General features: G+C 45.4%; 2 protein-coding genes across 2 annotated transcripts in view; one reads left to right on the top strand and one right to left on the bottom strand.

The window, feature by feature from the left end:
* Positions 1 to 25,153: 25,153 nt before the first annotated feature.
* Positions 25,154 to 56,704, bottom strand: LOC106597268 (dual 3',5'-cyclic-AMP and -GMP phosphodiesterase 11A). The gene is made up of 20 exons (XM_045697158.1): positions 55,533 to 56,704; positions 52,470 to 52,628; positions 47,721 to 47,810; positions 46,951 to 47,091; positions 45,203 to 45,267; positions 44,945 to 45,065; positions 39,653 to 39,728; positions 39,462 to 39,529; positions 36,645 to 36,737; positions 33,180 to 33,230; positions 32,334 to 32,480; positions 31,897 to 32,004; positions 30,181 to 30,290; positions 29,888 to 29,978; positions 27,212 to 27,312; positions 26,983 to 27,060; positions 26,816 to 26,879; positions 26,612 to 26,686; positions 25,875 to 25,958; positions 25,154 to 25,621 (listed from the first exon to the last, which is right to left on the bottom strand). Exons 1-20 carry the CDS (start codon positions 56,310 to 56,312, stop codon positions 25,166 to 25,168), a joined length of 2,958 nt encoding a protein of 985 aa, XP_045553114.1. The 5' UTR covers positions 56,313 to 56,704; the 3' UTR covers positions 25,154 to 25,165.
* Positions 56,705 to 66,851: 10,147 nt separating this feature from the next.
* The window catches only part of LOC106573289 (uncharacterized), a 13,659-nt gene continuing 8,421 nt past the window's right edge, over positions 66,852 to 72,089 (top strand). The window contains exons 1-5 of the mRNA XM_045697153.1: positions 66,852 to 67,422; positions 67,921 to 69,103; positions 69,491 to 69,706; positions 70,129 to 70,200; positions 71,678 to 71,707. Coding sequence (XP_045553109.1) covers positions 68,799 to 69,103; positions 69,491 to 69,706; positions 70,129 to 70,200; positions 71,678 to 71,707 — 623 coding nt within the window. The 5' untranslated portion in view covers positions 66,852 to 67,422; positions 67,921 to 68,798. The remainder of the gene's footprint in view (positions 67,423 to 67,920; positions 69,104 to 69,490; positions 69,707 to 70,128; positions 70,201 to 71,677; positions 71,708 to 72,089) is intronic.

The following is a 72,089-nucleotide window of genomic DNA, read 5'->3' as shown; positions in this document are numbered from 1 at the left end:
CAGGTTACATCAACCACCACCAGGTTACATCAACCAGATCCCAACCAGGACATCATCATCACCACCAGGTTACATCAACCAGATCCCAACCAGGACATCATCACCACCACCAGGTTACATCAACCAGATCCCAACCAGGACATCATCACCACCACCAGGTTACATCAACCAGATCCCAACCAGGACATCATCACCACCACCAGGTTACATCAACCAGATCCCAACCAGGACATCATCACCACCACCAGGTTACATCAACCAGATCCCAACCAGGACATCATCATCACCACCAGGTTACATCAACCAGATCCCAACCAGGACATCATCACCACCACCAGGTTACATCAACCAGATCCCAACCAGGACATCATCACCACCACCAGGTTACATCACCACCACCAGGTTACATCAACCAGATCCCAACCAGGACATCATCATCACCACCAGGTTACATCACCACCACCAGGTTACATCATACAGATCCCAACAAGGACATCATCACCACCAGGTTACATCAACCAGATCCCAACCAGGACATCATCCCCACCACCAGGTTACATCAACCACCACCAGGTTACATCAACCAGATCCCAACCAGGACATCATCATCAACACCAGGTTACATCAACCAGATCCCAACCAGGACATCATCATCACCACCAGGTTACATCACCACCACCAGGTTACATCAACCAGATCCCAACCAGGACATCATCATCACCAGGTTACATCACCACCACCAGGTTACATCAACCAGATCCCAACCAGGACATCATCACCACCGCCAGGTTACATCAACCAGATCCCAACCAGGACATCATCACCACCACCAGTTTACATCAACCAGATCCCAACCAGGACATCATCATCACCACCAGGTTACATCAACCAGATCCCAACCAGGACATCATCACCACCACCAGGTTACATCAACCAGATCCCAACCAGGACATCATCACCACCACCAGGTTACATCAACCAGATCCCAACCAGGACATCATCACCACCACCAGGTTACATCAACCAGATCCCAACCAGGACATCATCATCACCACCAGGTTACATCACCACCACCAGGTTACATCAACCAGATCCCAACCAGGACATCATCATCACCACCAGGTTACATCATCACCACCAGGTTACATCAACCAGATCCCAACCAGGACATCATCACCACCAGGTTACATCACCACCACCAGGTTACATCAACCAGATCCCAACCAGGACATCATCACCACCACCAGGTTACATCAACCAGATCCCAACCAGGACATCATCCCCACCGCCAGGTTACATCAACCAGATCCCAACCAGGACATCATCACCACCAGGTTACATCACCACCACCAGGTTCCATCAACCAGATCCCAACCAGGACATCATCACCACCGCCAGGTTACATCAACCAGATCCCAACCAGGACATCATCACCACCAGGTTACATCACCACCACCAGGTTCCATCAACCAGATCCCAACCAGGACATCATCATCACCAGGTTACATCACCACCACCAGGTTACATCAACCAGATCCCAACCAGGACATCATCACCACCACCAGGTTACATCAACCAGATCCCAACCAGGACATCATCACCACCACCAGGTTACATCAACCAGATCCCAACCAGGACATCATCACCACCACCAGGTTACATCAACCAGATCCCAACCAGGACATCATCACCACCACCAGGTTACATCAACCAGATCCCAACCAGGACATCATCATCACCACCAGGTTACATCAACCAGATCCCAACCAGGACATCATCACCACCACCAGGTTACATCAACCAGATCCCAACCAGGACATCATCATCACCACCAGGTTACATCACCACCACCAGGTTACATCAACCAGATCCCAACCAGGACATCATCACCACCACCAGGTTACATCACCACCACCAGGTTACATCAACCAGATCCCAACCAGGACATCATCACCACCGCCAGGTTACATCAACCAGATCCCAACCAGGACATCATCACCACCACCAGGTTACATCAACCAGATCCCAACCAGGACATCATCATCACCACCAGGTTACATCAATCAGATCCCAACCAGGACATCATCATCACCACCAGGTTACATCACCACCACCAGGTTCCATCAATCAGATCCCAACCAGGACATCATCACCACCACCAGGTTACATCAACCAGATCCCAACCAGGACATCATCATCACCACCAGGTTACATCAACCAGATCCCAACCAGGACATCATCACCACCACCAGGTTACATCAACCAGATCCCAACCAGGACATCATCATCACCACCAGGTTACATCAACCAGATCCCAACCAGGACATCATCACCACCACCAGGTTACATCAACCACCACCAGGTTACATCAACCAGATCCCAACCAGGACATCATCACCACCACCAGGTTACATCAACCAGATCCCAACCAGGACATCATCACCACCACCAGGTTACATCAACCAGATCCCAACCAGGACATCATCATCACCACCAGGTTACATCACCACCACCAGGTTCCATCAATCAGATCCCAACCAGGACATCATCACCACCACCAGGTTACATCAACCAGATCCCAACCAGGACATCATCATCACCACCAGGTTACATCAACCAGATCCCAACCAGGACATCATCACCACCACCAGGTTACATCAACCAGATCCCAACCAGGACATCATCATCACCACCAGGTTACATCAACCAGATCCCAACCAGGACATCATCACCACCACCAGGTTACATCAACCAGATCCCAACCAGGACATCATCACCACCACCAGGTTACATCAACCAGATCCCAACCAGGACATCATCATCACCACCAGGTTACATCAACCAGATCCCAACCAGGACATCATCACCACCACCAGGTTACATCAACCAGATCCCAACCAGGACATCATCATCACCACCAGGTTACATCACCACCACCAGGTTACATCAACCAGATCCCAACCAGGACATCATCACCACCACCAGGTTACATCACCACCACCAGGTTACATCAACCAGATCCCAACCAGGACATCATCACCACCGCCAGGTTACATCAACCAGATCCCAACCAGGACATCATCACCACCACCAGGTTACATCAACCAGATCCCAACCAGGACATCATCATCACCACCAGGTTACATCAATCAGATCCCAACCAGGACATCATCATCACCACCAGGTTACATCACCACCACCAGGTTCCATCAATCAGATCCCAACCAGGACATCATCACCACCACCAGGTTACATCAACCAGATCCCAACCAGGACATCATCATCACCACCAGGTTACATCAACCAGATCCCAACCAGGACATCATCACCACCACCAGGTTACATCAACCAGATCCCAACCAGGACATCATCATCACCACCAGGTTACATCAACCAGATCCCAACCAGGACATCATCACCACCACCAGGTTACATCAACCACCACCAGGTTACATCAACCAGATCCCAACCAGGACATCATCACCACCACCAGGTTACATCAACCAGATCCCAACCAGGACATCATCACCACCACCAGGTTACATCAACCAGATCCCAACCAGAACATCATCATCACCACCAGGTTACATCACCACCACCAGGTTACATCAACCACCACCAGGTTACATCAACCAGATCCCAACCAGGACATCATCATCACCAGGTTACATCACCACCACCAGGTTACATCAACCAGATCCCGACCGGGACATCATCACCACCGCCAGGTTACATCAACCAAATCCCAACCAGGACATCATCACCACCACCAGGTTACATCAACCAGATCCCAACCAGGACATCATCACCACCACCAGGTTACATCAACCAGATCCCAACCAGGACATCATCACCACCACCAGGTTACATCAACCAGATCCCAACCAGGACATCATCACCACCACCAGGTTACATCACCACCACCAGGTTACATCAACCAGATCCCAACCAGGACATCATCATCACCAGGTTACATCACCACCACCAGGTTACATCAACCAGATCCCAACCAGGACATCATCACCACCACCAGGTTACATCACCACCACCAGGTTACATCAACCAGATCCCAACCAGGACATCATCACCACCACCAGGTTACATCAACCAGATCCCAACCAGGACATCATCATCACCACCAGGTTACATCAACCAGATCCCAACCAGGACATCATCACCACCACCAGGTTACATCACCACCACCAGGTTACATCAACCAGATCCCAACCAGGACATCATCACCACCAGGTTACATCACCACCACCAGGTTACATCAACCAGATCCCAACCAGGGCATCATCATCATCACCAGGTTACATCAACCAGATCCCAACCAGGGCATCATCATCATCACCAGGTTACATCACCACCACCAGGTTACATCAACCAGATCCCAACCAGGGCTTCATCATCACCACCAGGTTCGATCACCACAGCCAGTGTAACAGAGTTCGCTTCGTAACCTCACTCCCCAGCGTGAAATCTCTCCACTGAATTGGTACCTTTTCTATAGTTGAATTGGCTACAATGTTTCCGTGCGGGCAGTCCTGTGTGTTTGCGAGGCAGAGAATCCCTAGTTCGATCCTGGTAAGGGACAGGGTACATAGGGAAGGAAGCCATACTCTTTATCAAGCACAGTGACACCTGTTGCAAAAGCAGAGGAGGGCAGCCGTGTTGTCATAGTCCATCATGTTGTTGTTTTCTGTTGTTTTTGGTCCTGTGTGGTTCAGTTTAAATCTGAGTCCTGTCTTTTGTCTAGTCCTGTCTTAATATCAAGTCCTGTCTTCCTATCTAGTCCTGTATTTTAGTTCTGCCTTCCTATCTAGTCCTGTCTAGTCCTGTCTTCCTATCTAGTCCTGTCTTCCTATCTAGTCCTCTTCCTATCTAGTCCTGTCTTCCTATCTAGTCCTGTATTTTAGTCCTGTCTTCTAGTCTTGCCTTCCTATATAGTTCAGCCTTCCTATCTAGTCCAGCCTTCCTATCTCGTCCTGTCTTCCTGTCTAGACCTGTCCAACAGTGGATAGCCTGGCTAATTCATGTCAATCTAATGAAGTCTGGGATGCGTAAAAGTAGTGAAAAATATAGGGAATACGGTGCCATTTAGGAGGCGTCCCTCGATCAGATGTATCATCCACTCAGAGTAAGCATGGGAGTTATCCTGAATATTAATGTTCTGGTGACCTGCTACACAGCCCTACAAAGACCTCACTATGGTGTCATAAAGTCGTACACAGAGCCATATAATATACATGCATCTGATAGTACATGTCTTTGGGTCAAAGGATACTGAAGAAGAATGTATTCATGAGGCAGAACAGACAGATGTAGACCTGGGTTACAACACAAACGGCACCCTATTCCCTTTATAGTGCACTACTTTTGACCAGGGCCCATAGGGTATAGTGTACTATATAGGGAAAAGGGTCAGCCATTTGGGACGCAGCCCTCCTCTCTCTGCTGAACTCAGCCCTCATGTGTGCCTCCTGGTCTGTTTCACCTAAAGGCTAATGCATGAGGTTAATACCCAGTATAGCTCAAAGTGACAGAGGGGTCAACCTCCATCACCTCTAAAGACTGGCTGGCTCAGACCTGTGGGTGTTGACTGAACAGGGGTCAACCTTCATCACCTCTAAATACTGGCTGGCTCAGACCTGTGGGTGTTGACTGAACAGGGGTCAACCTCCATCACCTCTAAAGACTGGCTGGCTCAGACCTGTGGGTGTTGACTGATCAGGGGTCAACCTACATCACCTCGAAAGACTGGCTGGCTCAGACTTGTGGGTGTTGACTGAGAAGGGGTCAACCTCCACCACCTCTAAAGACTGGCTGGCTCAGACCTGTGGGTGTTGACTGATCAGGGGTCAACCTCCATCACCTCTAAAGACTGGCTGGCTCAGACCTGTGGGTGTTGACTGATCAGGGGTCAACCTTCATCACCTCTAAAGACTAGCTGGCTCAGACCTGTGGGTGTTGACTGAACAGGGGTCAACCTCCTTCACCTCTAAAGACTGGCTGGCTCTGACCTGTGGGTGTTGACTGATCAGGGGTCAACCTTCATCACCTCTAAAGACTAGCTGGCTCAGACCTGTGGGTGTTGACTGATCAGGGGTCAACCTTCATCACCTCTAAAGACTAGCTGGCTCAGACCTGTGGGTGTTGACTGAACAGGGGTCAACCTCCATCACCTCTAAAGACTGGCTGGCTCAGACCTGTGGGTGTTGACTGAACAGGGGTCAACCTCCATCACCTCTAAATACTGGCTGGCTCAGACCTGTGGGTGTTGACTGAACAGGGGTCAACCTCCATCACCTCTAAAGACTAGCTAGCTCAGACCTGTGGGTGTTGACTGATCAGGGGTCAACCTTCATCACCTCTAAAGACTAGCTGGCTCAGATCTGTGGATGTTGACTGAACAGTTCACAATGGCTGGTTCAGATCTGTGGATGTTGACTGAACAGTTCACACTGGCTGGCTCAGATCTGTGGATGTTGACTGAACAGTTCACACTGGCTGGTTCAGATCTGTTGATGTTGACTGAACAGTTCACACTGGCTGGTTCAGATCTGTTGATGTTGACTGAACAGTTCACACTGGCTGGTTCAGGTCTGTGGATGTTGACTGAACAGTTCAGACTGGCTGGTTCAGGTCTGTTGATGTTGACGGGAAGGGACGTGGATGGGTAGATGGGTGGGTGTATAACAAGAACGTCCATCAACCCAAAGGTTGCGTGTTAGAATCTCATCATGGACAACTTTAGCTAATTTGCTTACTACTTACTTATTTTTAGCTACTTTGCAACTACTTTGCATTTTAGCTAGCCCTAAGCCTTACCCTAACCTTAACCCTAACCTTAACCCCTAATTTCTAGCCTAGCTAACGTTATTCCCCTAGATAACTTTAGCGTTAGCCACCTAGCCAATTCATAACATATCATATACGAAATAGATGATGGACATCCACAAATTAATGCAAACGAAACATAACATATCATACTAAATGATGGGCGGCAGGTAGCCTAGTGGTGAGAGCATTGGGCCAGTAACCGAAAGGTTGCTAGATTGAATCCCCGAGTAGACAAGGATTTTTTTTTTAATCTGTTGTTCTGCCCCTGAACAAGGCAGTTAACCCACTGTTCCTAGGCCGTCATTGTAAATAAGAATTTGTTCTTAACTGACTTGCCTAGTTAAATAAAGGTTAAATAATTTTTTTTTAAAAATGAATGGAGACAGATGTACATTTACTATGTTACTGCTACTCCTGAGTCCAGGTTGATTTATACAGTCATAATTGTATTTAGAATTGGTGGGTAGCGTAGTATAGTGTAGTATTGTGTAGTATAGAGTAGTATAGTGTGGCATAGTGTAGTATAGCATAGTATAGTGTAGTATAGTGTGGTATAGAGTAGTATAGTGTAGTATAGCATAGTATAGTGTGGTATAGTGTAGTATAGTGTAGTATAGAGTAGTATAGAAGTGTAGTGTAGTATAGTATGGTGTAGTATAGCGTAGTATAATATAGTGTAGTATAGAGTAGTATAGTGTGGTATAGAGTAGTATAGTGTGGTGTAGTGTAGTATAGTGTAGTATAGCATAGTATAGTGTAGTATAGTGTAGTATAGAGTAGTATAGAAGTATAATGTTCCCTTGTGCTGCTATTTAAATTGCTATCATTATGAAACGATAACATCATTCTGATTTCAAAGTGCAGTACAACATAAATGAGTAATAATCATGAAGTGAATGAAGCTGTCCCCTGGGCTGGTACAGTATGTTGTAATGAGGGTGTGCATACATTCATGTAAACAGGCTACTTACTGTGCATTGCATTTGCATGGGTTTACTGGCAGAGTGTAGTTTCCAAAAAATGAATTTAGATTGTTTCCTGTTCCTAGATGTCCTGCTGGGGTTCTATTTCCCCAGAAATTACACTCTGGTGTTATGATTGTTATTATCATACAAATAGCCTTTATTACATATGACTGACTGATTCACACAGGTTAGCAGAGGGTAGTGAGCTTCTAGTTTCAGTTTGCCTTTCAGATTCTGCATACAAAGCTGTTTATAATAGCCAAATCAGAGTTTCGTAATGGAAGCTTGTTGTGGTCTTGTAACTAGGATTCTGTCATCATAAACAAACAGTTGGAGAGAGAAAGAAGGAATAAAGAGAGAGAAAGAGAGAGAGAGGAGGAGAGAGAGAGGAGGAGAGGGAAGGAGAACGAATAAGGAGCGAGTAAGCAAGTGAAAGAGACAGAGAGAGAGAAGAATAGAGAACGAGAGCATGACAGAATGATAGAGAGAGAGAGAGAGCGAGAGAGAGATCAAAGACTACTGTATAGTCAGGCCCCGTAACCACAATGAGGTTACGGGGCCTCCCCTCCCCTCGGCGCCCCCTTCCTCTCCTTCCTGTTCTCCTCTGTTCAGTGGATTTGAGAATAAACTCAATCCCTGTTAAATTATAGATTACAGACCGGCTCTGGCTATAGTTACAGTGTGGCTGTGCTGACTGACTGCCTGCCTAGCTGTGTGTGTGTGTGTGTGTGTGTGTGTGTGTGTGTGTGTGTGTGTGTGTGTGTGTGTGTGTGTGTGTGTGTGTGTGTGTGTGTGTGTGTGTGTGTGTGTGTGTGTGTGTGTGTGTGTGTGTGGAACCAGTTCTAAGCCTCACACAGCTGTTTCACCTCTCAACCTCATTAATTGAAAGCAACATCAAACACTCTCGACAACCCTTCACAGAGCTGGAACAGGGGATATAGTTAGACTATATGAATATGGAAACATCTCTTCTCTCACATTCAGTACAATATGGTTTCTGTTGGTCCTGTTGCCATTTGTAGTCTTACCTTGTGCAAAAATTCTTTATGGTGCATGGCTCTCTGAGACTGTATACATCATCTGGTGTAGCCTATACAGTACCTGTGCTGGGATATGGGGAACTCTGTGGTGTGATATGGAGAACTCTGTGGTGTGATATGGAGAACTCTGTGGTGTGATATGGAGAACTCTGAGGTGTGATATGGAGAACTCTGAGGTGTGACATGGAGAACTCTGAGGTGTGATATGGAGAACTCTGTGGTGTGATATGGAGAACTCTGTGGTGTGATATGGAGAACACTGAGGTGTGATATGGAGAACTCTGAGGTGTGATATGGAGAACTCTTGGTGGAGAACTCTGGGTGTGATATGGAGAACTCTGAGGTGTGACATGGAGAACTCTGAGGTGTGATATGGAGAACTCTGTGGTGTGATATGGAGAACTCTGTGGTGTGATATGGAGAACTCTGTGGTGTGATATGGAGAACTCTGTGGTGTGATATGGAGAACACTGAGGTGTGATATGGAGAACTCTGAGGTGTGATATGGAGAACTCTGTGGTGTGATATGGAGAACTCTGTGGTGTGATATGGAGAACTCTGTGGTGTGATATGGAGAACACTGAGGTGTGATATGGAGAACTCTGTGGTGTGATATGGAGAACTCTGAGGTGTGATATGGAGAACACTGAGGTGTGATATGGAGAACTCTGTGGTGTGATATGGAGAACTCTGTGGTGTGATATGGAGAACACTGTGGTGTAATATGGAGAACACTGAGGTGTGATATGGAGAACTCTGAGGTGTGATATGGAGAACTCTGTGGTGTGATACGGAGAACACTGAGGTGTGATATGGAGAACTCTGTGGTGTGATATGGAGAACTCTGTGGTTTGATATCGAGAACTTGTTGGTGTGATATGGAGAACTTTGTTTATTTAGTCCTGTTCCATTATACCAGTATGTCTATGCAACACTGTTCTGCACATACTGTGCTGTATGGCTGTAGGAGGGGGAAATATATTCCTTTCCTTCATATTTCCAGCTTTTAGAACATTGCATGACCATGTTTCTGGTCTTCAGCTTGAGTTAGAACTCTTCAGGTAGCTCTCATAGACAACCAAGAATACAAACACACACCAGTCAACAAAACAGATCATGTTTACTACAGAATACATATTTTAATCCATGAAATGAAGCTCCACCTTGAGGTGTCTCACCTGCAAAGAGGAAGACATGTTTTACTAATGAGATTGCAGAAATGGCCAATGATTATCAACACAAGCAACACATAATTATATCCTCTGACACTACAGGACAGGACACGACTGTGTCCCAAATGGCTGCCCATTCCCCACATAGTGCACTACCTTTGACCAGAGCCCTATTCTACAGTACATCCACTGACCAGCAGAGAGCACTGAGGCCCACCGATGTCGTCCTCTAGCAGTTCACTCCTGACCAGCAGCAGGGAAGTTGGTCTCCTCACCACTCTCCTCTACCTGCTCCCTCTCTCCCTGGCTCTCCTCCTCCTTCTCCTCCTCCTCTCCCTCCTCCTGTTGCTCTTGTTCCAGGTCGTAAAGCATTACAGGAATGTAGGTGATGCCCAGAGGGGCAGTGGGCGGGACTATCAAGCAAGGGGAGGAGTCTCTCTCTTTCTCTTCCTGGTCTGTGTCTAGTTCCTCCTTCTCCGAGGACAGGATGGCCTGTTCCATGTTCCATGACTGAACAGATATTGAACCTGTGCAGTCAATGTTTGCAGTAATTTCTTGGTCCACTACTTCTATGGCTGATCCTCTTGTATCAGACCAACTATGGCCATCTGTTTCAGAGTCTCTCTTGTCAACAATGTTGTGCAGGTCCTCAATAAACTCTGGATTTTCATTGTCTGATCGCAGTCTTCCATTAAAGATGATTGGGCCGTCGTACACATCAAGGGAGGCACAGCACAGAAAACAATAGCAGAACCACCACTTGGCGGATCCTTTGCGTGGTCCTCCTTCCATGGTCAAATGTCAAATAACAGAATTAGAAAGAGTAGAACGGCCCTCCCCATTCAAATGAATACGCCATTATTGGTGGACTGGCAGCCATTATTGGTGGACTGGCAGCCATTGTGAGTGTTATCAGGAGCACAGCAAGAAGCAATAGCAGGTGTTCCACTCAATCTATGCTGTGATTTGTTGTGTCAACTCAACTGACATTTCAAAAAAATACATTCTATGAGCCACATCAGTTACTTTGCATCATTTGAACGAACATTCTATATTACCATGGAAACCAGCATCAGCTGATAGAACATTCCAAATTACCATGGAAATGTCCTATCGATGTTAATTCCATGAATTGTCCGTTGTGTGTTCTTAGTTCTGGGCAGAGCCATAGTCCAACGTTCTTCCTATTGACCTCCATTGTAAAAGAGATTTTTTTGGTAATACAGAAATAAAAAAACATGCTGAAAAGCTGCTGTGTTGTTCAATGTACGTGTAGCCAGGTCAAAAACCTCAACCTACGGTTCGCAATGCTCCCTCTGTAGGGAAACAGAGCCTGCAAGAAGAGCCCTGTGGCTTCAGGCTATTCGGTGTGGGAGAGTGGGATGTCTGGGGACCTTGTGTCCAAGTAGACTACACATAGCCATGTGTGTGGGAAATATTTCATCACAGGTAAGTCATTTAACTTGTTTTTTTCCTGAGGATGGCTCACCTCTCACAGTTCTGGGTGACTTTAACCTCCCCACGTCTACATTTGACTCATTCCTCTCTGCCTCCTTCTTTCCACTCCTCTCCTCTTTTGACCTCACCCTCTCACCTTCCCCCCCCTACTCACAAGGCAGGCAATACGCTTGACCTCATCTTTACTAGATGCTGTTCTTCCACTAATCTCATTGCAACTCCCCTCCAAATCTCTGACCACTACCTTGTATCCTTTTCCCTCTTGCTCTCATCCAACACTTCTCACTCTGCACCTACTCGGATGGTATTGCGCCGTCCCAACCTTCGCTCTCTCTCTCCCGCTACTCTCTCCTCTTCCATCCTATCATCTCTTCCCTCTGCTCAAACCTTCTCCAACCAATCTCCTGATTCTGCCTCCTCAACCCTCCTCTCCTCCCTTTCTGCATCCTTTGATTTTCTCTGTCCCCTATCCTCCAGGCCGGCTCGGTCCTCCCCTCCTGCTCCGTGGCTCGACGACTCACTACGAGCTCAAAGAACAGGGCTCCGGGCAGCCGAGCGGAAATGGAGGAAAACTCGCCTCCCTGCGGACCTGGCATCCTTTCACTCCCTCCTCTCTACATTCTCCTCTTCTGTCTCTGTTGCTAAAGCCACTTTCTACCACTCTAAATTCCAAGCATCTGCCTCTAACCCTAGGAAGCTCTTTGCTCCTCCCTCCTGAATCCTCCTCCCCCCCTCCCTCTCTGCGGATGACTTCGTCAACCATTTTGAAAAGAAGGTTGACGATATCCGATCCTCGTTTGCTAAGTCAAACGACACCGCTGGTCCTGCTCACACTGCCCTACCCTGTGCTTTGACCTCTTTCTCCCCTCTCTCTCCAGATGAAATCTCGCGTCTTGTGACGGCCGGCCGCCCAACAACCTGCCCACTTGACCCTATCCCCTCCTCTCTTCTCCAGACCATTTCCGGAGACCTTCTCCCCTTCCTCACCTCACTCATCAACTCATCCTTGACCGCTGGCTACGTCCCTTCCGTCTTCAAGAGAGCGAGAGTTGCACCCCTTCTGAAAAAAACCTACACTCGATCCCTCCGATGTCAACAACTACAGACCAGTATCCCTTCTTTCTTTTCTCTCCAAAACTCTTGAACGTGCCGTCCTTGGCCAGCTCTCCTGCTATCTCTCTCAGAATGACCTTCTTGATCCTAATCAGTCAGGTTTCAAGACTGGGCATTCAACTGAGACTGCTCTTCTCTGTGTCACGGAGGCTCTCCGCACTGCTAAAGCTAACTCTCTCTCCTCTGCTCTCATCCTTCTAGACCTATCTGCTGCCTTTGATACTGTGAACCATCAGATCCTCCTCTCCACCCCCTCCGAGTTGGGCATCTCCGGCGCGGCCCACGCTTGGATTGCGTCCTACCTGACAGGTCGCTCCTACCAGGTGGCGTGGCGAGAATCTGTCTCCGCACCATGCGCTCTCACCACTGGTGTCCCCCAGGGCTCTGTTCTAGGCCCTCTCCTATTCTCGCTATACACCAAGTCACTTGGCTCTGTCATATCCTCACATGGTCTCTCCTATCATTGCTATGCAGACGACACACAATTAATCTTCTCCTTTCCCCCTTCTGATAACCAGGCGGCGAATTGCATCTCTGCATGTCTGTCAGACATATCAGTGTGGATGACGGATCACCACCTCAAGCTGAACCTCGGCAAGACGGAGCTGCTCTTCCTCCCGGGGAAGGACTGCCCGTTCCATGATCTCGCCATCACGGTTGACAACTCCCTTGTGTCCTCCTCCCAGAGTGCTAAGAACGTTGGCGTGATCCTGGACAACACCCTGTCGTTCTCCACTAACATCAAGGCGGTGACCCGATCCTGTAGGTTCATGCTCTACAACATTCGCAGAGTACGACCCTGCCTCACACAGGAAGCGGCGCAGGTCCTAATCCAGGCACTTGTCATCTCCCGTCTGGATTACTGCAACTCGCTGTTGGCTGGGCTCCCTGCCTGTGCCATTAAACCCCTACAACTCATCCAGAACGCCGCAGCCCGTCTGGTGTTCAACCTTCCCAAGTTCTCTCACGTCACCCCGCTCCTCCGCTCTCTCCACTGGCTTCCAGTTGAAGCTCGCATCTGCTACAAGACCATGGTGATTGCCTACGGAGCTGTGAAGGGAACGGCACCTCCATACCTTCAGGCTCTGATCAGGCCCTACACCCAAACAAGGGCACTGCGTTCATCCACCTCTGGCCTGCTGGCCCCCCTACCTCTGAGGAAGCACAGTTCCCGCTCAGCCCAGTCAAAACTGTTCGCTGCTCTGGCACCCCAATGGTGGAACAAGCTCCCTCACGACGCCAGGACAGCGGAGTCAATCACCACCTTCCGGAGACACCTGAAACCCCACCTCTTTAAGGAATACCTAGGATAGGATAAAGTAATCCTTCTAACCCCCCCCCTTAAAAGATTTAGATGCACTATTGTAAAGTGGTTGTTCCACTGGATATCATAAGGTGAATGCACCAATTTGTAAGTCGCTCTAGATAAGAGCGTCTGCTAAATGACTTAAATGTAAATGTAAATGTTTAGTACAGTCTGTTTGTAACTCCACTCACTACTTGTAGCTGTATGCTGTAGTCAGTTTGTTTGTGTTGTTGGTCTTGGCTAGCTTATTAATGTTCCAGTAGGTAGCTAGCCTCTCTGGGCTAGGTGGGACGTTTGCGTCCCACCCTAGTCAACAGCCAGTGGAATCCCGTGGCGCGATATTCAAATACCTTAGAAATGCTATTACTTCAATTTCTCAAACATATGACTATTTTACACCATTTTAAAGACAAGACTCTCGTTAATCTAACCACACTGTCCGATATCAAAAAGGCTTTACAACGAAAGCAAAACATTAGATTATGTCAGCAGAGTACCCAGCCAGAAATAATCAGACACCCATTTTTCAAGCTAGCATATAATGTCACAAAAACCAAAACCACAGCTAAATGCAGCACTAACCTTTGATGATCTTCATCAGATGACACTCCTAGGACATTATGTTATACAATACATGCATGTTTTGTTCAATCAAGTTCATATTTATATCAAAAACCAGCTTTTTACATTAGCATGTGACTAGCATTCCCACCGAACACTTCCGGTGAATTTACTAAATTACTCACGATAAACGTTCACAAAAAACATAACAATTATTTTAAGAATTATAGATACAGAACTCCTTTATGCAATCGCGGTGTCCGATTTTAAAATAGCTTTTCGGTGAAAGCACATTTTGCAATATTCTGAGTAGATAGCCCAGCCATCACAGGCTAGCTATTTTGACACCCACCAAGTTTGGTACTCACCAAACTCAGATTTACTATAAGAAAAATTGGATTACCTTTGCTGTTCTTCGTCAGAATGCACTCCCAGGACTTCTACTTAATTAAACAACAAATGTTGGTTTGGTTCCAAATAATCCATAGTTATATCCAAATAGCGGCGTTTTGTTTGTGCGTTCAAGACACTATCCGAAGGGTAAAGAAGGGTGACGCGCCCGGCGCGTTTCGTGACAAAAAATTTCAAAATATTCCATTACCGTACTTCAAAGCATGTCAAACGCTGTTTAAAATCAATTTTTAATATTCTGACCGGGAGTCGTTGTTTTCGTTCAAAGACAGAGAAAGTAAAATGGACTCTTCACGTGCACGCGCGCCCGTCTCATTGTTCTCAGATCGACCACTTACCAAATGCGCTACTGTTTTTCAGTCAGAGACTGGAGAGTCATCATTCAACGTTCTGGCGCCTTCTGAGAGCCTATGGGAGCCTTAGAAAATGTCACGTTACAGCAGAGATCCTTTGTTTTGGATAGAGATGACAAAGAAGGCCAAGAAATGGTCAGAGAGGGCGCTTCCTGTTTGGAATCTTCATAGGTTTTGGCCTGCCATATGAGTTCTGTTATACTCACAGACACCATTCAAACAGTTTTAGAAACTTTAGGGTGTTTTCTATCCAAATCAACCAATTATATGCATATTCTAGTTACTGGGCAGGAGTAGTAACCAGATTAAATCGGGTACGTTTTTTATCCGGCCGTGCAAATACTGCCCCCTATCCCCAACAGGCTAGCTAGCATTCACTCGCTCAAGTGGCTGCTAGCATAGTCATGAAAAGGGACATGACGGAAGCACAATATGAAGTGTTTCTAAGTAGTGAGAACTCTAGGGAGCAGGCAATGTTGAAAAGTCATCTTTAGACATGTTATACTTTTCTTAAATGTAGTTTTGTAATTGAATAAAACAAACAGACAACAATTTGGCATCATGTGTATCCAAGTCGGTACTGTGTTGTGGTGTTCTGAAAACTATCAGAAATATACAGCACAAGGAAGTGTAAATTATCACTTAGCAATGGCTATGGAGGAGAAAGTGGGGCTCTCTGAACGTTCAGAAAGAAAACACATTGGCCCAACTTTCTAAGTACATGCCTCTGGTTCTGACTGTAGATGTAGGGTGAAGTCTGTGACCTTTCTAAATACATGCCTCTGGTTCTGACTGTAGATGTAGGGTGACGTCTGTTACCTTTCTAAGTACATGCCTCTGGTTCTGACTGTAGATGTAGGGTGACGTCTGTGACCTTTCTAAGTACATGCCTCTGGTTCTGACTGTAGATGTAGGGTGAAGTCTGTGACCTTTCTAAATACATGCCTCTGGTTCTGACTGTAGATGTAGGGTGATGTCTGTGACCTTTCTAAATACATGCCTCTGGTTCTGACTGTAGATGTAGGGTGAAGTCTGTGACCTTTCTAAGTACATGCCTCTGGTTCTGACTGTAGATGTAGGGTGAAGTCTGTGACCTTTCTAAATACATGCCTCTGGTTCTGACTGTAGATGTAGGGTGACGTCTGTGACCTTTCTAAATACATGCCTCTGGTTCTGACTGTAGATGTAGGGTGAAGTCTGTGACCTTTCTAAGTACATGCCTCTGGTTCTGACTGTAGATGTAGGGTGAAGTCTGTGACCTTTCTAAATACATGCCTCTGGTTCTGACTGTAGATGTAGGGTGAAGTCTGTGACCTTTCTAAGTACATGCCTCTGGTTCTGACTGTAGATGTAGGGTGAAGTCTGTGACCTTTCTAAGTACATGCCTCTGGTTCTGACTGTAGATGTAGGGGGAAGTCTGTGACCTTTCTAAATACATGCCTCTGGTTCTGACTGTAGATGTAGGGGGAAGTCTGTGACCTTTCTAAGTACATGCCTCTGGTTCTGACTGTAGATGTAGGGGAAGTCTGTGACCTTTCTAAATACATGCCTCTGGTTCTGACTGTAGATGTAGGGGGAAGTCTGTGACCTTTCTAAGTACATGCCTCTGGTTCTGACTGTAGATGTAGGGTGAAGTCTGTGACCTTTCTAAGTACATGCCTCTGGTTCTGACTGTAGATGTAGGGTGAAGTCTGTGACCTTTCTAAGTACATGCCTCTGGTTCTGACTGTAGATGTAGGGTGAAGTCTGTGACCTTTCTAAGTACATGCCTCTGGTTCTGACTGTAGATGTAGGGTGAAGTCTGTGACCTTTCTAAATACATGCCTCTGGTTCTGACTGTAGATGTAGGGTGAAGTCTATGACCTTTTAGACATCTATCCAACATATTACCCTAACACATGATACATTTCTAAAATCCTCAAGATGTTTCCTAATCACACACAAAAAACAAATGTTGATATGTTCATAGGAGGCATGACACACACATTTGTGTACACTGAGTCCAAATCCTATTTTCAGTTTGCATTTGGTAGATTGGGACAGCAGGTTAGATAAACTGGGACACCATTATTAGTCTGAATTATACCCCAATGACAATTCAACTACATTTTGATACATTGATTCTTGTGGTATTTTGTAATTGTATTTTGTAAGTTTTGCCCATCCCTCCTTCCTGTTTAAAGCTTGCTCCGTCCCCCTCTAATATGTCATACCAATGACGTGATTTTGATCATGTGGTTTCTCTGTAAGGGCTTAGTAGTTCTGATTTTCTCTTTTCAGACCAAGAAATAAACGAGTAAGGATTAAGCTGTCCCAGTTTATCTAACCTGTCAGGATTAACGAGTCAGGATTAAGCTGTCCCAGTTTATCTAACCTGTCAGGATTAACGAGTCAAGATTAAGCTGTCCCAGTTTATCTAACCTGTCAGGATTAACGAGTCAGGATTAAGCAGTCCCAGTTTATCTAACCTGTCAGGATTAACGAGTCAGGATTAAGCAGTCCCAGTTTATCTAACCTGTCAGGATTAACGAGTCAGGATTAAGCAGTCCCAGTTTATCTAACCTGTCAGGATTAACGAGTCAGGATTAAGCTGTCCCAGTTTATCTAACCTGTCAGGATTAACGAGTAAGGATTAAGCAGTCCCAGTTTATCTAACCTGTCAGGATTAACGAGTCAGGATTAAGCAGTCCCAGTTTATCTAACCTGTCAGGATTAACGAGTCAGGATTAAGCTGTCCCAGTTTATCTAACCTGTCAGGATTAATGAGTCAGGATTAAGCTGTCCCAGTTTATCTAACCTGTCTGGATTAACGAGTCAGGATTAAGCTGTCTCAGTTTATATGATGTCCCACTCTTTCTGAATTCACCCTACAGTAAGATTCTTGTGGATTTTGTCTATTTGATAATACCCTGATATTCTGTAACTGTGTAGTTTCATTGGGATCATTGTTTATGCCCTACTGCATAAAATAACCCTAACCCTAACGCATTAAATAAATAATATACTTCACAATTTTCAACACAAACCACAGAAAGAAATCTTTTGGCATGCCAGTGCTTTTTAATAATTTACAAAACCACCTGAGGAAGACAGACATAAATTCTATTGAACCTTTCCATTGCACAAATTCTCTCAATCTTTCATTTAAGTATTAGTGCAGAATGTAGAAACGGTGAGCAAAATGCTAATTGTGTATCCCCCATACAATAAATATAGAGCCATATATATATATATATATATATATATATATATATTTATTTTATTTATTTAACCTTTATTTAACTATAATATATGAAAATATTGGACGTTTGAATTCTGATACGGAGTTGCTATCGAAAATAGGAAACAAAATCTGTACGTATAGTAAAACTTTCAATAGTGCACCGCCACCAGTACATCTCTCCCTACTCTCATCAGTGAATAAAACTACTTTGGAGTAAGAGGGTTTCAGGAACATCAAAAATAAATGATCAACACAATGTCCAGTGTCAACAACAGAACGACCATGTCAAACATATCAGCATGCTGTCCAATTTGGATTGTAGAAACCTCAGCATACTTCACCTCTACAGATACATTTGGATTGTAGAAACCTCAGCATACTTCAACTCTACAGATACATTTGGATTGTAGAAACCTCAGCATACTTCACCTCCACAGATACATTTGGATTGTAGAAACCTCAGCATACTTCACCTCCACAGATACATTTGGAATGTATAAACCTCAGCATACTTCACCTCTACAGATACATTTGGATTGTAGAAACCTCAGCATACTTCAACTCTACAGATACATTTGGATTGTAGAAACCTCAGCATACTTCAACTCTACAGATACATTTGGATTGTAGAAACCTCAGCATACTTCACCTCCACAGATACATTTGGATTGTATAAACCTCAGCATACTTCACCTCTACAGATACATTTGGATTGTAGAAACCTCAGCATACTTCAACTCTACAGATACATTTGGATTGTAGAAACCTCAGCATACTTCACCTCTACAGATACATTTGGATTGTAGAAACCTCAGCATACTTCACCTCTACAGATACATTTGACAAATAAATGCATACACATATAGTGTACACACCCAGTATTGATATCATGCATGTACACATTGAACAGAGCAAATGTTCAGCCACAGGCTGAGTACACTAACATGTACAATAAACGCATGCAACCAAAAGGTTGGTCATAGGCTACATCACAAATGGTGCCCTATTCCCTATATAGTGCACTAGTTTAGACCAGCTCAAAAGTCCCACACTATACTCTGTATAGGGTGCCATTTGCGACACAGGCATAGACATGTCAGCTACTCAAGTAGCTGACATAAACATTCAGGAACAAGATCATGCTCCGATCTACATTCATTAAGGAAAACGATAGGATAGATAGAGGGAGACAGAAATAGAGAGGGCGGGGGTAGATACAGAGGGAGATACAGAGAGAGAAAGAGAGAGAGGGCAGGGGGTAGATACAGAGAGAGATACAGAGAGAGAAAGAGAGAGAGGGCAGGGGGTAGATACAGAGGGAGATACAGAGAGGGAAAGAGAGAGAGGGCAGGGGTAGATACAGAGAGATACAGAGAGGGAAAGAGAGAGAGGGCAGGGGGTAGATACAGAGAGAGATACAGAGAGAGAAAGAGAGAGAGGGCAGGGGGTAGATACAGAGGGAGATACAGAGAGGGAAAGAGAGAGAGGGCAGGGGGTAGATACAGAGAGAAATACAGAGAGGGAAAGAGAGAGAGGGCAGGGGGTAGATACAGAGAGAAATACAGAGAGGGAAAGAGAGAGAGGGCAGGGGGTAGATACAGAGAGAGATACAGAGAGGGAAAGAGAGAGAGGGCAGGGGGTAGATACAGAGAGAGAGAGAGAGAGAGAGGGCAGGGGGTAGATACAGAGAGAGATACAGAGAGGGAAAGAGAGAGAGGGCAGGGGTAGATACAGAGAGAAATACAGAGAGGGAAAGAGAGAGAGGGCAGGGGGTAGATACAGAGAGAGATACAGAGAGGGAAAGAGAGAGAGGGCAGGGGTAGATACAGAGAGAGAAAGAGAGAGAGGGCAGGGGGTAGATACAGAGAGAGATACAGAGAGGGAAAGAGAGAGAGGGCAGGGGGTAGATACAGAGAGAGATACAGAGAGGGAAAGAGAGAGGGGGCAGGGGGTAGATACAGAGAGATACAGAGAGGGAAAGAGAGAGAGGGCAGGGGTAGATACAGAGAGAGATACAGAGAGGGAAAGAGAGAGAGGGCAGGGGGTAGATACAGAGAGAAATACAGAGAGGGAAAGAGAGAGAGGGCAGGGGGTAGATACAGAGAGATACAGAGAGGGAAAGAGAGAGAGGGCAGGGGGTAGATACAGAGGGAGATACAGAGAGGGAAAGAGAGAGAGGGCAGGGGGTAGATACAGAGAGAGATACAGAGAGGGAAAGAGAGAGAGGGCAGGGGTAGATACAGAGAGAGATACAGAGAGGGAAAGAGAGAGAGGGCAGGGGTAGATACAGAGAGATACAGAGAGGGAAAGAGAGAGAGGGCAGGGGGTAGATACAGAGAGAGATACAGAGAGGGAAAGAGAGAGAGGGCAGGGGGTAGATACAGAGGGAGATACAGAGAGGGAAAGAGAGAGAGGGCAGGGGGTAGATACAGAGAGAAATACAGAGAGGGAAAGAGAGAGAGGGCAGGGGGTAGATACAGAGGGAGATACAGAGAGGGAAAGAGAGAGAGGGCAGGGGGTAGATACAGAGAGAGATACAGAGAGGGAAAGAGAGAGAGGGCAGGGGGTAGATACAGAGGGAGATACAGAGAGGGAAAGAGAGAGAGGGCAGGGGGTAGATACAGAGAGAGATACAGAGAGGGAAAGAGAGAGAGGGCAGGGGGTAGATACAGAGAGATACAGAGAGAGATACAGAGAGGGAAAGAGAGAGAGGGCAGGGGGTAGATACAGAGAGATACAGAGAGAGATACAGAGAGGGAAAGAGAGAGAGGGCAGGGGGTAGATACAGAGGGAGATACAGAGAGAGATACAGAGAGGGAAAGAGAGAGAGGGCAGGGGGTAGATACAGAGAGAGATACAGAGAGGGGAAAGAGAGAGAGGGCAGGGGGTAGATACAGAGAGAGATACAGAGAGGGAAAGAGAGAGAGGGCAGGGGTAGATACAGAGAGAGATACAGAGAGGGAAAGAGAGAGAGGGCAGGGGGTAGATACAGAGAGAGATACAGAGAGGGAAAGAGAGAGAGGGCAGGGGGTAGATACAGAGAGAGATACAGAGAGGGAAAGAGAGAGAGGGCAGGGGGTAGATACAGAGAGAGATACAGAGAGGGAAAGAGAGAGAGGGCAGGGGGTAGATACAGAGAGAGATACAGAGAGGGAAAGAGAGAGAGGGCAGGGGTAGATACAGAGAGAGATACAGAGAGGGAAAGAGAGAGAGGGCAGGGGGTAGATACAGAGGGAGATACAGAGAGGGAAAGAGAGAGAGAAAGAGAGAGAGGTCGGAGGTAGATACAGAGAGAAATACAGAGAGGGAAAGAGAGAGAGGGCAGGGGGTAGATACAGAGGGAGATACAGAGAGGGAAAGAGAGAGAGAAAGAGAGAGAGGTCGGAGGTAGATACAGAGAGAAATACAGAGAGGGAAAGAGAGAGAGGGCAGGGGGTAGATACAGAGGGAGATACAGAGAGGGAAAGAGAGAGAGGGCAGGGGGTAGATACAGAGAGAGATACAGAGAGGGAAAGAGAGAGAGAGGCAGGGGGTAGATACAGAGAGAGATACAGAGAGGGAAAGAGAGAGAGGGCAGGGGGTAGATACAGAGGGAGATACAGAGAGGGGAAAGAGAGAGAGGGCAGGGGGTAGATACAGAGAGAGATACAGAGAGGGAAAGAGAGAGAGGGCAGGGGGTAGATACAGAGAGAGATACAGAGAGGGAAAGAGAGAGAGGGCAGGGGTAGATACAGAGGGAGATACAGAGAGGGAAAGAGAGAGAGGGCAGGGGGTAGATACAGAGAGAGATACAGAGAGGGAAAGAGAGAGAGGGCAGGGGGTAGATACAGAGAGAGATACAGAGAGGGAAAGAGAGAGAGGGCAGGGGTAGATACAGAGAGAAATACAGAGAGGGAAAGAGAGAGAGGGCAGGGGGTAGATACAGAGAGAGATACAGAGAGGGAAAGAGAGAGAGAAAGAGAGAGAGGTCGGAGGTAGATACAGAGAGAAATACAGAGAGGGAAAGAGAGAGAGGGCAGGGGGTAGATACAGAGAGAGATACAGAGAGGGAAAGAGAGAGAGGGCGGGGGTAGATACAGAGAGAGATACAGAGAGGAAAAGAGAGAGAGGGCAGGGGGTAGATACAGAGGGAGATACAGAGAGGGAAAGAGAGAGAGGGCAGGGGTAGATACAGAGAGAGATACAGAGAGGGAAAGAGAGAGAGGGCAGGGGTAGATACAGAGAGAGATACAGAGAGGGAAAGAGAGAGAGGGCAGGGGGTAGATACAGAGAGAGATACAGAGAGGGAAAGAGAGAGAGGGCAGGGGGTAGATACAGAGAGAGATACAGAGAGGGAAAGAGAGAGAGGGCAGGGGGTAGATACAGAGGGAGATACAGAGAGGGAAAGAGAGAGAGGGCGGGGGTAGATACAGAGAGATACAGAGAGGGAAAGAGAGAGAGGGCAGGGGGTAGATACAGAGAGAGATACAGAGAGGGAAAGAGAGAGAGGGCAGGGGGTAGATACAGAGAGAGATACAGAGAGGGAAAGAGAGAGAGGGCAGGGGGTAGATACAGAGGGAGATACAGAGAGGGAAAGAGAGAGAGGGCAGGGGGTAGATACAGAGAGATACAGAGAGGAAAAGAGAGAGAGGGCAGGGGGTAGATACAGAGGGAGATACAGAGAGGGAAAGAGAGAGAGGGCAGGGGTAGATACAGAGAGAGATACAGAGAGGGAAAGAGAGAGAGGGCAGGGGTAGATACAGAGGGAGATACAGAGAGGGAAAGAGAGAGAGGGCAGGGGGTAGATACAGAGGGAGATACAGAGAGGGAAAGAGAGAGAGGGCAGGGGGTAGATACAGAGAGAGATACAGAGAGGGAAAGAGAGAGAGGGCAGGGGGTAGATACAGAGGGAGATACAGAGAGGGAAAGAGAGAGAGGGCAGGGGGTAGATACAGAGAGAGATACAGAGAGGGAAAGAGAGAGAGGGCAGGGGGTAGATACAGAGAGAGATACAGAGAGGGAAAGAGAGAGAGGGCAGGGGTAGATACAGAGAGAGATACAGAGAGGGAAAGAGAGAGAGGGCAGGGGTAGATACAGAGAGAGATACAGAGAGGGAAAGAGAGAGAGGGCAGGGGGTAGATACAGAGAGAGATACAGAGAGAGAAAGAGAGAGAGGGCAGGGGGTAGATACAGAGAGAGATACAGAGAGGGAAAGAGAGTGAGAAAGAGAGATATCACAGTGATTTCTTGTACATGAAGGCATAACACATTGGTTACTGGACATCTTTGGTTTCAAAGCCGGTCCATGGATGCTCAAGCTTTAACAAACAGTAGGTTTATCACGTGGACAGCATTACTACATTTCACAAGAGCAGTGCAACGCAGGTGTGAGCATCAATCTAACATGAATGGATGTTTGACACTCAATGTTCTTGTAATTACAATGTCATAAAGATCAACACGTAATCCACTGAAGTGTCCTACAAGGTGGAAACAAAGTGTAAAAAACAGACCTTTTCAATACCCCAGCTAGATCAGGTTGAGGTACAGACACTACAGGACCACACAGCCTCCCCTCCTCCTCTCTCCCCCTCCCTATCTCCTAATTCCCCCTCCCTCTCCTCCCTCCTCCTCTCTCCCCCTCCCCCTCCCTATCTCCTAATTCCCCCTCCCTCTCTCCTCCCTCCTCCTCTCTCCCCCTCCCTATCTCCTAATTCCCCCTCCCTCTCTCCTCCCTCCTCCTCTCTCCCCCTCCCTATCTCCTAATTCCCCCTCCCTCTCTCCTCCCTCCTCCTCTCTCCCCCTCCCTATCTACTAATTCCCCCTCCCTATCTCCTAATTCCCCCTCCCTCTCTCCTCCCTCCTCCTCTCTCCCACTCCCTATCTCCTAATTCCCCCTCCCTATCTCCTAATTCCCCCTCTCTCCTCCCTCCTTCTCTCTCCCCCTCCCTATCTCCTAATTCCCCCTCCCTCTCTCCTCCCTCCTCCTCTCTCCCTCTCCCCATCTCCTAATTCCCCCTCCCTCTCTCCTCCCTCCTCCTCTCTCCCCTCCCTATCTCCTAATTCCCCCTCCCTCTCTCCTCCCTCCTCCTCTCTCCCCCTCCCTATCTCCTAATTCCCCCTACCTCTCTCCTCCCTCCTTCTCTCTCCCCACCCTATCTCCTAATTCCCCCTACCTCTCTCCTCCCTCCTTTTCTCTCCCCTCCCTATCTCCTAATTCCCCCTCCCTCTCTCCTAATTCCCCCCCTCTCTCTCTTTCCCTTCTCTCTCCCCCTCCCATTTCTCCTAATTCCCCCTCCCTCTCTCGTAATTCCCCCTCCCTCTCTCCTCCTCTCTCCCCCTCCCATTTCTCCTAATTCCCCCTCCCTCTCTCGTAATTCCCCCTCCCTCTCTCCTCCTCTCTCCCCTCCCATTTCTCCTAATTCCCCCTCCCTCTCTCCTAATTCCCCCTCTTCCTCTCTCTCCCCCTCCCATTTCTCCTAATTCCCCCTCCCTCTCTCCTAATTCCCCCCCTCTCTCTCTTTCCTCTTCTCTCTCCCCCTTCCTATCTCCTAATTCCCCCTCCCTCTCTCCTAATTCCCCCTCCCTCTCTCCTCCCTCCTTCTCTCTCCCCCTCCCATTTCTCCGAATTCCCCCTCCCTCTCTCCTAATCCCCCCTCTCTCCCTCCTTCTTTCTCCCCCTCCCTATCTCCTAATCCCCCCTCCCTCTCTCCTCCCTCCTCTCTCCCCTTCCCTCTTGCTTCAAACCTCAGCCCCCTGGCCCTGAGACAGCTGACCAGACCCTAAACTTCCATCTGACCCCAGATGACCACTAGACTCAGTAGTGAGAACTGACGTCTGATCAAATACTGAATTTGACCCAAACTCTGAATGACCATTAGACTCTGTAGTAAGAACTGATGTCTGATCAAATACTGAATTTGACCCAAACTCTGAATGACCACTAGACTCAGTAGTGAGAACTGACGTCTGATCAAATACTGAATTTGACCCAAACTTTAGTTGCGAGTTCTGACTGGAGTCTGGATTTTGATTGGTCTCTGGGTTGGGTCTTGACTCAGAGCCAGGACTCTGATTGGTCTCTGCGGTTCTGTGTGTGTGCTGCTGATAGGACGAGCCCAGCTCCTTCCACTTCATGCGGTTGGCTGCTATCCCATCAACCATAGGCTTCAGCTTCACGTTTAGCTTCATCAGAGCCTAGAGGGGAGACAGTGTGGGAGACTGACTTAGAAGGAGCTGTATCATAGACAGAAATAGGCTCATTTCATGCAGGATGACTGAAAAAAGGGATGAAATAAAGACATTTCAGAAGACATCATACTGTGAAAACATACAGGTCTGGACTAAACAAAAGTACTGTACATAGATTTTATTGTGTTGGATTTCTCCTTTAACTTGGAGTGTCAGTAACAAACAGACTAGATGGGTTTAGAACAGGTGAGTCTGTTACCTGGTAGAGGGGCTTACAGATCCCATCTATCCACTCCAACTGCAGGGCAGGCAGCTCGTCTTTACGATTACGGTCAAAGATGGCCTGAAGAGAGAGACGGAGGGGGACGGGGGGAACGGGGGACGGGGGGACGGGGGTCGGGGGGATGGGGGACGGGGGGACGGGGGGACGGGGGACGGGGGGTCGGGGGGGACGGGTGACGGGGGATGGGGGACGGCGGACGGGGGGGTCGGGGGGGACGGGGGACGGGGACGGGGAGACGATGGGATGGGGGGACGGGGGGTCAGGAAGAGAAACTGCTGTTACAGTATCATCCACCCTGAAAGGCACTCCTAATCACTTAACTAACTTTAGTCATTTCATCCCAACAGTTGAATATCAAAAGAAAGAACTCCCTACATCAAGGCTAACTTTTGGGAACCCAGATGGTGTTAGAAAGATACTGAAGCTCAGCAGAAGGAAAGATAAAAGTCTACTTCCTAAATGCTGTGCAGACGAAAGGTGCATTAATGGAGTTTGGACTCAAGTGAATCAAGGTTGTAGTGGATGGAGCATTAATATCAAAGTTGATGATCTGACATTGAAGAGAAGTGTAGTGAAGGGAAGTTTATTTTGAAGGGAGGTGTAGTTGGAAGGGAAGTGAAGTTGTAAAATGAAGTGTAGTTTAACAGGAAGTGTAGTTTGAAGGGAAGTGTAGTTTGAAGGGAGGTGTTACAGTAGTACTGTGTACTGCTTACCGCTGGAGTCAACTTGAGCTCAGACCTCTCCCTGTCACCTTGCTCGAAAAACTCACTGGTCACCAACTCCGCAACCTGCAGGGGGATTTCAAAGTGATGTCAATGATGTCAATGATGACCCTATGGACCCTAGTCAAAACTAGTACACTATACAAGGATTAGGGTGCCATTTGTGACACAAAAAGAAGTTTTGTAATGTTTCACCTGTTTGGAGATCTCCCAGGGGCGGGTCACTGCACCCAAGTCACATGCTGTCATTAGCATAGACCTGGTGATGACAGGGGTCAGAGGTTCTTTAGAACCAAACCAAGTCTCCACATAAGGAGATTGTTGATCATGGTTCAATAGACAAGTAAGAAATATGGAAGGACCTGAGAAGTTCTCTGTGAGCCTCGTCTGTCCAGCTGAACTCTCCAGAGAGAACACAGTCAAAGAACTTGCTCCTTCGCCTGTTTAGGAGCACAGATAGAGTCACAAAATGGATACAAGGAAAAGGAGGGAGGTTCAATGGCAAAGCAGATGGGAGGTAGCCTGAGTGCCGGTCTGTTTATGTTATTAAGTATCTCTTCTACAACTGTATGTGGAAGTTGGAAGACTTACTGGAAGTGCAGGGTGAGGTCAGTGGAGAGGATGGCCTGTTTCAGCAGTTGCATCATACTACTGTACTCTTTGGAACACAGGTTGGCAAAGATATTATGACCCTGTTGGAAGACATGACAAAAATACATATTGTGATATTATGACCCTGTTGGAAGACATGACAAAAATACATATTGTGATATTATGACCCTGTTGGAAGACATGACAAAAATACATATTGTGATATTATGACCCTGTTGGAAGACATGACAAAAATACATATTGTGATATTATGACCCTGTTGGAAGACATGACAAAAATACACATTGTGATATTATGACCCTGTTGGAAGACATGACAAAAATACATATTGTGATATTATGACCCTGTTGGAAGACATGACAAAAATACATATTGTGATATTATGACCCTGTTGGAAGACATGACAAAAATACATATTGTGATATTATGACCCTGTTGGAAGACATGACAAAAATACATATTGTGATATTATGACCCTGTTGGAAGACATGACAAAAATACATATTGTGATATTATGACCCTGTTGGAAGATATGACAAAAATACATATTGTGATATTATAACCCTGTTGGAAGACATGACAAAAATACATATTAAGAATCTATGACCCTGTTGGAAGACATGACAAAAATACATATTAAGAATCTATGACCCTGTTGGAAGACATGACAAAAATACATATTGTGATATTATGACCCTGTTGGAAGACATGACAAAAATACATATTGTGATATTATGACCCTGTTGGAAGACATGACAAAAATACATATTGTGATATTATGACCCTGTTGGAAGATATGACAAAAATACATATTGTGATATTATAACCCTGTTGGAAGACATGACAAAAATACATATTAAGAATCTATGACCCTGTTGGAAGACATGACAAAAATACATATTAAGAATCTATGACCCTGTTGGAAGAAATGCGAAAAAATATATACTGCTCAAAAAAATAAAGGCAACACTTAAACAACACAATGTAACTCCAAGTCAATCACACTTCTGTGAAATCAAACTGTCCACTTAGGAAGCAACACTGATTGACAATACATTTCACATGCTGTTGTGCAAATGGAATAGACAACAGGTGGAAATTATAGGCAATAAGCAAGACACCCCCAATAAAGGAGTGGTTCTGCAGGTGGTGACCACAGACCACTTCTCAGTTCCTATGCTTCCTGGCTGATGTTTTGGTCACTTTTGAATGCTGGCGGTGCTTTCACTCTAGTGGTAGCATGAAACGGAGTCTACAACCCACACAAGTGGCTCAGGTAGTGCAGCTCATCCAGGATGGCACATCAATGCGAGCTGTGGCAAGAAGGTTTGCTGTGTCTGTCAGCGTAGTGTCCAGAGCATGGAGGCGCTACCAGGAGACAGGCCAGTACATCAGGAGACGTGGAGGAGGCCGTAGGAGGGCAACAACACAGCAGCAGGACCGCTACCTCCGCCTTTGTGCAAGGAGGAGCAGGAGGAGCACTGCCAGAGCACTGCAAAATGACCTCCAGCAGGCCACAAATGTGCATGTGTCTGCTCAAACGGTCAGAAACAGACTCCATGAGGGTGGTATGAGGGCCCGACATCCAAGGGGGGGGGGGGGGGGGGTTGTGCTTACAGCCCAACACCGTGCAGGACGTTTGGCATTTGCCAGAGAACACCAAGATTGGCAAATTCGCCACTGGCGCCCTGTGCTCTTCACAGATGAAAGCAGGTTCACACTGAGCACGTGACAGAGGTGACAGAGTCTGGAGACGCCGTGGAGAACGTTCTGCTGCCTGCAACATCCTCCAGCATGACCGGTTTGGCGGTGGGTCAGTCATGGTGTGGGGTGGCATTTCTTTGGGGGGGCCGCACAGCCCTCCATGTGCTCGCCAGAGGTAGCCTGACTGCCATTAGGTACCGAGATGAGATCCTCAGACCCCTTGTGAGACCATATGCTGGTGCGGTTGGCCCTGGGTTCCTCCTAATACAAGACAATGCTAGACCTCATGTGGCTGGAGTGTGTCAGCAGTTCCTGCAAGAGGAAGGCATTGATGCTATGGACTGGCCCGCCCGTTCCCCAGACCTGAATTCAATTGAGCACATCTGGGACATCATGTCTCGCTCCATCCACCTTCGCCACGTTGCACCACAGACTGTCCAGGAGTTGGCGGATGCTTTAGTCCAGGTCTGGGAGGAGATCCCTCAGGAGACCATCCGCCACCTCATCAGGAGCATGCCCAGGCATTGTAGGGAGGTCATACAGGCACGCGGAGGCCACACACACTACTGAGCCTCATTTTGACTTGTTTTAAGGACATTACATCAAAGTTGGATCAGCCTGTAGTGTGGTTTTCCACTTTAATTTTGAGTGTGACTCCAAATCCAGACCTCCATGGGTTGATAAATTGGATTTCCATTGATTATTTTTGTGTGATTTTGTTGTCAGCACATTCAACTATGTAAAGAAAAAAGTATTTAATAAGATTATTTAATTCATTCAGATCTAGGATGTGTTATTTTAGTGTTCCCTTTATTTTTTTGAGCAGTGTATATTAAGATTTTATGACCCTGTTGAAAAAGATATATTTTCAGGTAATATATGGAAGGGGGAATGTCAGGGTTGAGGAATAAATGGAAGCTCTTAAGTAAAGGTGATGGTAGCCAAGGTTACCTCACTCTGTAGGATCATGACTGCATGGTTGAAGTGATGGTGCTCCAGAGTGGCTGATGTCCCATAGAGCAGGGCCAGAGCAGAGCCAGTCCTGTAGGAAGCAGCAGAGGAAGTACATTCAACTGATTGCACTAATTGACTGATTGATTGATTAACAGGGAAGATGGACGGACAGGCAAGCGGACGGACGGACGTGCAGACTGACTGACTGATCAGGCTAATATCTTCCTAATTTTTCTTTATTTTCCTTCATTTTCCTTATTTCTCTTTGGGGCTCAGCCGAGGTGACTCACTTGGCCTGGAAGGCGTTGTTGGTGCCACGGTGGTCTAAGTCATGGCAGAGACAACCCACCATCAACGCCAGGGTCTCTGCATCCGACAGAACATCCTGGAAACCAGCCGTCTGCGAACACAGAGGTAACGGAAGTACGGAAACTATCCAAGACATTACTTGTGTCCCAAATGGCACTGTATTCACTATATAGTGCACTACCCTTGTCCCGTCCCTGGTCAAAAGTGGGGAACAAAATAGGTCATTTGGGACAGAACCATTGTAATTGGTTAATCTTTACTTTAATTGCCTTAGTGGAGAAACAAATTGAGAAACAATGTGAACAAAACAGTTTGCCATGACAAAGGGGTTGATTGACTCAAGGCATTTCAGCCTTAAATGTTTTATTAATTTCAAAAGTTTCAAAAAACATAATTCCACATTGACATTATGGGATTTTGTGTGTAGGCAAGTGACACAGAATCTCAATTTAATAAATGTTTTAATTCAGGCTGTAACACAACAAAATGTGGAAAAAGTCAAGGGGTGTGGATTCTTGATGAAGGTACTGTAGAACCCTTTTTTGAAGGTTCTATAAAGGTTTTAAATTGAACTTTTACAGTGCTGTAGAGAACCCTTTTCAAAAGTTCTACAAAGAACCATTCAAATATGGTTCTATATACAGTAGCACCAAAAAGGTTCCGCTATGCTTACAACCCTTTTCGCTGCTATTGAGAACGCTTTCTAATGGTTCTTTATAGAACCTTTATGGAGAATGGTTCTTTAAAGAATCTTTGTCAATCTCAAAGGTTCTACAAATAACCTTTTGAAGAACCATACACTGTGTTTTATTCTGGTTAGTCATATTATATTGTTAAAACTCCACAGGTGTCATTATTGTGTTAACTGGTAGCTCTGGAACGGCTGGGGTCCCTGAGGAGAGGACTGAGATCGTCTGACTCAGCAAACCGTTCCCAACTGACACAAGGCCTTACGTGAGTCTTTTACAAGACACTGTACTGGCCATATTCAAATCTGACATGTAACAATATCACACAACAGATTGGATAAACTGGAATGACACTCTCACTCATGGCTGCACAAAAAGAGTTTTCAGCAAACCACGCCCCTACATTTTTATTATCCCTAAAAGATTAAAGAACCATTTTTTGAACTGCAAAGAATTAAGGGCTCAAAGGGAACTTTGACTCATTATGGTTCGGTTCCGTTGTGACGACCCTCCCACTCTGTCTGCCATATTCTCTCTCTTTGTTCTTGTTTCCTTATTAGGATGCCGGTGGGCGGAGTTGGGAGGGTCGTCAGCTACATGGGAAACACCTGGGCCTGGGTGTGTCCTATGATAAATAAACCTCTTCCACATTGATTGGGGAGACTCTCCATGCAGACACCTTGGTTGATGTCTGTTGTGGTAGTTTTGTGGCCTTTTGGTTATTTGCTTTGGCACCGTTCAACACCCTGCATTATTACATTCAGGCATGCAAAACACTCACTTACACAACTGATTACTGATTACACACACCATTGTTCATTGTTCTTAGTTTACTTTATTTAATAAATATATATTTTGATATTCCTTGTCTCCACATTGTCTCCCTTTTGTTGCAAACTCTGAGCCGGTTCGTAACACCATATAGACCCATCAGCCTTACCAAAGAACCCTTGAGGAACCCTCTTTTCTAAACGTGTACATAGAGCATCTTTTGTTGCGTTGACTCACTGTGATCATGAGGAACATGCACTGGCACACGTTGAAGGCATGCCTCCAGTTATGGTACGCCACTGTGCGATAGTTCTTCCTCACCGTCAGCAGCCAGCGACACAGGACCTGAGAGGGACGAGGGACAGTCATAAGGAATACATGTTTGTTTTGCTGTTGTTCTCATATCAGGTGTTACTGTAACATGTCACCAAGAGAGTTCATCAAAAACAAGATAAATAGGGTTGCAAAATTCCGGTACTCCCAAAATCCCCAGGTTTTACAGAAACCCCAGTTGGAAGATTCCCGGAATCAGGACAGAATAACCAGGAAATGTGCTATAATCCAACCAGGATTTCTGGAAATTGTAGGGATTTTGGAAAAGTTGCTGGAATTTTGCAACCCTGGAGAGAAATAAGAAAGCCTCTCCATTCTCCCTCATTGTTGACCTCACTCACGTCATAGTCAATCTTAAACTTCTGGACGGCTCCGAGTTCCAGAAACATCCGGAGGGAGGCAGTGATCATGGCGTCGTTGTCCAATGAGAAATCGTTGAAGTGGAACTCTTCGATGCCCAGCTCACTGCTCAAAGGGATCTTAGCAGCCTGAGGGAGTAGAATGTCAGCGTGAATATTGAGCGTCCTAGTAGCTGAACAGGAAATAACAAACTCAAAGCCTCAGGTCCTCTGACCCCCACCTCCACCCTCACCAGTCCCTCCAGTCCCTCTTTATGATAGGTCCTCTGACCCCCACCTCCACCTCCAACCCTCACCAGTCCCTCCAGTCCCTCTTTATGATAGGTCTTCTGACCCCACCTCCACCTCCACCCCTCACCAATCCCTCCAGTCCCTCTTTATGATAGGTCCTCTGACCCCCACCTCCACCTCCACCCCTCACCAGTCCCTCCAGTCCCTCTTTATGATAGGTCCTCCGACCCCCACATCCACCTCCACCCCTCACCAGTCCCTCCAGTCCCTCTTTATGATAGGTCCTCCGACCCCCACATCCACCTCCACACCTCACCAGTCCCACTTCATGATAGTCCTGGGGTGTACGCATTAGTTGGACGTAACAAAACGTTTTGCAACGAAAATTGACGTTTCTATTGGACAAATTCAGGTAGATTCTTCCCTGTTTCATTCTGTTTTCTGCTGTTTGGTTCCTAGTGAATACACCCCTGGGAAAGTAACCAGGTGACTTCTACATGGATACCTGTTTTGATTATTATCTTGTAGATTTTGTTTGTTTTGTTTGTTTGTTTGTTTTTCTATTTCTTCTACATGTAATGTAATTCTCAGACATACCTTGAGTCTGTCCACCTCTACCTTGGAGCATGTGGCATGGTAGGACAGCATCTGAGGGAGGAGAAAACATCATCATTGACTCATGGACTCTCTCTCTCTCTCTCTTTATATTTCTCTCTCTTTATCTCTTTATCTCTCTCTCTTTATATATCTCTCTCTCTTTATCTCTCTCTCTTTATATATCTCTCTCTCTTTATCTCTCTCTCTCTTTATATAACTCTCTCTCTTTATATCTCTCTCTCTCTTTATATCTCTCTATCTCTTTTTATCTCTCTCTCTCTCTCTATTTATATATCTCTCTCATTATATCTCTCCCTCTTTATCTATAACTATAACTATTTTGCCAATTGGATTTGGTCCCCTCTACCACACGGAACCCCACTAATCTACTGACGGAAACGCACGAGGTGGCTAAAAACAGACCTCCGTCTTCTGCTAGCTTGCTACCCATGGCCCGGCTAGCTGTCTGAATCGCCATGACCCCAACCAATCTCACTACTCACTGGACCCTTATGATCACTCGGCTAAGCATGCCTCTCCTTAATGTCAATATGCCTTGTCCATTGCTGTTCTGGTTCGTGTTTATTGGCTTATTTCACTGTAGAGCCTCTAGCCCTGCTCAATATACCTTATCCAACCCTTCAGTTCCACCACCCACATATGCGATGACATCACCTGGTTTCAATGATGTTTCTAGAGACAATATCTTTCTCATCATCACTCAATGCATAGGTTTACCTCCACTGTATTCACATCCTACCATATCTCTGTCTGTACATTATACCTTGAATCTATTTTATCGCCCCCAGAAACCTGCTCCTTTTACTCTCTGTTCCGGACGTCCTAGACGACCAATTCTCATAGCTTTTAGCCATACCCTTATCCTACTCCTCCTCTGTTCCTCTGGCGATGTAGAGGTGAATCCAGGCCCTGCAGTGCCTAGCTCCACTCCTATTTCCCAGGCACTCTCTTTTGTTGACTTCTGTAACCGTAAAAACCTTGGTTTCATGCATGTTAACATTAGAAGCCTACTCCCTAAGTTTGTTTTATTCACTGCTGTAGCACACTCTGCCAACCCAGATGTCCTAGCCGTGTCTGAATCCTGGCTTAGGAAGACCACCAAAAACTCTGAAATCTCCATCCCTAACTACAACATTTTCAGACAAGATAGAACAGCCAAAGGGGGTGTTGCAATCTACTGCAGAGATAGCCTGCAGAGTTATGTCCTACTATCCAGGTCTGTACCAAAACAATTTGAACCTCTACTTTTAAAAATCCACCTCTCTAAAAACAAGTCTCTCACCGTTGCCGCCTGCTATAGACCACCCTCTGCCCCCAGCTGTGCTCTGGACACCATATGTGAACTGATTGCCCCCCATCTATCTTCAGAGATCGTGCTGCTTGGTGACCTAAAGTGGGACATGCTTATCACCATCCTACAATCTAAGCTTGTTGCCCTCAATCTCACACAAATTATCAATGAACCTACCAGGTACAACCCCAAAGCCGTAAACACGGGCACCCTCATAGATATCATCCTAACCAACTTGCCCTCTAAATACGCCTCTGCTGTTTTCAACCAAGTTCTCAGCGATCACTGCCTCATTGCCTGTATCCGTAATGGGTCAGCGGTCAAACGACCTCCACTCATCACTGTCAAACGCTCCCTGAAACACTTCAGCGAGCAGGCCTTTCTAATCGACCTGGCCCGGGTATCCTGGAAGGATATTGACCTCATCCCGTCAGTAGAGGATGCCTGGTTATTCTTTAAAAATGCCTTCCTCACCATCTTAAATAAGCATGCCCCATTCAAGAAATGTAGAACCAGGAACAGATATAGCCCTTGGTTCTCTCCAGACCTGACTGCCCTTAACCAGCACAAAAACATCCTGTGGCGTTCTGCATTAGCATCGAACAGCCCCCGTGATATGCAACTTTTCAGGGAAGTTAGAAACCAATATACACAGGCAGTTAGAAAAGCCAAGGCTAGCTTTTTCAAGCATGAATTTGCTTCCTGCAACACAAACTCAAAAAAGTTCTGGGACACTGTAAAGTCCATGTAGAATAAGAGCACCTCCTCCCAGCTGCCCACTGCACTGAGGATAGGAAACTCTGTCACCACCGATAAATCCACTATAATTGAGAATTTCAATAAGCATTTTTCTACGGCTGGCCATGCTTTCCACCTTGCTACCCCTACCCCTACCCCGGTCAACAGCACTGCAACCCCCACAGCAACTCGCCCAAGCCTTCCCCATTTCTCCTTCTCCCAAATCCAGTCAGCTGATGTTCTGAAAGAGCTGCAAAATCTGGACCCCTACAAATCAGCCGGGCTAGACAATCTGGACCCTTTCTTTCTAAAATTATCTGCCGAAATTGTTGCAACCCCTATTACTAGCCTGTTCAACCTCTCTTTCGTGTCGTCTGAGATTCCCAAAGATTGGAAAGCAGCTCCGGTCATCCCCCTCTTCAAAGGGGGGACACTCTTGACCCAAACTGCAACAGACCTATATCTATCCTACCCTGCCTTTCTAAGGTCTTCGAAAGCCAAGTTAACAAACAGATTACTGACCATTTCGAATCCCACCGTACCTTCTCCACTATGCAAGCTGGTTTCAGAGCTGGTCATGGGTACACCTCAGCCACGCTCAAGGTCCTAAACGATATCTTAACCGCCATTGATAAGAAACAATACTGTGCAGCCGTTTTCATTGACCTGGCCAAGGCTTTCGACTCTGTCAATCACCACATCCTCATCAGCAGACTCAACAGCCTCGGTTTCTCAAATGATGGCCTCGCCTGGTTCACCAACTACTTTTCCGATAGAGTTCAGTGTGTCAAATCGGAGGGCCTGTTGTCTGGGCCTGTGGCAGTCTCTATGGGGGTGCCACAGGGTTCAATTCTTGGGCCAACTCTTTCTCTGTATACATCAATGATGTCGCTCTTGCTGCTGGTGAGTCTCTGATCCACCTCTACGCAGACAACACCATTCTGTATACTTCTGGCCCTTCTTTGGACACTGTGTTAACTACCCTCCAGACGAGCTTCAATGCCATACAACTCTCCTTCCGTAGCCTCCAACTGCTCTTAAATACAAGTAAAACTAAATGCATGCTAACATTTTCATTTTACATTCACATTTCAGTCATTTACCAGACACTGTTTCCAGAGCGACTTACAGTTAGTGCACTCATCTTAAGATAGCTAAGTGGGACAACCACATATCTCAGTCATAGTAAGTACATTTTCTCTCAGTGAAACAGCTATCAGTAAAGTCAAAGCTATTAGGGGGGAAAAGTCAAGTGAGAGTGTTAGTTCACGAAAGGCACATTTAAAAAATATTATATCCTAAATGCCTAGTGAGTGGTTCAGTGGTTCAGTCCCAAATTCAGTCCCAAATTGTACCTTAAGCCCTTTATAGTGCACTACTTTTGACCATTTGGGACGCAAACTATCAATGCTCACATCCAGGGCCACAGACTGCTTGGCCCAGGTCTTCTTCACTTGATTGTACATCATGGTGTTGTTGATCCCCAGCCCACAGAATATCACAAAGGCCTGTATGGAGACAGGGTAGAAAAACGTTTCTACCTATAAAACAGCTTTCTAATTAACAATAAGTAATGAGGGGGTGTGGTATATGGCCAATATACCACGGCTAAGGGCTGTTCTTAAGCGCGACACATCGCGGAGTGTCTGGATACAGCCCTTAGACGTGGTATATTGGCCATATATCACAAACCACAGAGGCACCTTATTGCTATTATAAACTGGTTGCCAATGTAATTAGAGCAGTAAAAATAAATATTTTGTCATACCCATGGTATATGGTCTGATATAGCATGGCTGTCAGCCAATCAGCATTCAGGGCTCGAACCACACAGTTTATAATATCTATTATACAACAGGTGGGTCTAATCCTGAATACTGATGGGTTAAAACCGCATTCCAGCCAGTGTCTATTCCACAAGTTACCACCAGCTAAATCTATGACATTGAAATGTCTATTTACTCTGTTCCATCTGACTGCTCAATCCACTGTCTCATCATACATATATAGATATAGATAGATAGAACCTGCTCAATCCACTGTCTCATCATACATATATAGATATAGATAGATAGAACCTGCTCAATCCACTGTCTCATCATACATATATAGATATAGATAGATAGAACCTGCTCAATCCACTGTCTCATCATACATATATAGATATAGATAGATAGAACCTGCTCAATCCACTGTCTCATCATACATATATAGATATAGATAGATAGAACCTGCTCAATCCACTGTCTCATCATACATATACTGCTCAAAAAAATAAAGGGAACACTTAAACAACACATCCTAGATCTGAATGAAAGAAATAATCTTATTAAATACTTTTTTCTTTACATAGTTGAATGTGCTGACAACAAAATCACACACAAATAATCCATGGAAATCCAATTTATCAACCCATGGAGGTCTGGATTTGGAGTCACACTCAAAATTAAAGTGGAAAACCACACTATAGGCTGATCCAACTTTGATGTAAAGTCCTTAAAACAAGTCAAAATAAGGCTCAGTAGTGTGTGTGGCCTCCACGTGCCTGTATGACCTCCCTACAACGCCTGGGCATGCTCCTGATGAGGTGGCGGATGGTCTCCTGAGGGATCTCCTCCCAGACCTGGACTAAAGCATCCGCCAACTCCTAGACAGTCTGTGGTGCAACGTGGCGTTGGTGGATGGAGCGAGACATGATGTCCCAGATGTGCTCAATTGGATTCAGGTCTGGGGAACGGGCGGGCCAGTCCATAGCATCAATGCCTTCCTCTTGCAGGAACTGCTGACACACTCCAGCCACATGAGGTCTAGCATTGTCTTGTATTAGGAGGAACCCAGGGCCAACCGCACCAGCATATGGTCTCACAAGGGGTCTGAGGATCTCATCTCGGTACCTAATGGCAGTCAGGCTACCTCTGGCGAGCACATGGAGGGCTGTGCGGCCCCCAAAGAAATGCCACCCCACACCATGACTGACCCACCGCCAAACCGGTCATGCTGGAGGATGTTGCAGGCAGCAGAACGTTCTCCACGGCGTCTCCAGACTCTGTCACGTCTGTCACGTGCTCAGTGTGAACCTGCTTTCATCTGTGAAGAGCACAGGGCGCCAGTGGCGAATTTGCCAATCTTGGTGTTCTCTGGCAAATGCCAAACGTCCTGCACGGTGTTGGGCTGTAAGCACAACCCCCACCTGTGGATGTCGGGCCCTCATACCACCCTCATGGAGTCTGTTTCTGACCGTTTGAGCAGACACATGCACATTTGTGGCCTGCTGGAGGTCATTTTGCAGGGCTCTGGCAGTGCTTCTCCTGCTCCTCCTTGCACAAAGGCGGAGGTAGCGGTCCTGCTGCTGGGTTGTTGCCCTCCTACGGCCTCCTCCACGTCTCCTGATGTACTGGCCTGTCTCCTGGTAGCGCATCCATGCTCTGGACACTACGCTGACAGACACAGCAAACCTTCTTGCCACAGCTCGCATTGATGTGCCATCCTGGATGAGCTGCACTACCTGAGCCACTTGTGTGGGTTGTAGACTCCGTCTCATGCTACCACTAGAGTGAAAGCACCGCCAGCATTCAAAAGTGACCAAAACATCAGCCAGGAAGCATAGGAACTGAGAAGTGGTCTGTGGTCCCCACCTGCAGAACCACTCCTTTATTGGGGGTGTCTTGCTAATTGCCTATAATTTCCACCTGTTGTCTATTCCATTTGCACAACAGCATGTGAAATTTATTGTCAATCAGTGTTGCTTCCTAAATGGACAGTTTGATTTCACAGAAGTGTGATTGACTTGGAGTTACAATGTGTTGTTTAAGTGTTGCCTTTATTTTTTTGAGCAGTGTATATAGATATAGATAGAACCTGCTCAATCCACTGTCTCATCATAGATACATAGATATAGATAGATAGAACCTGCTCAATCCACTGTTTCATCATACATATATAGATATAGATAGATGGAACCTGCTCAATCCACTGTATCATCATACATATATAGATATAGATAGATGGAACCTGCTCAATCCACTGTCTCATCATACATATATAGATATAGATAGATGGAACCTGCTCAATCCACTGTATCATCATACATATATAGATATAGAAAGATAGAACCTGCTCAATCCACTGTTTCATCATACATATATAGATATAGATAGATAGAACCTGCTCAACCCACTGTCTCCTTATAGATATATAGATATAGATAGAACCTCAGTGGAGAGGGAGCTTGCCTCAAACAGTCTTTGATCTGCATCATTGAACGTCCTCCTGTCCAGGCGATTTAGAATCTGGGCAACCCCTTAGAACAGTACAGAAAATACATCAATATTTGTAATCATTGAACGGGTGGAATAGCAGAAAGGTAAAAAGACAGAGTGGTTTTCAAGTGACAGTGGATGGCTGAACAGACTGGTGAACCCACCTATTATCTGATGAGTCCGATTCCAGATGGGGACGCATAGTACTGATCTGATGTGGAATCCTGAGGCTTGATCCGTCTGGGGAGTACGGAGTGGAATGTTACTGTGTGTGCACGCCCACACATCTGTGTGTGTGTGTGTGTGTGTGTGTGTGTGTGTGTGTGTGTGTGTGTGTGTGTGTGTGTGTGTGTGTGTGTGTGTGTGTGTGTGTGTGTGTGTCCACGTCGGCACCAACGATGTTAGGATGAAACAGTCAGAGGTCACCAAGCACAACATAGCTTCAGCGTGTAAATCAGCTAGAAAGATGTGTCGGCATCGATTAATTGTCTCTGGCCCCCTTCCAGTTAGGGGGAGTGATGAGCTCTACAGCAGAGTCTCACAACTCAATCGCTGGTTGAAAACTGTTTTCTGCCCCTCCCAAAAGATAGAATTTGTAGATAATTGGCCCTCTTTCTGGGACTCACCCACAAACATGACCAAGCCTGGCCTGTTGAGGAGTGACGGACTCCATCCTAGCTGGAGGGGTGCTCTCATCTTATCTACGAACATAGACAGGGCTCTAACTCCTCTAGCTCCACAATGAAATAGGGTGCATGCCAGGCAGCAGGCTGTTAGCCAGCCTGCCAGCTTAGTGGAGTCTGCCACTAGCACAGTCAGTGTAGTCAGCTCAGCTATCCCCATTGAGACCGTGTCTGTGCCTCGACCTAGGTTGGGCAAAATTAAAGATGGCGGTGTTCGCCTTAGCAATCTCACTAGTATAAAGACCTCCTCCATCTCTGCCATTATTGAAAGAGATTGTGACACCTCACATCTCAAAATAGGGCTACTTAATGTTAGATCCCTCACTTCCAAGGCAGTTATAGTCAATGAACTAATCACTGATCATAATCTTGATGTGATTGGCCTAACTGAAACATGGCTTAAGCCTGATGAATTTACTGTGTTAAATGAGGCCTCACCCCCTGGTTACACGAGTGACCATATCCCCGCGCATCTCGCAAAGGCGGAGGTGTTGCTAACATTTACGATAGCAAATTTCAATTTACAAAAAAAAAAACAACAACGACGTTTTCGTCTTTTGAGCTTCTAGTCATGAAATCTATGCAGCCTACTCAATCACTTTTTATAGCTACTGTTTACAAGCTTCCTGGGCCATATGCAGCGTTCCTCACTGAGTTCCCTGAATTCCTATCGGACCTTGTAGTCATCGCAGATAATATTCAAATTTTTGGTGACTTTAATATTCACTTGGAAAAGTCCACAGACCCACTCCAAAAGGCTTTCAGAGCCATCATGTCTCTGGACCTACTCACTGCCACAGTCATACTCTGGACCTAGTTCTGTCACATGGAATAAATGTTGTGGATCTTAATTTTTTCCTCATAATCCTGGACTATCGGACCACCATTTTATTAAGTTTGCAATCGCAACAAATAATCTGCTCAGACCCCAACCAAGAAGCATTAAAAGTCATGCTATAAATTCTCAGACAACCCAAAGATTCCTTGATGCCCTTCCAGACTCCCTCTGCCTGCCCAAGGACATCAGAGGACAAAAATCAGTTAACCACCTAACTGAGGAACTCAATTTAACCTTGCGCAATACCCTAGATGCAGTTGCACCCCTAAAAACTAAAAACATTTGTCATAAGAAACTAGCTCCCTGGTAAACAGAAAATACACGAGCTCTGAAGCAAGCTTCCAGAAAATTGGAACGGAAATGGCGCCACACCCAACTGGAAGTCTTCCGACTAGCTTGGAAAGACAGTACTGTGCAGTATCGAAGAGCCCTCACTGCTGCTCGATCATCCTATTTTTCCAACTTAATTGAGGGGAATAAGAACAATCCAAAATTTATTTTTGATACTGTCGCAAAGCTAACTAAAAAGCAGCATTCCCCAAGAGAGGATGGCTTTCACTTCAGCAGTAATGAATTCATGAACTTTTTTGAGGAAAAGATCATGATCATTAGAAAGCAAATTACGGACTCCTCTTTAAATCTGCGTATTCCTCCAAAGCTCCGTTGTCCTGAGTCTGTACAACTCTGCCAGGACCTAGGATCAAGGGAGACACTAAAGTGTTTTAGTACTATATCTCTTGACACAATGATGAAAATAATCATGGCCTCTAAACCTTCAAGCTGCATACTGGACCCTATTCCAACTAAACTACTGAAAGAGCTGCTTCCTGTGCTTGGCCCTCCTATGTTGAACATAATAAACAGCTCTCTATCCACCGGATGTGTACCAAACTCACTAAAAGTGGCAGTAATAAAGCCTCTCTTGAAAAAGCCAAATCTTGACCCAGAAATTATAAAAAACTATCGGCCTATATCGAATCTTCCATTCCTCTCAAAAATTTTCGAAAAAGCTGTTGCGCAGCAACTCACTGCCTTCCTGAAGACAAATAATCTATACGAAACGCTTCAGTCTGGTTTTAGACCCCATCATAGCACTGAGACTGCACTTGTGAAGGTGGTAAATGACCTATTAATGACGTCAGACCGAGGCTCTGCATCTGTCCTCGTGCTCCTAGATCTTAGTGCTGCTTTTGATACCATCGATCACCACATTCTTTTGGAGAGATTGGAAACCCATATTGGTCTACATGGACAAGTTCTGGCCTGGTTTAGATCTTATCTGTCGGAAAGATATCAGTTCGTCTCTGTGAATGGTTTGTCCTCTGACAAATCAACTGTAAATTTCGGTGTTCCTCAAGGTTCCGTTTTAGGACCACTATTGTTTTCACTATATAATTTATCTCTTGGGGATGTCATTCGAAAACATAATGTTAAATTTCACTGCTATGCGGATGACATACAGCTGTACATTTCAATGAAACATGGTGAAGCCCCAAAATTGCCCTCGCTAGAAGCCTGTGTTTCAGACATAAGGAAGTGGATGGCTGCAAACTTTCTACTTTTAAACTCGGACAAAACAGAGATGCTTGTTCTAGGTCCCAAGAAACAAAGAGATCTTCTGTTGAATCTGACAATTAATCTGGATGGTTGTACAGTCGTCTCAAATGAAACTGTGAAGGACCTCGGCTTTACTCTGGACCCTGATCTCTCTTTTGAAGAACATATCAAGACTGTTTCAAGGACAGCTTTTTTCCATCTACGTAACATTGCAAAAATCTGAAACTTTCTGTTAAAAAATGATGCAGAAAAATTAATTCATGCTTTTGTTACTTCTAGGTTGGACTATTGCAATGCTCTACTTTCCGGCTACCCGGATAAAGCACTAAATAAACTTCCGTTAGTGCTAAATACGGCTGCTAGAATCCTGACGAGGACCAAAAAACTTGATCATATTACTCCAGTGCTAGCCTCCCTACACTGGCTTCCTGTTAAGGCAAGGGCTGATTTCAAGGTTTTACTGCTAACTTACAAAGCATTACATGGGCTTGCTTCTACCTATCTTTCCGATTTGGTCCTGCCGTACATACCTACACATACGCTACGGTCACAAGACGCGGGCCTCCTAATTGTCCCTAGAATTTCTAAGCAAACAGCTGGAGGCAGGGCTTTCTCCTATAGAGCTCCATTTTTATGGACTGGTCTGCCTACCCATGTGAGAGACGCAGACTCAGTCTCAACCTTTAAGTCTTTACTGAAGACTCATCTCTTTAGTAGGTCCTATGATTAAGTGTAGTCTGACCCAGGGGTGTGAAGGTGAACGGAAAGGCTGGAGCAACGAACCGCCCTTGCTGTCTCTGCCTGGCCGGTTCCCCTCTCTCCACTGGGATTCTCTGCCTCTAACCCTATTACAGTCACTGTCTTACTGGTGTTCTTTCATGCCGTCCCTGGGAGGGGTGCGTCACTTGAGTGGGTTGAGTCACTGACGTGGTCTTCCTGTCTGGGTTGGCCCCCCTTCTTGGGTTGTGTCATGGCGGCGATCTTTGTGGGCTATACTTGGCCTTGTCTCAGGATGGTATGTTGGTGGTTAGAGATATCCCTCCAGTGGTGTGGGGGCTGTGCTTTTGCAAAGTGGGTGGGGTTATATCCTGCCTGTTTGGCCCTGTCCGGGGGTTTCATCGGATGGGGCCACAGTGTCTCCTGACCCCTCCTGTCTCAGCCGCCAGTATTTATGCTGCAGTAGTTTATGTGTCGGGGGGCTAGGGTCAGTCTGTTACATCTGGAGTATTTCTCTTGTCTTATCCGGTGTCCTGTGTGAATTTAAATATGCTCTCTCTAATTCTTTCTTTCTTTCTTTCTCTCTCTCGGAGGACCTGAGCCCTTGGACCATGCCTCAGGACTACCTGGCATGATGACTCCTTGCTGTCCCCAGTCCACCTGACCGTGCTGCTGCTCCAGTTTCAACTGTTCTGCCTGCGGCTATGGAACCCTGACCTGTTCACCGGACGTGCTACCTGTCCCAGACCTGCTGTCCCAGACCTGCTGGAACCCTGACCTGTTCACCGGACGTGCTACCTGTCCCAGACCTGCTGTTTTCAACTCTCTAGAGACAGCAGGAGCGGTAGAGATACTCTCAAAGATAGGCTATGAAAAAGCCAACTGACACTTACTCTTGAGTTTCTGACTTGTTGCACCCTCGACAACTACTATGATTATTATTATTTGACCATGCTGGTCATTTATGAACATTTGAACATCTTGGCCATGTGCTGTTATAATCTCCTCCCAGCACAGCCAGAAGAGTACTGGCCACCCCTCATAGCCTGGTTCCTCTCTAGGTTTCTTCCTAGGTTTTGGCCTTTCTAGGGAGTTTTTCCTAGCCACCGTGCTTCTACACCTGCATTGCCTGCTGTTTGGGGTTTTAGGCTGGGTTTCTGTACAGCACTTTGAGATATCAGCTGATGTAAGAAGGGCTATATAAATACATTTGATTTGATTTGTGTGCACGCGCATACAGATGTAGGATCTTAATTGAATCACTCTTTTGTTGCTGAGAATGTTCCTGCACAGAAGGAAATGCAAACCTGCAGTGTATTCAAGGTTTTAAAAAGGCTTTCAAAGTTTGTAATTTCCACTTTAAAATGTCAGGTTTGTCAGGAACAAAAAATGTATCAACCCCCTACAAAACATTTGCATTAATCATAATCCACATAATAATCACATTTCCTCTTTCTGCAGGATTATTTTCCTGCTGTAGCAAACTGGCTCAAATTAAGATCCTACCTATGTACGTGCGTGCCTGCGTGTGCATGTGTGTGTCCAAATGTGTGTGTGTGTGTGTGTGTGTGTGTGTGTGTGTGTGTGTGTGTGTGTGTGTGTGTGTGTGTGTGTGTGTGTGTGTCCGTGCGTGTGTTGATTGTGAGTGATTGGTGCCCCACCTCAGCATCAAAGCGGGGGTCCTGACAGACGTCGCTGATGTTGACAGGCAGTCCCGTGGATGCCACCAGCTCAGCAATGCTGTTATTGATCAGCCAATCAGAGCAGGACAGCTTCTCCATGCTGACTTTGTCAAAGAGACACACACTCTCAAGAAATGCCAAATACATGGATTGGGGATACAGGAGGACGTCAGTACTTCCTATCAATTGTTATGTATAACTATTAAAATATCTTCTCCTAAGCAGCGGAGACTTCACCTGATGTCACGGTCCATGTTGCACAGGGGAGACATGAGCTCAAAGGTCTTTGAGAACTTTACCACCTGGTTAAAATGCACACAATTGGAGAGGGAAGAATTAGAGAGGGGAAAATCGGAGAGGGGAGAATTGGACAGGGGAGAATATGAGAGGGGAGAATTTGAGAGGGGAGAATATGAGAGGGGAGAATATGAGAGGGGAGAATATGAGAGGGAAGAATTTGAGAGGGGAGAATATGAGAGGGGAGAATTGGAGAAGGGAGAATTGGAGAGGGAGAATTGGAGAAGGGAGAATTGGAGAAGGGAGAATTGGAGAATTGGAGAAGGGAGAATTGGAGAATTGGAGAGGGGAGAATTGGAGAATTGGAGAAGGGAGAATTGGAGAAGGGAGAATTGGAGAAGGGAGAATTGGAGAATTGGAGAAGGGAGAATTGGAGAAGGGAGAATTGGAGAGGGGAGAATTGGAGAATTGGAGAAGGGAGAATTGGAGAAGGGAGAATTGGAGAAGGGAGAATTGGAGAATTGGAGAAGGGAGAATTGGAGAAGGGAGAATTGGAGAAGGGAGAATTGGAGAAGGGAGAATTGGAGAAGGGAGAATTGGAGAAGGGAGAATTGGAGAAGGGAGAATTGGAGAATTGGAGAAGGGAGAATTGGAGAAGGGAGAATTGGAGAATTGGAGAAGGGAGAATTGGAGAAGGGAGAATTGGAGAAGGGAGAATTGGAGAGGGGAGAATTGGAGAAGGGAGAATTGGAGAAGGGAGAATTGGAGAAGGGAGAATTGGAGAAGGGAGAATTGGAGAGGGGAGAATTGGAGAGGGGAGAATTGGAGAAGGGAGAATTGGAGAGGGGAGAATTGGAGAGGGGAGAATATGAGAGGGGAGAATTGGAGAATTGGAGAAGGGAGAATTGGAGAAGGGAGAATTGGAGAGGGGAGAATATGAGAGGGGAGAATTGGAGAAGGGAGAATTGGAGAAGGGAGAATTGGAGAGCAAAGTATTGGATAGGGAAAACAGAAGGAAAGAGAAATTAAGAAAATAAAGGAGGAGAGAAGAGCTGAGGTCTCACAGGTGAGTTTATTGTTTATGACACATTCATGGAGGAGAGGAGAGAAATGAGAGAAGGAGGGGAGAGGAGCCAGGGAGAAGAAAGCAGAGGAGGGGAAGGAGAGGAGTCGAAGAGAAGGAAGCAGAGGAGAAGAGGGGAGAGGAGCCGGGGAGAAGGAAGCAGAGGAGAAGAGGGGAGAGGATCTGGGGAGAAGGAAGCAGAGGAGAAGAGGGGAGAGGAGCCGGGGAGAAGGAAGCAGAGGAGAAGAGGGGAGAGGAGCTGGGGAGAAGGAAGCAGAGGAGAAGAGGGGAGAGGAGCCGGGGAGAAGGAAGCAGAGGAGAAGAGGGGAGAGGAGCCGGGGAGAAGGAAGCAGAGGAGAAGAGGGGAGAGGAGCTGGGGAGAAGGAAGCAGAGGAGAAGAGGGGAGAGGAGCCGGGGAGAAGGAAGCAGAGGAGAAGAGGGGAGAGGAGCTGGGGAGAAGGAAGCAGAGGAGAAGAGGGGAGAGGAGCCGGGGAGAAGGAAGCAGAGGAGAAGAGGGGAGAGGAGCTGGGGAGAAGGAAGCAGAGGAGAAGAGGGGAGAGGAGCCGGGGAGAAGGAAGCAGAGGAGAAGAGGGGAGAGGAGCCGGGGAGAAGGAAGCAGAGGAGAAGAGGGGAGAGGAGCCGGGGAGAAGGAAGCAGAGGAGAAGAGGGGAGAGGTCAGTCTCACAGGTGAGTGTATGTCCTCCAGCAGCAACACAGAGCAGCGTTCACACTGCAGCAGGGTCACAGCTCTCTGCATGATCTTCCTCACTATCTTCTCCAGGTCTGTCTGTTCCTCAAACAGGTCATTCACCACCTCTAGCAGAGCCTGGAGGAGCACAACAACAACACTGACCACTCTCTCTATTTGTCTAAGAAATGAGAGAGAGAGAGAGATAGAGAGATAGAGAGTCTGGAGAACGGTGTAGTGTACAACTCCTCAGAGGGTAAAACATTTAGCTTGTGATTGTTGTAAGACAACATGTTTTCCCATTTTTGTTGTGAACAGTAGATTCAATATGTACAGTAAACTGTTTGTCCCTTTAAATGCAATAAGACATCTAAATGATGGCTTACATATTCAGTACTAATCATCTTGTTCATGGTTGGAAGTCTAAATCAACATAAATTGAGAGACAGACAGGCTATGTGAGAGACAGACAGGCTATGTGAGACAGACAGGCTATGTGAGAGACAGACAGGCTATGTGAGAGACAGACAGGCTATGTGAGAGACAGACAGGCTATGTGAGAGAGACAGACAGGCTATGTGAGAGACAGACAGGCTATGTGAGAGACAGACAGGCTATGTGAGAGAGACAGGCTATGTGAGAGACAGACAGGCTACGTGAGAGACAGACAGGCTCTCTGGAACCTGGAACCAAAAGGGTTATCCCATGGGGGCAGCTAAAGAACCATTTTGGAAGCCTTTTCTCTAAGAGTGTATGAGCCAACTCACTCTGCTCCTCTCGTACTCCTTCCGAGACTCTGAAAACAACTTGGCATTGGAGATGGATATTCCACAGAACGGTAGATACATCTGCAGCACCTGATGGGGGGAAAGCAGAGGAGAAGACAAAAATAGTTCTAGTTCTGAGGCTAAATGATAAACAGGAAAAACAACATCTATAATTCAGTGGTTGGAGTCTGATCTCAACTTTTCTTTGTTCCTTCTAAACAGCCAAGTCACAAAATCCATCAGTGGGATTTAACAAACGTTTTGGGCCGTCAAGCGTATCTGTGTATGCGTGTGTGCATGCGTGTGTGTATGCGTGTGTGTATGCGTGTGTGTATGCGTGTGTGTGTATGCGTATGCGTGTGTGCATGCGTGCGGGCATGCGTGTGTGTTGGTGTGTGCATGCGTGTGTGTATGTGTGTGTGTATGTGTGTGTGTATGTGTGTATGTGTGTGTGTGTATGTGTGTGTGTATGTGTGTGTGTATGTGTGTATGTGTATGTGTATGTGTGTGTGTGTGTGTGTGTGTGTGTGTGTGTGTGTGTGTGTAAGTGTGTGTGTGTATGTGTGTGTGTGTGTGTGTGTGTGTGTGTGTGTGTGTGTGTGTGTGTGTGTGTGTGTGTGTGTGTGTGTGTGTGTGTGTGTGTGTGTGTATGTGTGTGTGTTGGTGGCTAGTTCACCATTAATAACGTTCTTCTTTTCTTCAACGTCTATTAACACAGCTGGTTGCTTTCCTCTTAATGGAGTATTGATTTAGTAAATGAATGACTCAGGTAGTAAGTAGGTATTCTGAATGTGCTAGACAACAAGCAGTCACTTACGTAAGATTGAGTCTTTTTTAATTGGTTTACTGTTAAGCAGACTGTCGGCCGTTCAAAACCAGCCGTGGGGTACTGCCTAGACCCAGACCTATTTTCCAACACACACTGAACCTACGTCTCAACCCAACTCTTTGATATGTGCTGCCATTTCTCTCAAAGACTAGGTTCAAACAGACTAGCAAAAGCATGGATCACAAATAGCATGGATCACAGATAGCATGGATCCCAGATAGCATGGATCACAGATAGCATGGATCACAGATAGCATGGATCACAAATAGCATGGATCACAAATAGCATGGATCACAGATAGCATGGATCACAAATAGCATGGATACCAAATACCATGTATCACAAATAGCATGGATCACAAATAGCATGGATCACAGATAGCATGGATACCAAATAGCATGGATCACAGATAGCATGGATCACAGATAGCATGGATCATAAATAGCATGGATCCCAGATAGCATGGATCCCAGATAGCATGGATCACAAATAGCATGGATCCCAAATAGCATGGATCACAAATAGCATGGATCCCAGATAGCATGGATCACAAATAGCATGGATCCCAGATAGCATGGATCCCAGAGAGCATGGATCCCAAATAGCATGGATCACAGATAGCATGGATCCCAGATAGCATGGATCACAAATAGCATGGATCCCAGATAGCATGGATCACAAATAGCATGGATCCCAGATAGCATGGATCACAAATAGCATGGATCACAAATAGCATGGATCCCAGAGAGCATGGATCCCAAATAGCATGGATCACAGATAGCATGGATCCCAAATAGCATGGATCACAGATAGCATGGATCACAGATAGCATGGATCCCAAATAGCATGGATCACAGATAGCATGGATCCCAAATAGCATGGATCACAGATAGCATGGATCACAAATAACATGGATCCCAAATAACATGGATCCCAAATAGCATGCATCTGTGAAAATTATTTTAACAAGGGGTTGCCAAGGATTGCATGTGTTCATAAAAATGAGTCTGTATCTATCACTCTTTTGAAGAATGCATAAAGTGTTGAAAAAGAGTTGACAGTCTTGTTTAACTAAATCCTGCCACCTGGTGGGCATTAAGGAGAACTCCGCGGCTAATCCCAAATGGCTCCATGTTCATTACTCACACCATTCCCTACGTAGGGCCCATAGAGTCCTGGTTTAAAGTAGTGCATCATGTAGGGAATAGGGTGCCATTCCCTACGTAGGGCCCATAGAGTCCTGGTCTAAAGTAGTGCATCATGTAGGGAATAGGGTGCCATTCCCCTACGTAGGGCCCATAGAGTCCTGGTCTAAAGTAGTGCATCATGTAGGGAATAGGGTGCCATTCCCTACGTAGGGCCCATAGAGTCCTGGTCTAAAGTAGTGCACCATGTAAGGAATAGGGTGCCATTTAGGATGTCAAAACAAAAATCAAGTTGCCACTAAGAGAGAAAAAACGAATTCACAGGAAATAGTTGAATAGCACCAATATGTGAAAAAATATGTACATTAGTGAAAGCCCTATAGCGGCAACATCCGTATTGGGGTTAGTAGTGAAAGCCCTATAGCTGTAACATCTGTATTGGGGTTAGTAGTGAAAGCCCTATAGCTGTAACATCCGTATTGGGGTTAGTAGTGAAAGCCCTATAGCGGCAACATCCGTATTGGGGTTAGTAGTGAAAGCCCTATAGCGGCAACATCCGTATTGGGGTTAGTAGTGAAAGCCCTATAGCGGCAACATCCGTATTGGGGTTAGTAGTGAAAGCCCTATAGCGGCAACATCCGTATTGGGGTTAGTAGTGAAAGCCCTATAGCGGCAACATCCGTATTGGGGTTAGTAGTGAAAGCCCTATAGCGGCAACATCCGTATTGGGGTTAGTAGTGAAAGCCCTATAGCGGCAACATCCGTATTGGGGTTAGTAGTGAAAGCCCTATAGCGGCAACATCCGTATTGGGGTTAGTAGTGAAAGCCCTATAGCTGCAACATCCGTATTGGGGTTAGTAGTGAAAGCCCTATAGCGGCAACATCCGTATTGGGGTTAGTAGTGAAAGCCCTATAGCTGCAACATCCGTATTGGGGTTAGTAGTGAAAGCCCTATAGCGGCAACATCCGTATTGGGGTTAGTAGTGAAAGCCCTATAGCTGTAACATCTGTATTGGGGTTAGTAGTGAAAGCCCTATAGCTGCAACATCCGTATTGGGGTTAGTAGTGAAAGCCCTATAGCTGCAACATCCGTATTGGGGTTAGTAGTGAAAGCCCTATAGCTGTAACATCCGTATTGGGGTTAGTAGTGAAAGCCCTATAGCTGCAACATCCGTATTGGGGTTAGTAGTGAAAGCCCTATAGCTGCAACATCCGTATTGGGGTTAGTAGTGAAAGCCCTATAGCGGCAACATCCGTATTGGGGTTAGTAGTGAAAGCCCTATAGCTGCAACATCCGTATTGGGGTTAGTAGTGAAAGCCCTATAGCGGCAACATCCGTATTGGGGTTAGTAGTGAAAGCCCTATAGCTGCAACATCCGTATTGGGGTTAGTAGTGAAAGCCCTATAGCGGCAACATCCGTATTGGGGTTAGTCGTGAAAGCCCTATAGCTGTAACATCCGTATTGGGGTTAGTAGTGAAAGCCCTATAGCTGCAACATCCGTATTGGGGTTAGTAGTGAAAGCCCTATAGCTGTAACATCCGTATTGGGGTTAGTAGTGAAAGCCCTATAGCTGCAACATCCGTATTGGGGTTAGTAGTGAAAGCCCTATAGCTGCAACATCCGTATTGGGGTTAGTAGTGAAAGCCCTATAGCGGCAACATCCGTATTGGGGTTAGTCGTGAAAGCCCTATAGCTGTAACATCTGTATTGGGGTTAGTAGTGAAAGCCCTATAGCTGCAACATCCGTATTGGGGTTAGTAGTGAAAGCCCTATAGCTGCAACATCTGTATTGGGGTTAGTAGTGAAAGCCCTATAGCTGCAACATCTGTATTGGGGTTAGTAGTGAAAGCCCTATAGCTGCAACATCCGTATTGGGGTTAGTAGTGAAAGCCCTATAGCTGCAACATCCGTATTGGGGTTAGTAGTGAAAGCCCTATAGCTGTAACATCTCTATTGGGGTTTAGTAGTGAAAGCCCTATAGCTGTAACATCTCTATTGGGGGTTAGTAGTGAAAGCCCTATAGCTGCAACATCCGTATTGGGGTTAGTAGTGAAAGCCCTATAGCTGTAACATCTGTATTGGGGTTTAGTAGTGAAAGCCCTATAGCTGCAACATCCGTATTGGGGTTAGTAGTGAAAGCCCTATAGCTGCAACATCCGTATTGGGGTTAGTAGTGAAAGCCCTATAGCTGCAACATCTTTATTGGGGTTTAGTAGTGAAAGCCCTATAGCTGTAACATCTCTATTGGGGTTAGTAGTGAAAGCCCTATAGCTGTAACATCTGTATTGGGGTTTAGTAGTGAAAGCCCTATAGCTGTAACATCTCTATTGGGGTTAGTAGTGAAAGCCCTATAGCTGTAACATCTCTATTGGGGTTAGTAGTGAAAGCCCTACAGCTGCAACATCTGTATTGGGGTTAGTAGTGAAAGCCCTATAGCTGCAACATCTGTATTGGGGTTAGTAGTGAAAGCCCTATAGCTGCAACATCTGTATTGGGGTTAGTTCTTATTGGATATTCCTGTGTGTGAAATAATAAGGTAAAGGTATATTCCAGGTTTTTTAAAAGCTTGATTCTGAGACAGTAACACTGATTTCCCATTGGTGGAGATAGTGGATTTGTTGTCAATGACAATAATGAATTCTCATTGTACAGGAACTTTAGTTTTACCACTCTTCTATTGGTCCATGAAGCCAGACAAGCTCAATCAAGCCCAGCTAAAGGATTTGAAATGACTTCTAATAGTATTGTGAACTCAGGTGTGCTGTGGACTGACCTTCTCGTCGTCCTCAGTAAAAGGTGTTCCGATTGGGTTCTTGTTGATGGCCTGCACAACCCCGATGACCTCTCCATCACTGTTACAGATGGTCATACACAGGATGGACTGGGTCTTATAGCCGGTCAGCTTGTCTATCTCGTCACTGAACCGATGGTCCTACAGGAGGAGACATATAGGAGAGGAAATGTTACAAATACTGTACACACACACACACACACACACACACACACACACACACACACACACACACACACACACACACACACACACACACACACACACACACACACAAACGAATAGAAACACATATACACATCTTTTTTTAAATTCAGAAATCAGAGACAGCCTAAAATCAATCTGAACCGACAGAATAGATTTGATGGGAGGAAATATCAGTATATTAGGGAACGACTGTAGCCTAGTTAATATGGGTCAAAACACTGCAGTGCACTGTGTTAATGTATCCTATAGCACTGCAGTGTACTGTGTTAATGTAGCCTACAGCACTGCAGTGCACTGTGTTAATGTATCCTATAGCACTGCAGTGTACTGTGTTAATGCATCCTACAGCACTGCAGTGTACTGTGTTAATGTAGCCTACAGCACTGCAGTGTACTGTGTTAATGTAGCCTACAGCACTGCAGTGTACTGTGTTAATGCATCCTACAGCACTGCAGTGTACTGTGTTAATGCATCCTACAGCACTGCAGTGTACTATGTTAATGTAGCCTACAGCACTGCAGTGCACTGTGTTAATGTATCCTATAGCACTGCAGTGTACTGTGTTAATGTAGCCTACAGCACTGCAGCGAGAGCTACATGGTATTCTTATGTGCAGTGCACCAGAGACCTACAGGTAACTGCCAAAATAATGGAAACCCCAACATAAAGTGTCTTAATAGGGCGTTGGTCCTCCACGAGTCAGTACCTGGAACTATTGGAGGGCTTTGGGCCTCCACGAGTCAGTACCTGGAACTATTGGAGGGCTTTTGGCCTCCACGAGTCAGTACCTAGAACTATTGGAGGGCTTTGGGCCTCCACGAGTCAGTACCTGGAACTATTGGAGGGCTTTGGGCCTCCACGAGTCAGTACCTGGAACTATTGGAGGGCTTTGGGCCTCCACGAGTCAGTACCTGGAACTATTGGAGGGCTTTGGGCCTCCACGAGTCAGTACCTGGAACTATTGGAGGGCTTTGGGCCTCCACGAGTCAGTACCTGGAACTATTGGAGGGCGTTGGGAAAGTAACTGAAAGGTGGCTGGTTCCAATACCTGAGCCAACAAAATGAAAAATCTGTTGATGTGCCCTTGAGCAAGGCACTTAACCCTAATTTACTCCCGGGGTGCCGTATGGCTGGGGCGGCAGGTACCCTAGTGGTTAGAGCATTGGACTCGTAACTGAACGGTTGTAAGATCAAATTCCTGAGCTGACAAGGTAAAAATCTGTCGTTCTGCTCCTGAACAAGGCAGTTAACCCAGTGTTCGTAGGCCGTCATTGAAAATAAGAATATGTTCTTAACTGACTTGCCTAGTTAAATGAAAAATGGCTGACCCTGTAAAACAACACATTTTGTTGCACCTATCCAGGTGTATGTGACAATACAACATTATTTTGATTTTTTTCATTCTTCCACAAAAATTCCATAATTTGATAGTGGTGGAAAACACAGTCTCAGGCGCCGCTCCAGAATCTCCCATCAGTGTTGAATTGGGTTGAGATCTGGTGACTGAGACACCCCCACACAATCTCTTTAAACCCACTATGCTCCTTTGAGACCCCTCTTTCAAAGTCACTGAGATATCTTCTTCTAGCCATAGTAGCCAAAATAATGGGCAATCGGGTATTTTTATACATGACCCTAAGCATGATGGGATGTGAATTGCTTAATTAACTCAGCAACCACACCTGGTGTCTATATACATGTATCTCTCATTTACTCAAGTGTTTCCTTTATTTTGGCAGTTACACGTACACCTTATTGCTCTAATACAAATTTATATCCCAAATGTGACCCTATTGCCCAACAGGGCCTGCACTATATTTTCAAAAGTAGTGCACTATGGAGGGAATAGGGTGCCATTTGGGAAGACACATGTAAAATAAATTGGTCCACTGGGTCCTAGGACTGGGCTTAACATCTCTCAAAACCACACGAGGCTGCTCTATTCCTGCTAGCCTGTTGTCTAGATCCGCCAGATACCCAGTTCCCACGAGACCCGACCAACGTCAACATGTTGCCTCTGCCTCGCGAGGCGCCCACGGCCGTGATATAACGATGTATAGCGCGCGACTGGTGGATGGGACTCCGGAGATGGTGAGAGATGGAGCTTGCAGCCTTGCAGGGAATGAAATGGCCATGATTTTCATATCCCTGTCTATGAAGGAAACGATGGTGGAGGGGCAGTATTTTTGTTAATGTAATTGTAATAATTACACATAATGTTTTGCTCCAATTGTTGTCATGGTGATAATGTGTGGATGACAGCATAAAACGGAGGTGTCCTGATACGGGAAGGATATACAGCACCTTCAGAAAGTATTCACACCCCTTTACTTTGTCCCCCCAAAAATGTTTTACAACCTTGAATTTAAAATGGATTAAACAGACTGTTGTTCAGGTTCTGTAGAGAGAGAGAGAGAGAGAGAGAGAGAGAGAGAGAGAGAGAGAGAGAGAGAGAGAGAGAGAGAGAGAGAGACAGAGAGAAGAGAGAGAGAGAGAGAGAGAGAGAGAGAGAGAGAGAGAGAGAGGATGCCGTTTCAGCTGGAACAGACTGTTGTTCAGGTTCTGTAGAGAGAGAGAGAGAGCGAGAGAGAGAGAGAGAGAGAGAGAGAGAGACTGAAAGGATGCCGTTTCACATTTTGTCTTCCACTTTGACATTACAGAGTATTTTGTGTAGATCGTATCCATAGAGGATTCACACACTTTTAATGTCATGGTATTTAGATTCTATATCCCACTAATAGTATTGAGTCCAAATGAAATATGACAATTTTGCATTTGGGGTTTGCAGTGATAGTTCTAATTTAGGAAACCTGATGTTTCCACATTGCTAATGTCTACCTCATATGCGTTGGGTATGTTTACAGTCTCCCCATGCTCTGCCACGTATCCGATAATGCCCTTTCCCCACGGCACCTGCACCTCGTTAGAGTTCAGAGTGCTCGAAGAGGGTCGCACGGTGGTGCCCAGGTGCACGTCGAATAACTTAGACACGAGCGTTCTCTTGTGAGAGGGTCCCTCAACTAGGAACAGCGAGCACCTATCCGCATCCACCAGGATACACACATTGATTAGGATCTTATAACTCAGGTTGGTCATGTCCAGGTCATTGGAGACATCTTTCACCAACTCAAGGAAGAACTCCCTCTCGTTGGTCTCCTTCAGTCTGTATTTGTAGTCGATGGCACTGGAAGCGTACTGGGGCACATTGACCCTGGATTCCAGAAGGGCGCTCAGAATGTGCCCGGTTGTTGGCGGCAAAGAACTAGCTTTGCGCAGTAACGCTCGGCGTCTCATGCTGGACTGGGAATCATCGTGTTCCCTGTGACTGGCGTGCTCGTCGTAGGTTCTGTGCGCGGTGGTGGCTTTGGACCGGGCGAAGTTCCGTCGGAGCTCCATGTGGGAGGAGCGGCGTCGGAGACCGTCAGGGTTGGTCGGCCAGAGGGGGTCCCTGGGCACTCCGCCACGCTTTTCCTCGGCAAGGGAGACTTTGGACGGCTGATGGTCCTTCAACCACCTGCTCACCGTATCGCATTTTCCTTTACGCACGACATAGTCCTCAAAGAGGTCCGGGTGGCAGTCCAAAAACGCTTCCACATCAGAGAAGTCAAAAGTAGTCATCGGGGAAAATAATAAAAGACCTTAAGAAGAAGCAGAATAATATCAGAATAACAGGAGTTACCAAGTCAATTCATGAGGTGCTCTGGAACAGACTGTCGTTCAGGTTCTGGAGAGAGAGAGAGAGAGAGGATGCTGTTTCAGCTCTTCATTTACTCCCTGCTGCAATTTAAAACAATCCGTCGTCGTCCTCTTCTATGGAATGCTGCGAGCAGAGATTTTCAGCTAGAGTATTAAATAAATGATTAATGAATTATGTTTACTTCTTGAGACTAAATTGATGACGCCGAGTGTAGCAAGTTGAGGGGCTATGTGTCAGTCAGCTGAGACTACAGCACCAGATGCCTTGGTGATTCTAAAGCTTCTACAATGCAGATCAGGAGGAAAGCACTGTCCGCTTGCCTGTAGCAGTAAAAGTTGCTGCTCTCTCTCTCTTTATTTGCCAGGGACACTTGAAATAGCACCCTATTCCATATTTAGTGCACTGCTTTTTGCCAGGGCCTATGATGAGTGAATAGGGTGTCATTTCAGACACGAGCTCTCTCTCTTTACAGGGCTCCAATTTAAAATGAATGAGAATATTATATTACATTTCCTTTGAATCATTTTAGAGTGACTGCAGCCAAATATATTATATGTGTGTGTGTGTGTGTGTGTGTGTGTGTGTGTGTGTGTGTGATTGTGTGTGATTGTGTGTGTGTGTGTGTGTGTGTGTGTGTGTGTGTGTGTGTGTGTGTGTGTGTGTGTGTGTGTGTGTGTGTGTGTGTGTGTGTGTGTGTGTGTGTGTGTGGAAAAGAACAGAGTGAGATAGAGAGGGAGAAAAAGAAGAGAGAACATTAATATTAATATTAATGTTCTCCTTTGTAGACAGACACTAGCCAGCCCAGCACACCTTGAGAAGCCAATTACCACTTTATACAGCAGATAAATAATCCTCCCTCTGGTCTCAGATATGGAACACCAACGTTGAAGTTTATGGAGCACAATTTGTTATTTACAGTGTGATTTACTATCCATATGCACATTTTAATTACATTATTAAAACACTATGCTTGCGTCTAAAATGGCACCCTATTCCCTATAAAGTGCACTACTTTGGACCATCCTCATAGGCTCTGGTAAAAAGTAGTGCCCTATATGGGGAATAGCGTGCCATTTGGGATTCCCATCCTTCTGGATAAACAACAATAGTTGATAATATGCAACAGAAAAAGCTGAGTGGTAGGACTAACAGTAATAATGGTGATGACTAAAGGCTGAGTGGTAGGACTAACAGTAATGATGGTGATGACTAAAGGCTGAGTGGTAGGACTAACAGTAAGGATGGTGATGACTAAAGGCTGAGTGGTAGGACTAACAGTAATGATGGTGATGACTAAAGGCTGAGTGGTAGGACTAACAGTAATGATGGTGATGACTAAAGGCTGAGTGGTAGGACTAACAGTAATGATGGTGATGACTAAAGGCTGAGTGGTAGGACTAACAGTAATGATGGTGATGACTAAAGGCTGAGTGGTAGGACTAACAGTAATGATGGTGATGACTAAAGGCTGAGTGGTAGGACTAACAGTAATGATGGTGATGACTAAAGGCTGAGTGGTAGGACTAACAGTAATGATGGTGATGACTAAAGGCTGAGTGGTAGGACTAACAGTAATGATGGTGATGACTAAAGGCTGAGTGGTAGGACTAACAGTAATGATGGTGATGACTAAAGGCTGAGTGGTAGGACTAACAGTAATGATGGAGATGACTAAAGGCTGAGTGGTAGGACTAACAGTAATGATGGTGATGACTAAAGGCTGAGTGGTAGGACTAACAGTAATGATGGTGATGACTAAAGGCTGAGTGGTAGGACTAACAGTAATGATGGAGATGACTAAAGGCTGAGTGGTAGGACTAACAGTAATGATGGTGATGACTAAAGGCTGAGTGGTAGGACTAACAGTAATGATGGTGATGACTAAAGGCTGAGTGGTAGGACTAACAGTAATGATGGTGATGACTAAAGGCTGAGTGGTAGGACTAACAGTAATGATGGAGATGACTAAAGGCTGAGTGGTAGGACTAACAGTAATGATGGTGATGACTAAAGGCTGAGTGGTAGGACTAACAGTAATGATGGTGATGACTAAAGGCTGAGTGGTAGGACTAACAGTAATGATGGTGATGACTAAAGGCTGAGTGGTAGGACTAACAGTAATGATGGTGATGACTAAAGGCTGAGTGGTAGGACTAACAGTAATGATGGTCATGACTAAAGGCTGAGTGGTAGGACTAACAGTAATGATGGTGATGACTAAAGGCTGAGTGGTAGGACTAACAGTAATGATGGTGATGACTAAAGGCCAAGGACACAATCTTACTCCAATCCTACTATTTTATATTTTTATATAACATTCTGTATTTTCGAGCCGTTTTTACACTGTGTACTATAGATGTTCCTGCCAAAACCAGCAGCTGGATTTACCCACTGTTTTTTTCTTTCTTTCTAGAACTCATTTTACAATTACATCGCTCCCCGCAGAGTCCACAGGAAGTGGATATTTCTCGTTTTCAAGGATACAGTCATTTTCAACTTAACTTTCGTTTCTCCTGAAAAACAGAAGCAATGACTCTGTTCAGGCGTCTTTCTATGTTTAACATCTCTTTTGCAATTGAGTCCTGCATGGGAAAGGGGGATACCTAGTCAGTGGCACAACTGAAATGTGTCTTCCGCATTTAACCCAACCCCTCTGAATCAGAGAGATGCAGGGGCTGTCTTAATCAACATCCATGGGTTCACTGCCTTGCTCAAGACGACCAATTTTTACGTTTTCAGTTTGGGGATTTGATCCAGCAACCTTTCAGTTAATACTCCTACACTCGAACCACCAGGCTACCTGCCTGGGTAAGGTTAACAACAGCAGCACAGACACATTTTTTTATTTAGCTAAGCAAGTCGAACCAGGGTCTGTAGTGACGCCTCTAGCACTGAGATGCAGTACCTTAGACCGCTGAACCAGGGTCTGTAGTGTCGCCTCTAGCACTGAGATGCAGTACCTTAGACCGCTGAACCAGGGTCTGTTGTGTCGCCTCTAGCACTGAGATGCAGTGTCTTAGACCGCTGAACCAGGGTCTGTAGTGTCGCCTCTAGCACTGAGATGCAGTGTCTTAGACCGCTGAACCAGGGTCTGTAGTGTCGCCTCTAGCACTGAGATGCAGTGTCTTAGACCGCTGAACCAGGGTCTGTAGTGTCGCCTCTAGCACTGAGATGCAGTGTCTTAGACCGCTGAACCAGGGTCTGTAGTGTCGCCTCTAGCACTGAGATGCAGTGTCTTAGACCGCTGAACCAGGGTCTGTAGTGTCGCCTCTAGCACTGAGATGCAGTGTCTTAGACCGCTGAACCAGGGTCTGTAGTGACGCCTCTAGCACTGAGATGCAGTGTCTTAGACCGCTGAACCAGGGTCTGTAGTGACGCCTCTAGCACTGAGATGCAGTGTCTTAGACCGCTGAACCAGGGTCTGTAGTGTTGCCTCTAGCACTGAGATGCAGTGTCTTAGACCGCTGAACCAGGGTCTGTAGTGTCGCCTCTAGCACTGAGATGCAGTGTCTTAGACCGCTGAACCAGGGTCTGTAGTGTCGCCTCTAGCACTGAGATGCAGTGTCTTAGACCGCTGAACCAGGGTCTGTAGTGTCGCCTCTAGCACTGAGATGCAGTGTCTTAGACCGCTGAACCAGGGTCTGTAGTGTCGCCTCTAGCACTGAGATGCAGTGTCTTAGACCGCTGAACCAGGGTCTGTAGTGTCGCCTCTAGCACTGAGATGCAGTGTCTTAGACCGCTGTGCCACTCGGGAGCCCATAATTATAACACTAAACTGTACAGATATCTTAATTCTTTTGACATTCAGCTCTTGTCTTAACCGCCCTACACGTGTACATGACTTGACTCTACCCAGGGAGTGTGTCTGTATTGCTATTCAAAACCGCACTGTTACCTGGGAGTCCAGTAGCCTTGTCTCTCCATATCCAGTCCTTCTTAATAAACAGGGCTGTAGTCCAGTGGCCTTGTTTCTCCATCTCTAGTCCTTCTTAATAAACAGGGCTGTATAGGTTGTTTCTCCACTGCAACAGGCTGATTCCAGTAGCCTTGTTTCTCCATCTCTAGTCCTTCTTAATAAACAGGGCTGTAGTCCAGTAGCCTTGTTTCTCCACCTGTAGTCCTTAATAAACAGGGCTGTAGTCCAGTGGCCTTGTTTCTCCACCTGTAGTCCTTAATAAACAGGGCTGTAGACCAGTAGCCTTGTTTCTCCATCTCTAGTCCTTCTTAATAAACAGGGCTGTAGTCCAGTAGCCTTGTTTCTCCACCTGTAGTCCTTAATAAACAGGGCTGTAGTCCAGTGGCCTTGTTTCTCCACCTGTAGTCCTTAATAAACAGGGCTGTAGTCCAGTAGCCTTGTTTCTCCACCTGTAGTCCTTAATAAACAGGGCTGTAGTCCAGTGGCCTTGTTTCTCCACCTGTAGTCCTTAATAAACAGGGCTGTAGTCCAGTGGCCTTGTTTCTCCACCTGTAGTCCTTAATAAACAGGGCTGTAGTCCAGTGGCCTTGTCTCTCCATCTGTAGTCCTTCTTAATTATCAGGGCTGTCAGAAAGCTACTTATTGTACTATGCATGTCTATTTCTCTCCCTCTCTGTCTGTTTCTCGCACACACACACACACACACACACACGCACGCACGCACGCACGCACGCACGCACGCACGCACGCACGCACACACACACACACACACACACACACACACACACACACACACACACACTAGTCCAGTGGCCTTGTCTCTCCATCTCCAGTCCTTCTTAATAAACAGGGCTGTCAGAAAGCTACTTGTTGTACTATACATGTCTATTTATCTCCCTCTCTGTCTGTCTCTCGCACACACACTCACTCACTCACTCACTCACTCACTCACTCACTCACTCACTCACTCACTCACTCACTCACTCACTCACTCACTCACTCACACACACACACACATTCCCCCCTCCAGGTCTCCATAGATTAGTTCTGATTTGTTTTGTGCTTTAAAATATTCACTTTATTCTCCTGGAAACTGGAAACCAGTCCAGCTGGATTGCTTTGAGCTGGCACCAGGCTCCTATCATTCTCAGCAACACAGATGAGAGAGCACTAAGCCAGGAGAGATGTCTCCATCATATAACTGCTCTAGTATGTATGGCCAGTCCATTGTCCATGAGACAGAAATGGACTGGCCACAGGGCAGGTCGGCTCTACCATCTTCCTTTATCCCATGCGGGCTTGTCTAAATGGGATGTTTTGGCAGAATGATCATTATTTGGCTAATCATGAGGGCCTCTTGAAAAACGTGAGTGGTATGGGGGCCTCGATGGGAATAAATGGGCCGGTGTGTTAGAAATACCATTTCTGGTTCCAGTCCGCCCCTCTTCATTGTCTTTGAGATCTGGTACAGAGCAGAGGAGACGTAAAGTGGTGTGATGATGTCTCAGGGGTCGGTGGCTGTTGCAACATGTTGTAACATTGTAAACGCGCATCATTAGTCTGTGTACAATGGCTGTTGCTTAATTCATTTAAATGTCATACAATCACATGTTCTGCAAATGTACGTTTCATTTCATATTTGAATTCCCCATACAGCATAATTATATGTCTTCCCATACAGCATAATTATATGTCTTCCCATACAGCATAATTATGTCTTCCCATACAGCATAGTTATATGTCTTCCCATACAGCATAATTATATGTCTTCCCATACAGCATAATTATATGTCTTCCCATACAGCATAATTATATGTCTTCCCATACAGCATAATTATATGTCTTCCCATACAGCATAATTATATGTCTTCCCATACAGCATAATTATATGTCTTCCCATACAGCATAGTTATATGTCTTCCCATACAGCATAGTTATATGTCTTCCCATACAGTATAGTTGTATGTCTTCCCATACAGCATAATTATATGTCTTCCCATACAGTATAGTTATATGTCTTCCCATACAGTATAGTTGTATGTCTTCCCATACAGTATAGTTGTATGTCTTCCCATACAGCATAATTATATGTCTTCCCATACAGCATAATTATATGTCTTCCCATACAGCATAATTATATGTCTTCCCATACAGCATAATTATATGTCTTCCCATACAGCATAATTATATGTCTTCCCATACAGGATAATTATATGTCTTCCCATACAGCATAATTATATGTCTTCCCATACGGCATAATTATATGTCTTCCCATACAGCATAATTATATGTCTTCCCATACAGCATAATTATATGTCTTCCCATACAGCATAATTATATGTCTTCCCATAGAGCATAGTTATATGTCTTCCCATACAGCATAGTTATATGTCTTCCCATACAGTATAGTTGTATGTCTTCCCATACAGCATAATTATATGTCTTCCCATACAGTATAGTTATATGTCTTCCCATACAGTATAGTTGTATGTCTTCCCATACAGAATAGTTGTATGTCTTCCCATACAGTATAGTTGTATGTCTTCCCATACAGTATAGTTGTATGTCTTCCCATACAGCATAGTTATATGTCTTCCCATACAGTATAGTTGTATGTCTTCCCATACAGTATAGTTGTATGTCTTCCCATACAGTATAGTTGTATGTCTTCCCATACAGTATAGTTGTATGTCTTCCCATACAGTATAGTTATATGTCTTCCCATACAGTATAGTTGTATGTCTTCCCATACAGTATAGTTGTATGTCTTCCCATACAGTATAGTTATATGTCTTCCCATACAGTATAGTTATATGTCTTCCTATACAGTATAGTTGTATGTCTTCCCATACAGTATAGTTATATGACTTCCCATACAGTATAGTTGTATGTCTTCCCATACAGTATAGTTGTATGTCTTCCCATACAGTATAGTTGTATGTCTTCCCATACAGTATAGTTATATGTCTTCCCATACAGTATAGTTATATGACTTCCCATACAGTATAGTTATATGTCTTCCTATACAGTATAGTTGTATGTCTTCCCATACAGTATAGTTATATGACTTCCCATACAGTATAGTTGTATGTCTTCCCATACAGTATAGTTGTATGTCTTCCCATACAGTATAGTTGTATGTCTTCCCATACAGTATAGTTATATGTCTTCCCATACAGTATAGTTATATGTCTTCCCATACAGTATAGTTATATGTCTTCCCATACAGTATAGTTGTATGTCTTCCCATACAGTATAGTTGTATGTCTTCCCATACAGCATAATTATATGTCTTCCCATACAGCATAATTATATGTCTTCCCATACAGCATAATTATATGTCTTCCCATACAGCATAATTATATGTCTTCCCATACAGCATAATTATATGTCTTCCCATACAGGATAATTATATGTCTTCCCATACAGCATAATTATATGTCTTCCCATACGGCATAATTATATGTCTTCCCATACAGCATAATTATATGTCTTCCCATACAGCATAATTATATGTCTTCCCATACAGCATAATTATATGTCTTCCCATACAGCATAGTTATATGTCTTCCCATACAGCATAGTTATATGTCTTCCCATACAGTATAGTTGTATGTCTTCCCATACAGCATAATTATATGTCTTCCCATACAGTATAGTTATATGTCTTCCCATACAGTATAGTTGTATGTCTTCCCATACAGAATAGTTGTATGTCTTCCCATACAGTATAGTTGTATGTCTTCCCATACAGTATAGTTGTATGTCTTCCCATACAGCATAGTTATATGTCTTCCCATACAGTATAGTTGTATGTCTTCCCATACAGTATAGTTGTATGTCTTCCCATACAGTATAGTTGTATGTCTTCCCATACAGTATAGTTGTATGTCTTCCCATACAGTATAGTTATATGTCTTCCCATACAGTATAGTTGTATGTCTTCCCATACAGTATAGTTGTATGTCTTCCCATACAGTATAGTTATATGTCTTCCCATACAGTATAGTTGTATGTCTTCCCATACAGTATAGTTATATGTCTTCCTATACAGTATAGTTGTATGTCTTCCCATACAGTATAGTTATATGACTTCCCATACAGTATAGTTGTATGTCTTCCCATACAGTATAGTTGTATGTCTTCCCATACAGTATAGTTGTATGTCTTCCCATACAGTATAGTTATATGTCTTCCCATACAGTATAGTTATATGACTTCCCATACAGTATAGTTATATGTCTTCCTATACAGTATAGTTGTATGTCTTCCCATACAGTATAGTTATATGACTTCCCATACAGTATAGTTGTATGTCTTCCCATACAGTATAGTTGTATGTCTTCCCATACAGTATAGTTGTATGTCTTCCCATACAGTATAGTTATATGTCTTCCCATACAGTATAGTTATATGTCTTCCCATACAGTATAGTTATATGTCTTCCCATACAGTATAGTTATATGTCTTCCCATACAGCATAGTTGTGTCACGACTTCCGCCGAAGTCGGTTCCTGTCCTTGTTCGGGCAGCGCTCGGCAGTCTTCTAGCCATCGCCGATCCACATTTCATTTTCCATTGGTTTTGTCTTTGTTTCCCACACACCTGATTTTCATTTCCCAATTACTGGTCATGTATTTAACCCTCTGTTCCCCCCATGTCTTTGTGTGTGATTGTTTATTGTTCAGGTCGGTACGTTTACGGCTGTTTTTTTCTGGTGCTGTTTCCACCCGTGTTTTGTGGCGACCGTTATTGTTCGCACATTGGTATTGTTACTTTGTGCTATTTTCTTAAGTAAAGTGCATTGTTTACTCATCTCTGCTCTCCTGCACCTGACTTCATGCACCAGCTACACCCACCGCCTGACAAGTTGTATGTCTTCCCATACAGCATAGTTATATGTCTTCCCATATAGTATAGTTATATGTCTTCCTATACAGAAAAATGATATGTCTTCCCATACAGTATAGTTGTATGTCTTCCCATACAGTATAGTTGTATGTCTTCCCATACAGCATAGTTGTATGTCTTCCTATACAGAAAAATGATATGTCTTCCCATACAGTATAGTTGTATGTCTTCCCATACAGCATAGTTATATGTCTTCCTATACAGAATAATTATATGTCTTCCCATACAGCATAGTTGTATGTCTTCCCATACAGCATAGTTGTATGACTTCCCTTACAGAATAATTATATGTTTTCCCATACAGCATAGTTGTATGACTTCCCATACAGAATAATTATATGTCTTCCCATACAGCATAGTTGTATGTCTTCCCATACAGCATAGTTGTATGTCTTCCCATACAGAATAATTATATGTTTTCCCATACAGTATAGTTGATGTCTTCCCATACAGCATAGTTGTATGACTTCCCATACAGAATAATTATATGTCTTCCCATACAGCATAGTTGTATGTCTTCCCATACAGCATAGTTGTATGTCTTCCCATACAGAATAATTATATGTTTTCCCATACAACATAATGTCAACCCATGTTGACACTGAGACTATGTTGTCTAGTCTATACCTAATTAGGCCTGAACTACAGACAGACAGACAGACAGACAGACAGACAGACAGACAGACAGACAGACAGACAGACAGACAGACAGACAGACAGACAGACAGACAGACAGACAGACCCACAGATAGACCCACAGATAGATCTACTGTATAACACAACACTGGTATGTTTTCAGCCCTGCGGGCAACGGTTTATGTGGACACCAGTGTGTAGTGAGCTAATCAAACCACCTCTATAATATCCTGGGAATTAACACCAAGCAGAGCCGACAGAGCCGACAGAGCCTGGAGAAATCTCTGCATCTATTTCACATGTATAATGCAGCAGCAGGAAATGGAATCCAGAGAGCAGAGCAGCTCTTCAGTTGAGGCTGATCAGGCTGATTGGTCACTGGACTTAGTCTATGCCCCAAATGGGACCCTATTCCCTTTATAGTGCACTACTTTTGACCAGAGTTCATAGATAGTAGTGCACTATATTGGCAATATGGTGCCATTTGTCAGAGGGTGTGTCCCAAGGCAAGTGGAACCCTATTCCCTATATATTGTATATGCGTTACTTTTGACCAGAGCCCTATGGGAGCCTATTGGCCCAAAATAAGTGCACTAAATAGAGCATATGGTGCTATTTGGGATGCTTCCTTAGTTTTGGGTCGGCTGCATGAAGTGATACATCTCTGTGTTTTGCTGAGCCTTTGGACAAGGTCTCACGAGAATCCCAATTAAGGAGCTAATGCTGAATATGTTTCCTTTAAACAGCTGGTAAACCAGGCGTGTCCTAGGCTTCTTGGCAAGCACTCAATGTTTACGTCCAAAATGGCACCCCATTTCCTATGTAGTGTACTACTTTTGACCTGGGCCCGTCGTGCTTTATGTAGGCTATAGGGTGCCATTTTGGACGTCCCCACGTCACGTCCATTTGTATTGTATTGATTATGAGGGATGCGGGGGATGGAACGGTTGCCTAGATTCTAGAATAAGGGCAGGGCATTGTAGCCTTGAGGTGTGTGGTTTTTCACGGCGGGTCGGTGTTTATATTGATAGACGCAGTGTGAATTGAAACGGTGAGTGGGAGATCGCCTGCTTTTAACAAGGTTGGCAAGGTTCAAATCAATAAAACACCCCTGGCAGTGACCAATTTATTAAATAGGTAAACAAAGAAAGTCCTACTTCTATTCTTGATTCTGTGAGAAATTGATCCACAAACTAGGCCAATTGCTCCTGGACAAAAGCCGTTCTTGTGTTTTCTGGAACAAACCGATACTCGCATAGATTCAGCACCATGGACAGCTAAAGGAGAGATTATTTTCAACGCCGCGAAATCCCGCCTTTGATTCAGATTCCATTGTGATTTCACAATAGAAGGGGACATGCTCTGACGTAATCAACAACGCATGAATGTACTGCCTCAAACCTGTACGGACAGAAAAGAACAACTCAGCGACAGCGAGGCCTTCGCTTCACGCAACTCTGACCGCTCTTTCTGATCTAAACCTAACAATGGCGTTGCCGTTGGGAACATTAGGTCGGTAGACCTCATCGCGCTGAAGTACATTACCCCTTTGACGCAATTTATTCTGGGTCAGTCTTTGATGTCTTGTGGAGAAAAACAACACATAGGCCTGCATGTGAAACGAACATACAATTACAAAGTACTGCAGTCAGTCGTGTGCCAATGTTTAATAACATAAATAGAACGAATTAAATGTGTAGTATTCTAGCTGTATGTATGTATCTATTCTGTCATTCTAATGTTATGTGCACATGCAGGTGAGTGTAGGCCTACATAAATAAAAGCACGGATAATGAAGGCTATACAGTGTGACATGAGGTCTGGATGAGTTCACAGGTCTGTGTGTGTGTCTGTGTGTGTCTCTCTCTCTCTCTCTGTGTGTCTGTCTGTCTGTCTGTCTGTCTGTCTGTCTGTCTGTCTGTCTGTCTGTCTGTGTGTGTCTGTGTGTGTGTCTGTGCGTGCATGGAGGAACATGAGTAGCCATGCAGTAACCAGAGCCCACCTCTGTCATTGAACCTATCTGTTGTCATCAGACACTGCCTCATGCTAACCTGTTTGGGTTTCAGGCTTTGTGAAGCTGGTCACTCTTCTCTCTGCTGCTTCCCTTCACTGTGATGCTGTGATATTATCACTGGGGAGACTCCATGACACTTCACTGAGCTGTGACGCTGTGATATAATCACTGGGGAGACTCCATGACACTTCACTGAGCTGTGACGCTGTGATATTATCACTGGGGAGACTCCATGACACTTCACTGAGCTGTGATGCTGTGATATAATCACTGGGGAGACTCCATGACACTTCACTGAGCTGTGACGCTGTGATATTATCACTGGGGAGACTCCATGACACTTCACTGAGCTGTGATGCTGTGATATAATCACTGGGGAGACTCCATGACACTTCACTGAGCTGTGACGCTGTGATATTATCACTGGGGAGACTCCATGACACTTCACTGAGCTGTGACGCTGTGATATTATCACTGGGGAGACTCCATGACACTTCACTGAGCTGTGATGCTGTGATATAATCACTGGGGAGACTCCATGACACTTCACTGAGCTGTGATGCTGTGATATTATCACTGGGGAGACTCCATGACACTTCACTGAGCTGTGACGCTGTGATATAATCACTGGGGAGACTCCATGACACTTCACTGAGCTGTGATGCTGTGATATTATCACTGGGGAGACTCCATGACACTTCACTGAGCTGTGACGCTGTGATATTATCACTGGGGAGACTCCATGACACTTCACTGAGCTGTGATGTTGTGATATTAGTAGTATCTTCCTGTATGGTACAGGTTCTGCTGAGAGCACAGACACAGAGACCAAGCCTGTGTGCTGCTCAGCCCAGACAGTGGATAGGGTGTCACTAACCCAGATCCTGTTGCGGACGCTAGCCTACTGTTGTTGACAACGCTATCGTCACTATGACCAGCCTAGGGATCCAGCAACGTCCCACTGACCACAGACAGACAGGGAGGAGTCCTTTACTCCTGTCTCACAAACAGAGGTCCTCCTCCTCCCTGCCCCTCCTGAAACGCCTGCACCAGGCCAGGGGGCCGTACGCTGGCGCTGAGCCCCAGACAGACCCGCTGTCGCTGGATGACTACTTCTCCCTCCTCCAACGACTGAAAGAGGAGACTTACATGTACAAACAGAACAAGGAGCTGAAACAGGTACAGAGCAGGAAGCCATGGTGTAAGCAGCAGCCTCAATCTCCACCTCTGCCCAGGTAAGAGAACAGCAGTCTTATCCTCCTGCATGACTCCATTTTGTTTGCCAGTGCACTACAGTATATTTGGTTATTGTACTGTCTGTGTTGTACATCATGTCTTGGTGCACTATGGGAACTACATGTAGCTTAGCTGATGGAAAGAAATCCTTTAGTCTGTCATAGACTTGACGGTCAGAGATATTAGGAATGATGTCACATGGGAATGTTAGCGGGTCACATCTGAACAGGAGTGTCGTTGGGAACGCTAGTCTGCATCCCAAATGCCATCCTATTCCATTTATAGTGCACTACTTTTGACCTGTCCAAATAGGGAATAGGGTCCCATTAGGGATGCCCTTGACCTTGACTTGTTCCTCAGCAACAGGTTTAAATGTCTTCTTGCAGTCCTCTTCCCAGAGGCCCTAGCAGCAGAGTTCCACCACTTCCCGGAGTTCCCAGTAGCAGCAGCACGGTGTTACCGTCGGGTCGTACCCAGCGTAGACTGAGCCAGCACTCCAGCCACAAGATGGCGTCCTCCTCCTCCTCCCAGAAGGGTAAACACACCCCTGCCATCATCAAGGGCCATCGCCACTTAAGCTACGGAGGATCCGTCCCACCTGAGTAAGATTAGCATTAGGACCATGACTTTTTATTGGTCCAATGTACACGGATTGCTGACGGAAACTTGTCTTCTGATTTACTTGAACCCCTCTGAGTATCAAGCATTCAGTAGCATTCAGAAAATTCTCTCTCAAAATAATATACACATTTTTAAAAACGATTCCAAGTGTGAGCCAAAGTCCTTGCTTTCGAGTAATTGTGAGATTGTGGATTGATTGAAAATGTACTAACCATATTTCTCCCTTGAAATGTCAACATTCACCTACCAAGGGTATGTTGTATTTGTTGGGTTGTGTTCCAAATGGCATCCTATTCTCTACACTGTGCACTCCTTTTGACCAGTAGTGCACTCTATAGGGAATAGGGTGCCATTTGAGAGGCAACTGAGGGTTCTTCTCCTTTAAGCCAGTGTGTCTTCACAGGAACATCACCATTCAACAGTTTTATGACCTTACACCTACCAAGAAAAGTAACGTCCGCCTCAACGACCAGCTGTAGGTTGCCTTTTACATGTTATATTATGTGTCCCAAATGGCACCCTATTCCCTATATGGTGCACTATTGTTGACCAGGGCCCATATGGTTGTGATCAAAAGTAGTGCACAATTATTATATATATTTTTTTACCTTTATTTAACCAGGTAGGCAAGTTGAGAACAAGTTCTCATTTACAATTGCGACCTGGCCAAGATAAAGCAAAGCAGTTTGACACAAACAACAACACAGAGTTACACATGGAGTAAAACAAACATACAGTCAATAATACAGTAGAAAAATAAGTCTATATACAATGTGATCAAATGAGGTGAGATAAGGGAGGTAAAGGCAAAAAAAGGCCATGGTGGCAAAGTAAATACAAATAAGCAAGTTAAACACTGGAATGGTAGATTTGTAGTAGAAGAAAGTGCAAAGTAGAAATAGAAATAGTGGGGTGCAAAGGAGCAAAATAAATAAATAAATAAAGTAGGGGAAGAGGTCGTTGTTTGGGCTAAATTATAGATGGGCAATGTACAGGTGCAGTAATCTGTGAGCTGCTCTGACAGCTGGTGCTTAAAGCTAGTGAGGGAGATAAGTGTTTCCAGTTTCAGAGATTTTTGTAGTTTGTTCCAGTCATTGGCAGCAGAGAACTGGAAGGAGAGACGGCCAAAGGAGGAATTGGCTTTGGGGGTGACCAGAGAGATATACCTGCTGGAGCGCGTGCTACAGGTGGGTGCTGCTATGGTGACCAGAGAGCTGAGATAAGGGGGGACTTTACCTAGCAGGGTCTTGTAGATGACCTGGAGCCAGTGGGTTTGGCGACGGGTATGAAGCGAGGGCCAGCCAACGAGAGCGTACAGGTCGCAGTGGTGGGTAGTATATGGGGCTTTGGTGACAAAACGGATGGCACTGTGATAGACTGCATCCAATTTATTGAGTAGGGTATTGGAGGCTATTTTGTAAATGACATCGCCGAAGTCGAGGATCGGTAGGATGGTCAGTTTTACAAGGGTATGTTTGGCAGCATGAGTAAAGGATGCTTTGTTGCAAAATAGGAAGCCAATTCTAGATTTAACTTTGGATTGGAGATGTTTGATGTGAGTCTGGAAGGAGAGTTTACAGTCTAACCAGACACCTAGGTATTTGTAGTTGTCCACATATTGTAAGTCAGAACCGTATAGAGTAGTGATGCTGGACGGGCGGGAGGGTGCAGGCAGCGATCGGTTGAAGAGCATGCATTTAGTTTTACTTGTATTTAAGAGCAGTTGGAGGCCACGGAAGGAGAGTTGTATGGCATTGAAGCTCGTCTGGAGGGTTGTTAACACAGTGTCCAAAGAAGGGCCAGAAGTATACAGAATGGTGTCTATAAAGGGAATAGGGTGCCATTTGGGACGAACTGCTATGGTTCATCACTGGACTATGGCTGAAATCAGTTTTACACCAATATAATGTTCATATTGATTATCCTCTTATTTTACAAACATTTATTTTCAGTATACCAAAACCAACAGACATCAACATCGCGTAAGTACTCATTTTGTGATCTAGATCAGTTTCTCATTCTCAATTGTTACAGTACTACTGTAATATCATTCTACAGTAACTGTTACAGTATTACTGTAATATCCTTCTACAGTAACTGTTACAGTACTACTGGAATATCCTTCCACAGTAGCTGTTACGGTACTACTGTAATATCCTTCTACAGTAACTGTTACATTAATACTGTATTTTCCTTCTACAGTAACAGTTACATTACTACTGTAATATCCTTCTACAGCAGGGCTCTCCAACCCTGTTCCTGGAGAGTTACCCTCCTGTAGGTTTTCACTCCAACCCTGTTCCTGGAGAGCTACCCTCCTGTAGGTTTTCACTCCAACCCTGTTCCTGGAGAACTACCCTCCTG

Source organism: Salmo salar, chromosome ssa02 (genome assembly GCF_905237065.1).
Source record: "Salmo salar chromosome ssa02, Ssal_v3.1, whole genome shotgun sequence".
NCBI classification, from domain to species: Eukaryota; Metazoa; Chordata; class Actinopteri; order Salmoniformes; family Salmonidae; genus Salmo; species Salmo salar.
The sequence above is the reverse complement of the archived record's forward strand: the minus strand, read 5'-3'. Positions and strand labels throughout refer to the sequence as shown.

What these genes read in the sequence shown, in the direction of transcription:
- LOC106597268 (XM_045697158.1), bottom strand. Translation starts at nt 56,312, where the DNA reads ATGACTACTTTTGACTTCTCTGATGTGGAAGCGTTTTTGGACTGCCAC. An exon ending in ACCCCCGCTTTGATGCTGAG is followed by an intron (nt 39,729 to 44,944) that starts GTGGGGCACCAA and finishes CGTACTCCCCAG; the next exon opens with ACGGATCAAGCCTCAGGATT. An exon ending in GACCTCACCCTGCACTTCCA is followed by an intron (nt 27,061 to 27,211) that starts GTAAGTCTTCCA and finishes GCTCCTAAACAG; the next exon opens with GCGAAGGAGCAAGTTCTTTG.